This window comes from Lepidothrix coronata, unplaced genomic scaffold (genome assembly GCF_001604755.1).
Source record: "Lepidothrix coronata isolate B3197 unplaced genomic scaffold, Lepidothrix_coronata-1.0 Scaffold52, whole genome shotgun sequence".
In the NCBI taxonomy this organism is placed as follows: Eukaryota; Metazoa; Chordata; class Aves; order Passeriformes; family Pipridae; genus Lepidothrix; species Lepidothrix coronata.
Genome location: NW_016690232.1, coordinates 975,961 through 1,048,049, shown reverse-complemented (window position 1 = coordinate 1,048,049; position 72,089 = coordinate 975,961). Strand labels below are relative to the sequence as shown.

Genomic DNA, 72,089 nt, shown 5'->3' with positions numbered 1-72,089 from the left:
CAAGCCCGGAAGGCAGAGATGCAAATATAAGGAGCAGGTATAGTAATGGAACTCTTCACAAAGGCAGATGTTCCTATAACTAGATTAGGCAAAGTATTTACAGAAATAACAGATCACACAACAAAATAACACTAAATTCATCACAAGGAAATGAGAAAGTTATTAGTAGCAAACTCATCCCTAATTCAATCTAAAATACATGTTGTTAGACCTCACTGCATATAGACTATGATGCAATTAAAATGCTACACTCTTAAATGAGATACTTTCAGGTTCTGCTTTGGAGTTCAAGAGCAAATTAAATTATAAAAGTGAAGCACCAACTTCTTTCCGTATTTTTTTTTTGTTATTACTATTTTTGACAGGGTCATGTACCTGTCCAGGTAAGCAGCTGCAGGGACATCAGGCATTTCATAGGTAAGCAGCCAGTGCAGCTCACTAAGTGCCAAAGAGCAAAGGGAATACTTATGAGAGCTTCCAGAGCAGGTCTGAGCTCACATCTGGGTCTGGTAGCACTGCCTTCTGCTGAATATCCCTGTGCAGGTCACACAGCAGAAGGCAACAAATGTAGATTTTGGTTAAAAACTCTTCCAACGGAAAAAGCACGAAGATGAATTTAAAACAGAAGAACAGAAAAGAACATACACGTCTGTGTAGTGCTGGGAAATGCTGCTAGTGAGACTCTAAGCATCAGCTCCATAAACCCTGCTGAGCTTAATTAACTAATTGATTAACTTAGTAACTAACTTTAATATCCTACTGAGCAGTGAGTACCTTCTGTCTCCCTGGTAGCAGTTCAAATCTATAGCCCTGCTCCCCAACTTTATTACTCAGTCTTTATTGGAAGTATTACAATAAAAAATTTATTAAAAGAGAATAAAAATACAAACAGAAAAGAGAATTGATAAGAGATATCTTTTGCATGCTTTGGCTGGACATACCTCAGCCTTCTATTAAACCTACAGATTGCCCTTAGAGTACTTTGCAAGCAGAAACAGGCATGACTAGCTCATTACCAAAGCAGGCACAGGCTCTTGCCTGTGCTACAAAATGTGCAAAGCTGTACAGCAAAAACTTTGAAGACAGACTCCTGGCCTTGCAGGCAGGCCAAGCACACCACTGAAGTCAAGGCAGCTACATAATGACAAAATGCTTCCCGGCAGCTCAGCATTTTGGCAGAGCAAGGTGATTTCTGCCTGCAAACAGTGTAAATTCTTGAGAAGCCACAGTTCTAGGCACTGTAATACCTGCAAGGCCACCACAGCATTCACCTTTGCTGCTCTGAACCATGCCCCTCTAAAGCTTGAGTTCCCAAGCTTTGTTTAAAAATACAGCTAACCATCAGGGGTAAGGGAGGTGACATTTACCCACATCCTGTTTTTTTCTTCTCCCTGAAGAAAGCCCAAGTTGCAGAAAACTTCTGCTAAAATAAGAGTGATTATTCAATTGATCATTTACTTTACCTATTTACTTAAACCATATTTTACTACTCAACATATTTACTTAAAACTGTGGTACTAGAATTCTACTGAACTCACTTGCAGGTTGTATATCTAGCCATCTGTACCGGAGGAGCTTCCTGTAGGAATGTCCTAGTCTCAGCTGCTCAGATGATTTGGTGCCAGTATCCTGTTAGTGAATTAGAAGGATAATTCAGTATAGCTTTTTCAAGTCACTTCGCTACATATTTCACATAAACAACTTAAACTAAACAAACTCTTTACATTAAAACTTACAGAACTTCTTTCCCGAATATGCACCCTCCAACCAGGCAAAACCTCCTCTCCCGTCAGCCTCTTCATATAACAGCAGTTAATTGCTCAATTAGCCGTTATCACATCACCTGTTTGCTATTTAGGACAGCCCAGTGGGGTTTTGGGGCTGTGATTGGCAGCAGCTGCTAAATGAGCTGTTCAACTCCATCTGCAGTGGGCCAGAAACTGCTACTTGTTCCAAATTAGGCTACCCTTACTGAAATTACCTATATGGCTAATTTTAGGTGTCAGTATATCCACCAATATCCGCCAAAATTATGGAGTATTTTTCCTGGTATTTCTGGTCTATGGTGTTCTCTGAAACATATTTTTGTCTAGTTTGAAGTGCTGCATTTCATTTAGAAGTACCTACCCTATGCAAAGAAAACCTGGTGTTAAACTTGGATTTGCAAGACCCCTTGACATATCACCATACTTAGAGAACCAGAGAAACATGGAACAGACATTCCATCAGGGACCATTAACAAAAGGAAAACTTTCTGCTTGCAGCCTGTATCCCCAGGAGAACAGCTCTCTGCTATTCTTTTTAAGCAGCTGAGCAGTTGTCACCTCTAGGTTGCTATTGCACTGATTTGTAGTCACTATTGTGCTGATTTGTAATCACCATCAGCAAAAGCAGAAAAGCTTTACAGAGTCTGCCAATTAATTCAGCACAAATTTCCAGTAAAGATGGACTAGTGGAGAGCCCTGGCCAAATTCCTTCTGAGTTTAGAGGAAATACAGAGGAGGAGATTAAAATGTGATGATCTGAGGCTGTCCTTGTTTTCCTTATAAGAAAGAAATATGGTTTCTTTATAATTTTTACAAGTTGCATCATAGGTCAGCTGTCACAGTTTCTGTCTGGAGAAGCCGTCAAGTAACAATGGCTTCTACGCTGCACTTCAAGAAATCTGTGCCAAAAGTCTCCAAAAACCAGGGGCCAAAAATTAGATTCTTATCTGTGTTTATGCACAAAGTTGTACAACCCACATTTTATTAGCTTCCACGGACTTTGGTTTAGAGGCCTGAATCACAACCGCGCAAGGTTTTAATTAGATATTTGGTCACTCTGCCCTTCCTTAAATTCCAGCCATTTATTAGTGTACTTCTACACAACGTTGGGAGCTTAGGTCTGGGAGGTAAAGTGAAACATATAAACCTCCTCAAGCTAGTAACAGATGATTAACCTAGCAAGGTAGCATAAGAAATCATTTCACCAGGAGAGGGATTGGAGTTGAACAGGTAACTAATCATCCTGCGGCGGCACTGACTGGTGATGAAGGGATTTAAAAGAGCTGCTGTGATTTTCACATTACACATGGCTGCTACAGTATGTCTTGCTGAATAGTAGTATAGTTTTGTCCAAAAATGGTGTATTAATTTTCAGTAATAGAGGTGCATGCTCCATATCAGTTTAAGAAAGAGAATGGAACAAAAAGCACATCTGATGCCTATGCAAACATTTTCTTTCAAAATCCAATTAGTCTTTAAAAAACACCTAGTTGACTAAATTCTGGCATCAGGCTAAGAAACAGTCTGAACCTACAACAGAACATGAGATAAGACCAATTTTCATAAATTTTGTGGTTCAGTACATTCAGTTTGTACTGCAGCTTTCTCAGATTTATTGCAATTTCAGCTTAGCTCAATGTATCGTACGCAGAGGAACTTCACTGTGAGTTCTCCAAGTCATGGAAGATGGACAAACATAATTTTGTACACTTCCTCCTGCTTATCTTTTCTATAAATCAATATTGCTCCAATCTTCAGTATTTGTAGTACTGATAGTATTTGGTGCAATCCACAAATACCGCCCCTATTCCTTACGTTTCCTTTCCACTAACAAAAGGAAGGAAAAATATTTCTACCAAGAAAAAAGAAATTTATTTGCAAGAGTTTTCTAATCCCTACAGCTCTCCCTTTTACATGTACAGTTCAGTACTATGTAGCAGAACCTGGCTGGACTTTTTTCACAGACTTTTACAGGACTGCGGTAATTCCGTGTTTTTGTCACAAGTTTGCTAGTAAAGCTCGTCATACATTAACATGCAGGCTAGAGGAAGTCACTCAGACCCTGACTGTGTCTTTCTATGGAATACTTTCAGCCTCATTCCCATGAACTGAGGATTAAATAAATACCTTGGTGAATAATGTAAAATTCTACTTCATGCAATGTGAGCCTTATCAGATAAGCTTACCTGGAAATAATGTCAAATATTTACACCATGATTAGTAAGGTAAAGCCAGGAAGTCACAAACAGGAAAAAATTGTTATACTTTATGGGTTAAACAAGTCCTCTGACTCATTCTCTGGAAATTGAAAGATTAAGCACATTGCTTTTGTGGCTACAGGAATAATGGAACTGCAATTAGATGACAAGCAGAGGGTTGTAATAAGATGGATTCTCCAGAATAAGTTACTTAGAGTCATGAACAATATCTGTGAACACCTTACATTTAGTGGCTCGGTACCTCTATGTCAGTGATTACTAGTGAGTAATCACTGTGTTCAATCCACAAGAAGATGCTCATATATATGGGCAGACAAGAGAATCTCCCTGAAGGTACCGCAGCAGGGCAGCTGCCCCTGCCTCTTGGCAGGGCTGACAGCATGGCCTGTACGTGGGTTGTAACCTCGCACTCTGATTGTGACTTCTCATGAGAGAGTAAATTGTGTTTCTTCCTGCCCAGAACACATCTGTGTCCTTGTCTGTGTTGTTCATCTGCAGAAGTTCCTAAATGGCTGAAGTGGATCTCCAGCCAGCCCTGCCCAGCATGGTGGGGACATGCCTGGAAGGTTGTTCTCCCAGAAGCAGCAAAGCCCTCCTTGTTCCTCAAAATGCTTTTATTTATCACTACTCGTACAAGAAATTCCCCCCCTACATAATGCTAACTGTGAATATTTACTCTCATGAAGACAGAAGAAGAATTTCCACCACATGCACCTTTTCCAGCCTCATCCAGTACCAAAGAGCACCTCCTGCCTGCAAACCATCATGTCCTTTTCTTTTTTGTTTGTTTGTTTGTTTACTCTGTTTCCTTGGTGGCCAATTCCTTGAATCTGGCGTATTTTTGCTTTTTTCTTTTTCATGAAGCCCAAATATGTCATCACTTCTTTCTCACCTGATGCTTCTGAATTTTCTGAGCTTATACACCAAAATTAAAGAATTTTTTTCTCTCCAAACGGTCACCATGATGCAGTCCATGCCCAAAAAAGCCTTTCGTGAGTTTTGGAAAGGAAGGCCTCTCTGGCACTGAGCCTAGAATTGTGTGAAGAAAACAAGCCAATGTCCCTAATAATTCTTCATTTGCTTCCCCTGTTTACAGATAAACTATACAGATGTTAAGTGGGACCATCTAAGTCTTCCAGTCAGCATAACGATTTTGCACAAAAATGTATTAACTTCTCATCTTAAATACCTACACAAAGATAAACTAAGCTAAACAATGCATTTCCCACTGAAGGAGACTTCTGTAAAACCTCTTCTGTCTAGTTATGAGAAGAGATTCAGGACTCAGAATGTCTCCTAGAAGTACCATGCAATTATAAGGGAAATGGAAGACGAACACTTTGGAAACGAGACAAGAGATGTCCTTTTCAGAGAATTTGAAGTTCAGTTCTTGAGACTGGTTCTTGTTAGGAGAAGGTCCTTCTAGGCTCCTTAAGCAAATTGTTACTAGTATGTAATAACTCTAAATAGCAAAGCTGTACAATAAAATAAGTTTGGTTGCTAGCTATCCTACACAATGAGAAGAAAGTGACACGGCAGAAGTAATGCATTTTTGAATTCTCAGCCCCCCATGACATCTATTTACAGCAAACTAACCGAAACTCCAAAGTTTATACCACCAAAGCCAAGCCAAAATAAATAGTCAGCAGCACAGCGCTGTTTACATTTTCATAGGCACTGAAAACTTTCTTTGTAAGAACTTCTGCAAGTAGTTGTTGAGACTATTTACCTTCTGAGGCACCTGTTTCCTTTCTAAAATTAGGAGACAAAAATTTTAGAGGACTGAGCATATTCTTNACACATCTCCCACCAAGCTGGCATTTCCACATGATATTGCATAGCAAATTTTGTCTCAATTCGTTCTTTTAACAATCTACTTCTAGTTAAAAAAAAATAAAAATCTAGATAAGGAGTTGACCTTATTCCTGTTGCAGCAATTCTCTCATTGCTAGAGAGAGACACTGGAGAGGGAAGAGCACATCCATTGCAAGTTTAGAGAAGGAATATTTTTCAGGTCATTCTTGGAATATATTTGGAGAAAAAGAGTTAGATCAACACTCTTGTTATTATTCCTTGCTTCTTTCCCAGAACACTTGCAAGAAGACCCTTTGCTGGAAAAGGAGCTCTGGCAGCCATTCTTTCTCTGCTATTTTAATTCTACCTGTGGTCTTGAGAAAGTTGATTCTTTTGATACTGCACTGTGAGAGACAGGATCATCTAATACAAGCAGCCTTCAAAGCCTTTAAATATCATACTGGGAAGATTGTTTTCTAATTTTTAAATATAAGACTGGATTATTTTAACATCTTCCTGCAGTGAAACTCCTTATCTCTTTTTAATTTTGGAATGCATGTGACCAAAATAATACTAATATGTTCTCCACAGTACCTTCTAAAAAAGTAAGATGTTCTTGCCTCTTTGAGCTTGTGCCTCTCCTGTTCCTTCCCAGGGACTAGAGGAATGTGAGAACTTCAGGACTGGAATCTTCACTGCTTATATTTTTAACAAGCAACCCCAAAACAAACTTGCTGTGCCCTGTGTGTAATAATACCTACCAGTACCAGAACTAAGCCTCTGTCAGTGCAGTTTGACCACAGCAGGTCTCATCACAACCACAAACCCTCTGCCAGGGAGGGGGTGGGATGTTAAAGCACCTGCTTTTTGAAACGTACCTGCAACCTTGACCGTAGTGTTCAGCCCATATAATACATATACAAAACCATTTCTGTCTTATTGGACTCTGGTATCCTTTGGGTCTTGCAAAGTCCACCAATAGTATTTAGAAACCTTAGCACTACCCCCAACTCTATCTATCAACTAAAATGCAGCAGAAGTCATCATCAGCACGTCCTGTTGCAGGTGCTTTGCTGTAGAGGCTGCACTGCACTGGGATTCCTGCCACAGTATTTCTCACGTGTTGCTTTGTTCCTGAGAGTTAATTTGTTATGTTGAAATAAAAAGAAGTCAATAAATAGGAGAAATAAATCAGAAAGCACAGGCATATTTTTATTTGAAAGATTAAAACCTGGCCATCTCAGAAGTACTCTGAACTGAGCCAAGTATATTTTAATGGAACATAAAATGAAAAGAAAAAAGAGTATTTTATGTCATCCGTATCCATGGTGAAATCTGCTGACCAGCAATAGGGAAAGGCTGGTGTTTTCTCCTTGTAAAGGAAAGGAATAATAACTTGCCTCTCCACTGTTCAGCAGTTCAGGGTTAAAAGGAAATGTTTCACAGAGCAGGGAAGTTTTTTAAATGTTTTGCTTCAGCTAGCTGCTGTGTTGGACTTTTTTTTTTTTAATAATTACAGAGTCCCAAAGAAAACAAAGGAAAAAACTTGCAATTCCAGATCAAGATTAAACACAGTGTCATGGGACCATCTCCAGTCTTTCAACCCAACCCTCTCTTTTCATTATTACAACACACACTTCTAAAAATTGCCTTTATTCTTAATTCATCAATTATCACTGAAAAGGAGAAGTCATTTGATCCACAAAATACCTCTTTTTCTTTCTACATGTCTATCCCCCAGAATATCCTTTTGTAGGTGTCCCAAACTCCAGGCATGGAACTTGCAAAGGAGTAACCTCCACATTCCTAAGGGTATAATGTCACCAGCCAAGGCAGCATAAGACACAAAGAAGCACTGAGAGGAGCTTTACCCTGCACCCTCTTCCCATTATTTCTCTCATATCCGATATAGTGACTGGGAAAGGGACAAAAGCAGCAGTCTGGCATTGGAAAAGCCAGCTGAAGCACACCCAGAGGTTATATAGGGGCTAGAGCCAGAACAACAAGACCAGCCCCTGTAGAAGTGAATCACCATTTGATGTGTTTAGTTGTAAGGTGAAACTCCATCACTCCACATCCCTTTTTTGGATGCACAAGCAGTAAGGCTGAGGGACAGCTGGCCTCTGCCAGCAGGAACATCTGGGAGTTACAGAGACTGAAAAGGCTCATGTTTAAAGTCCCTAATGGTTGTTCCATCTAATAATATAAACATCGTTCTGTAAACATATTTTTTCTCTTTTGCAAGAATTAATTGTCTAGCAATTGCCTCATTTTTTTCTTCCTTCCTTCCTTATTAGTACAGTAGTTTTGATATGGAAAAGACAGAGATGAGTCCAAATTTCCCACCATCAGGGTAAGTTAGTCCTTACACTGTGACAAACAAACCTAAGTGACTTCTTTGTTTCTCCTTAAGGTAATATCATGTCTCGACTTCCAGGAAGGACAAATCCATGGCTGACATTCTGCCTGGACTATGACTTGCTGAGCTCAACATTTTTATTGCCTTCTATGTTGTGAAGTTTTGACATCCATGACACAAAGATATAAATTACGAAGCACAAAATAAATCTCTCTGATGGAGAACTTGTAACACCTTAAAGCCAAAAAAAGAAACAAATATCGTAACTGAAATAAAGAACTGTTTTCTGATGAAGAGGAGTGCACAGTTGCTTGTTCCTACCCTGTCATTTCAGCGATACTCATGGTTGCAAAAGCAGTGAAACAGTTGGCAAAAGTGACATTTTAGGTTGAGAAAACACTGAACTATTACAAAACCATTCAAACTTGCAACGTGCCTTTAGACAGGCACAATCCCATGATTTTTTAAAAGGAGTGTTTGATAAAACGTGAGATATTGAAAGAGATGAACAGACATCCAACTACCTGGTAAAGAGAAAATGTAGCAGCTGGATGTTGCAAGGAGCCTTACTGTTTGTAGCACTGAAAATCTCTTTGCAACGTGGTAGCTGCTTCCCACCTGCAGCTCTTGAGACCTCTTACCTGAGGTGCTGTGGTAGTGCTTTTTCCTCTTCTCAGGTGGCTACTGAGACTTTTCCGTTTCCCTTTTCTGCCTCTGTCTCCCCAAAAGTAACCTGCATCATTAGATTTACTGTATACCATAAGCTATGAAACACATTATTAAATTTTTTTGCATAGGAACCTTTCTCAGCATCCTTTGTGCCACAAGTCCTGTTTCATAAACAAGGATGAAGCTTAGCATACATAAGCCATTAGATATTATTACACTGCTAAGGGCAGGAACAGCCCAGTTTCAGCTGGAAATATTTCAAAAAACCACCGAAAATCCCTCCTGATTTACAAATCAATAATGAGGAGCCTACAGAAGTTTTTCTTGCAGGAGAAAAAAAAAAACATCTGCTGTATTTTCTGCAAGGACTTCTCTTGCCTCCAGGATCTTTGTATATTAATGCAGCTGCCTGGAAGACTTTCTATTCTGTCTGTAAAATATTTCAAACACATGAAAAAATATCATCTACAGTGGTAGCTTTGGACAGACAACATAGTCAGCTGATGTGGCTGTAAGAACAGACATGGCCACTGACAGCAAGACCAGGCAGGAGGCACTGCAAATCCAGCAGAGGAAGAGGGAAAGGGTTCACCTCTCTACCATCTGTCTGGTGACTGCCAGAGAGCCTGGCAAAGTGGGAGAATAGTCTGGACCGAGCACAAAAGTCAGTCTTATTGTGACTACATATTCTAGCAAAATGTTTTCATTTGGAAGAATCAGCGTTTTCTACCAGAAAACCAGTCAGCTGGAACATCTCCAAACAGCTCCAATATTCAGTTTAGTCATTCATGTTTTTCTACCCATCTTCCAGCTAATTAGCTACAGCTAAGACAACACATGCAGGTAGCATCTCTTTGTGAATTGTGCACAAACTGCCAAAAACAGGATGTCTGTCAAGAGCCTGTGTGGACTGTTTGTAATCATTGCTTGTTGCTTATTAAACACAGGCTCCTAACCCAGCCATTAGATATGTTTTTGTTTCTTGCAAAAGATTAACTTATTTTTCTCACCTCTTTTATTTTTAACTGATAAACATTTTACAAGTGACAGGATACTAAATAATTTTGCTTATCTTCTAAACATACTTTGAGCCAGGGTAAAATTAGAAAGGGATGTTCTAAGTTTTTGGCACTTAAAATCTCTATTTTGGCTCAGTTGACAGGACTAGCTGGATGTGATTATTTGTATAGCTGTGTAAATGTTCGCTGTACTATTTAACCAAATAAAGTATAGGACCTGAGTCTAGCAAAATCTTGAGCACATACAAGGTCCTTCCTTGTAGAGTTTTGAGGGGTAAATGCTTTAAGTCCTAATTGTGTGGTGGTCTCAGCAATAATAAAAACTTACAAAGGCACAGGAAATGCCCCAGTGGGACAGAGCACTGCCTCGTCTAGCCCAGAAGTCTGTCTCCAGTGGTGGTGAAGTAGCTAAGTAGGGAAACCTACTACAAGAACCCAACTGCTTTCTTGCTCTGCTCCCCTCACAGTTGCTCAGCATTCACAACTATTTCACTAGGGATGTCAGAGGATCCTTATCCTTTTTAGCATCTATTTGTGGATCTGTTGTCCATGAATTTGTTTAACTTTGAACCCAGTAACTGCCCCATCTCCACAGCCTCCTGTGGAAGCAAGTTCCCGGTAGTCACTGTCTGCTGGCTGAAGACAGTTTGTTTCCATTCTAACTGGTCTCCTACTGCTTTTATCAAGTGATCCCCTGGTTTCATCTCTTTGATCATTGTAATATCCCTTCTTTGCACAATCTCCTTGCTCCTGGTAGACAAGCCCAAAATAACTTTCCTTTAGTATCCATTTACAGACCTATCGCCCATGAACTCTCCAGCCTGCTCCCAGCAAGAACTAACAGCATGTGCCATAAGGCCCCACGCATCAGGTGACAAAATAACATGGAGCTCTTACCATTACCACATTTTTCCAGTAGTTCTGAACATATTCCAAAAAGGGCAGCAATGAAGCATCAAACACTAACTGCTTAGTAATGTTTTTGTCTTGCATCTTGAGTACTTGCAAAGTTTCTTGAGTGCATCTACATTTAACTACTGACTAAAATCTGGTTAGGAAAAAAGAAAAAAGGAAACAGGAGCAGAAATAACATTTCAATATTTCACAAAATGCATGTCTAGAAAATGAAGGGTGCCTTGTGTGGCCCTGAAAATTGGCACTGCAGTAACTAAGGAGCCAGCAGAAAAGAAGCTCAGTTTACCCAGGAGCTGATGCAAAATCGACCTGGTAATGACTGAGCAAAGGGTGACTGTGGCAAAATAAACAACACAAATGGATGTGTCTACCTAGAGAGGATTTCTCCTCGAAATGGTTTCTGAAAAAGAATAATTGGAGCTCTCAATCCCTCTCTCTAAAATTACCCTAAATTCCAAAGAGCACAAAATGCTGTTATCACAGTCTGAGAACATTCCCGCTCAAATGGAGCTTGGCTGGAGATGAGGATAATTTCACATGCATTTGAGTCTACTTCATGAAAAGGTTGTGTAAAAAAAACATAGCTATTTAAAATCAGCAACTGGATTAAGCAGGAAGATCAAGATAATTACATTGCTGGCTGAAAATATTCAAAGGTTACATGTCTCTTAAGGAAAAGAAGTCCCTGAGCATGTAAACTCTTGCTAATTAATGACAAAGACGAGACAAAAGACAGAGAGCAACCACTACTTCTCTAAAAGATGATGCAAGGCAAGGCAGCTGCATGAGTTAATACCCAGGTGCCCATGATTTAAAAATCTTGTGGTACCAACTCAACTGATCTAAAAATCTCATCACAGCCTCTCCACAGCAAATGGAGCCTTCCATACAGTTTTTCTTCTGCATTGTTTGGAGTAAGTTTAAAACTTCATCATGTCTTTCAAATGCACCCCAGAATTCTGTGATTTAAGTAAAAGCTAATAACTACCCTCTAGGAAGCCCTTGATTAACAGCAGGGCAAAATACAGGCCAATATAGAAACGTTTGAGACTGCAAAATCTAAAAATCCTCTGTTACTGTAAAAATAACATGATGCTTTCTAGATAAGAATTTCTTTTAGATTTTTGAAAACAAGTAGAAATCTGACCCAACCTTCCTCTATATACTCTGGGAGAGGTTACATTTTAGCTATTTTAGCTCAGAGTCTGCAAAGGAGAATTTTTTTGTAGTTTATTTTTTTGCAAAAAGAATATCAGCTGAAACATTATCTACTTTTTATACTCTTGCTACACAGCATATAATTTGTTAACTTAATTAAATCTTAATTACTATTTAATCTCAGTGATCCAGTCCTTGGACCATGCTTTCAGCTGCTTTCATGCAGCTTATGCAGATCAAAGTGGGTGAGGATAAATGTCAGCTATGGCACAGCTTAGAACAACCAATATAGACACCTGCAGATTTTCAGGATACTTCATACCTTCCCATTTCTTACAGTGTATTTGCTGGCAAAAGGGAAATCTAGAAGCTGCTCGTTGGTAGCTCTCTTACCTAGGAGAACTCACAGAGCTGGAAAATTGCTGTAAATCTACTAAATGGTACCACATGACCAGGTCAGTATAGAAGACTGGGAAAACATTCCCAGTTTCTTGTTTCATTATCCTTTGGGTAAATATTTATAAATAAACATGCTCTTAAACTTGAGCAATGGTAAATGGTAATGACCTGCTGCTTTTAAAAGCTTAAAACATCGGACCAGTATTACTATTTCACTGAGGATTTGAAGAAAAGACAAAAAGAATTACAATCACAGCAGCACTGAATGCGCAGTTCTCAGAATAGAAAGAAAACATGAAAAGTAAAATAATAGAAATACAGAGAGGGAAAGGGAAACCTTCAGTCTCTTTATTCAGAAGGTTACTTCCCAGCTGCCAGCACCACTTCAAAGGGCTTGCTGAGCCTGAGGGCTTCACACAAAGGAAGAAGGAAGCCACAGAGAGATTTTTCTGTTGAAGAGAAGCAGTAGGTGCGTGGTCCTGGTGCACACCCGCCTGGAACTGGGACGGGGTCCAGAGTGAGCTCCAGCCCCGGCACGGTTGGGGCTGCCCAGCTCTGCCCTCTGAGGGTGTCGGAGCCTGTGCAGGGGTGAGATTCAGCTGTGACAGAGAGAGAGCTGGAGCCAGGGCTGCTCAAGCCAAGTCACCAGCTGCTGCAGCTCAGCACGGCTCCGTGGAACATTGGCACGGGGCTGCTCGGCACAGAACGTGATCTCGGGCTGACGGTTGTTTCAGGAGCAGATAAAGCGGTGGATCAGCACAGACGCAGAGCGGCAAATGCTCGTTTCTCACCCCTTGATAAAATTCCTTCCCTTTCCGGGCACAAACGCGTTCGAATATGCATTTGCAATGTAAACTTTCGGTCATGGCAGGGAAAATGGAGGTTCGTGGAGAACAAAGAACAACCTGTCCACTTCTGAAGGCTGCTTCACTCGGAGGGGGTCCAGCCAGGCTCACAGGTGCTTTTCCTGTGCTGCCAGCTGGCTGGATGTCAGGCAGACCTAACAGGAAAACCTCACTGCTATGTGCATATGCAGCTGTGCTCCAGCTGTGAAATGCTGCTATTCAGTACTACAGCCATCATGGTAACCCATCTCCATCCCCAGGACAGCCAGCCCAAAATACAGGCAGACACCCTGTAGGCCTGACTGTTCCTATTCAAGACGACTTTCCTTATCTATTTTCCCCAGTTCAGAAAGGACTCACTATAATAATGTTATAAATACATGTTGATTCTTCAGTCATAAACTAAAAAAACAAACAGACAGGCAAACAAAACCAAATCTTATTAGATTTCCTTCCATGAGGGATAAAAAAAAAAGAGGATGTAGTTTAATAAAAAGCTGCTGATTTCTCAGCTGTACTTGTCACTGAAAATAAAGTCTATCAGAAGAGAAAATGAGCTGGCTAGTAATACATTAGAAATGTAAATGCAAACTGGCAAAGAAAACAAAAGTCTCTTAGCCATTTTGACTTGTAACAAAATAACCTTTTGTTTCAATATGTTTTAACAAATGCACATTAAATAGTGCTGGCAGACAGAAGATTTAGTAAAAAATATTCAAAGCAGCATGCCTGTATGATGCACAGAGAGTAGTTTTGTAATACCTGCCAAAGAAACAAAACCACAGCAGAGGACATCATCACATCCTTCTTTACTCTTCATTTACTTGCAAACCCCCTGTGTGGAAACTGTCAGTGCAAAAATATCCTCTACCTGCAAGAGGTTTTCCATGTGTTGATTCTGTGCCCAGTTCCAAATCTCTCTTCGCTGCATACTCTATATGGATTAGAGTATTTGTCTGAAATAAAGGAAATACACTATATAAAGAAGTAATAATTCCATAATACGTGGAAGAAACTGTCCTCGCTTCTCCTGTAGCCAAAACAAGCAGAAGATAATCAATACAGTGGGCATTAGTTACTCGGTGGATACTGGTATAAGACATGGCAGAAAGAAATTTCCTCCTGAAAATTTTAGTTTCTTCTATCACTCCTTGCAATTTACCTATGTCTCCAGTGACTCCTGGTATGTTCATGTGTATCCCAGAGGGCTGATGTAAGCCATCTTGTCCTCTGGTTTCTTTCTCAGTTATAAACTTGCCAGGAATATTTTCCCAGCCTTCGAGTAACAGTTCTTATTGGAAAACTACCAGAAGAACACATTTATTTAAAACAAAGGCATTAAGTAAACAACTTGACTTAAAAAAAAACCCCAAACCAAAAACCATCAACAAAACCATAGCAACTAAACACTAGTACAATGGTAACTGTAAAATAAGTTCACCATCCCAGAATTTGAACTGCAGCTCACAGATCACACCTCAGAACAACACGTACCAGAACAAGTAATGAAGCGTTCGTTTAGAAACTGCCATACATTTGATTTCATTTTTAGAAGAGTGAAGAAAAGCTTCCTGAAAGGCCCAGGTAAACTCACAGCTAACATGACAGAGCATGCCCCTCCCCTGCAGTAGCTGTCATCTCTGGAAAGAAGCCACCAGGCTGGACAGAAATGGTGATCTGCAAGGTCACACCTGAGGGGAGCAAAGGCAGTGTCCACAGTGGGACTCGGGCAATATTCGGCCCCTCTTATGCAGTTAGTTCTCCCTCCCTTTTCCTCTACATGCCTGCTGGAAGATCACTCCCCTCTCAGGACTTCAGTACTGTCTTTCATCCTAGCTTGGGGACAGTAAAGGTCAGGGTTTGCAGTATCTTGTGAGGTTCCAAATGAGCTGACCAACATCCTTGGTTGTCTTCACAGCTCCACAGCCTTTCTAGATCTTTACCAAACTTACAGATACAAGTCTGTTCACTGACATATTCAACTCTCCTCTCTGACACCTCTGATTAACCTTTAAGAACTGGCAAGACTTCCTTTTTTCACCTTAAATTATCTATTTGGTGCATTTTGGTACTTATGATCAAAGAAATTGCAAATTTCAGCAACTCTGAGAGTGATAAAAAGAATATACCATGCTAAAATAATTTTAAGGAAATGAAAAAATTTGCACTGACAAATTCGATATTTTGCTAGTGTTTTTATTTTCCACTAAGAAACTCTAAAACGCTGCTAGTTCTATCCAACCTGGAAAACAAGGTGCTGTAAGAAGTGGTTTCATTTAAATTTTTCTGCTCATCACGAAATAAGACAGACTGACATTTTATCTCCATTTCAATGCTTATTTTCACTTACTTTCAATGCTTATTTTAATTTGAACTTTGCAGGTGGAGCAAAAATGTTTATATCCCTCTCTAATCTTTAGTTTTCTCACTGATGTGCTCCTGACAGTGTTTATCTGCAGGAGTTGTAAAAGGGGGTTGATTCTGTAAGCCACAAAGACTTTCTGAATCATTGTCTGACTAATACCATTCAGGCACTTAGAGAGAGTTTCATTAATATGGACTAAGTAGTCATCAAAAGGAGTGTGTGTTGACTGTGTTACGTGCAGATGATATGACAAAGATGGTGCCCATATCCAGATTCAACAAACACATTTGATTGTTTAATGTCCCTCTGCACACCCGGTGTAACAAATACGGCCTTTGGGGGGAAACAAAATAGGCTGCAACTGGAACAGAACATGGAGCCAGTGTTCTGCATCACCTAGCTAACCTCAAACAAGATTAATCATATCTCTTTACCTGAGATGGTGTAACCCAGCTCGTCTCCGCTAAGAAAATTTCATTGTTAAAAATACACTGCTTCTTGCTAAGCTGTTTGCTTTCTGTATTGACAAAAGATGTAGGGAATACGAGAATGTCCTGTCCTTTAGAATGCAGACTATATTAACAGGTCTCCTTTCAGAGATCTGCAGAAGGGATGAAGCAGATCTTACAGGAGGAGGACAGTCATCTCAGCCTCCCCAAGGAACCTGCTGTTCCAACTCCTGCCCACCACTGTTACAGTATCTCCCCTTGAAAACTAACATTTCCAAACATCCCCGGGTAGAGGTGGAATCACGAGCAACTGCTCAGTGCGTGGATTCCTGCTCTTTTTACAGTATCACTAAAACAGAGATGTACATATCCACATAACAGCAAGCCTGTAAGTAGACATACAGTCCCAGCTGATCCACTTCTCGACAAATTTCAGTTCTATTTTTAGAACTTTTATAAACTAATGTCAATGTTTATGTGAAACAAGGTGGCTGACGGCCGAGAATGATGAGTTCTCAGAAAACTCTGTCTAGTTTATAGATTACTCAGACAGAGGATTTTGCTGTTAAGTGAAACAAGATCCATTTGTAATGAGACACTTTTTTTTTTTTTAGGGAAGACTGAACATTTAATTGGTCAAGCCTTAGTGTTAATCCATAGTAGTGCTAAATTTAGATCCAGGAATGGCTTCTGATGATTTGCACGTTTTCGGCTTTATGACTGGAAAATAATACTGGGGGAAGTACAACAGCCCAACAGGCACAGCCTGCAGGGCCAAAGCCAAAGAATGCAACAACTTGACTTCAGCAAGCTTCAAGCAATTAAAAAAGCCCAAACAAAGAAACAATAAAAATAAATAACTAAAAGTAAAACAAAACCCCAACACAACCACAAAAAAAGCCCACCAAAAAAAACCAACCAAACCCCAACACCCCCCACTACACGTAATTGAAATTGTAACAGGGACTAGAAAGGCAGAATGCAATGAACAGGATTAGAGTTAAACTTCTTCACTTACACACAAAAAAAATCAGAGTGGCAATTTTAATATTCATAATCATAACACTCATCTAGAAATGAATACCATACAGCCCATGCTTGGCTGCTATTATTTAACAGTGCACAGCAGAGAAGCAGATCCCTTCCCCCCATAGCTGGGTACCTCCATGCCCCTTTGTACTGATACAGATCAGTCCCCTGCACTTCAGAGAAGACACAGCTTAAAAGAGAGATAAGAACAGAGGGTCACAGTGCTTTTAGAAGCAGCACAGTGGTGTGAGTCGCTGATCTCCTGTTCTGATGCCTACATGAACCATCTCACAGACACAGCAACAGGACTGGAAGCTCAAGAACAATTAAAGTACAGGAAAGTCACCTGTGTAATTTGCATTACAAAACAAAAAGTCATCGCTCAACATCTTGTTTCTTCTTTTGAATATCATTTTTTCAGCATCCCTCAAATAACTAACCCATGGTTTGGACTACCGTGCAAGAGCATATTCTACCCTCTTGGCTTTATGAAACTCAGCTATAAAGTCTTTGGATAATTTTTCCTATGTGCTCTCAGCCAAGTAAAAGAAAGAAACAAGGGCTGGCATTTCATAAAATGCAGACACGGATTTAAGTATCATGCAGTGAGAACAGCTACTCGCTGGGGACTTGAAAAAGATCAGCATGGCTATTGCAACATACAACGTAACTGAGATGGAAAAAACCTAATCTTCCATCCTGGTTGTTTATTGCATATGTTACAGTCCTCTGTACATCCAGCCATCTCTGATGCCCGCAGGAATCATATAAGCAGAAAAAGAACAGAACATTCTCAAGAAAGCCTCTGAAAAGAGAAGTGTGATCTCCAGGGTGAGTGCTTGTGCCATTAAATGTCTGACATCAGATTTCACTGCAGGCAATAGCAAATCTGTCACCAACTTCAACAGCAAACTTTGGCTACAGGCTCCCCCCTCCCATCACTTTCCATGGGCCCTGCCTCTTGCCAACCAGTTTAGTTACAGAAATAGACTGAAGCTTTGAGGGGGATCTAAAGGAGAGGCTTTGGCACTATGTTTGCATTTGTCCTAGGCTACCAAGAGCTTCCCTGTTTTGAAAGGGTAGAGGTCAGCACACGCACAGACAGGTCTGGAGTGCTGCTCTGGGTGCTGCTTTGAGTCACACAGCCCCATTCCCAAGGAAAGGAATCACGAGATGGAGGTGCAGCAAAATCCATGCTTTAAAAGTATAATAAATATATAAACAAAAGATATACCTTAATGCAGCCAACAAAATTCAATTTTAATCTAAATAGTTTTTAAACCAAATGTTACCATAAGTATGTTTTATAAGGCCATCTAACCTCCCAATTCCATATTCAGCTTATTTTTTACCTGTTTTTTTCACTGTTGAATGACTACACATTATAACTACCTTCCTTAACTGGCACTTCCCATTTTATGGGTTTCTGAAAGAAGCAATTAAAAAGCTTGAAATAAAAAGTAGTAGATAAATACATGATTCATGCTGCAATTTTCCATATGCTGTCTACTGCCAACTTGACAACTTGGTAGATGCTGGGAGTATCCCAGCTCTACCCTTGCAGGTACCAACAAGAAAACATTTTTTTCAGGCTTCAAACATGAGCAGGATCTCTGGTGTGCTAGGGGTAAGCTCCCAGAATATCAATGCTTAACCAAACCAAACCTTACTGCTGCTTACTGGACTTTAACGTTTTCAACTTCCCAATATTTGGCACATTTTCCCACATTCAACTCTGAGAATCAGGTGAAAGAAACTTGAAACCAGGTTCAAAACTGGGGAAACCTACAAATGAGGTGGCAGGTGAGGACGTGCTGTTCTCCTTGAACAGCACTTGATCCTTTGCAAAGGCTCCAGTCTGGGTTATGCCCCAGGGCTGAGTTTCTATCTGTAATTCTAAGACAGCCCGTCCCCCCAGCCAGGGGCCGCCTGCTGTCAGGTTCGCACGTGCAGAGTGTGTTCCCTGTTCCCGTCCCCACGTGTGTTACAGGCTGTTCAGCAGCTCCTGGCGAGCTCCTGCCCAAATCATTCGCAGCTGCACAGCTCAGCTGACCCTGGCACTGGAAGCAAATGACGATGGAAGCGCCTGGGAACGAGTCAGCACGGGTCCATCCATCACACAGGCACTGCCTGCCCTGGTCTTTTCTTTGGCAAGTTCCCCCCATAAAGTTTCCGGAACACATGCTTTTACAGCACTTAGAGCCTTACCTCTGTTGGTGTTTTCACACTTCCTCCCTTCCCATGGTAACCACCATCACGATAATTTCCCTTTAAAAAAATGTACATACCATACACAGGACTAAGAGCTACCTGTTGCAAAAATCATTTAAAGGGACTTGGAAAAATTTAGAGGATGGAACTTTATTTTCCTATCAGAACACCAATATATATACTGCAAATAACTTACCATCAGCAGCACTGGAAAGCATCCTTGTTTAAATGCTGTCAGAAATTAAATGACATTTCTCCAGACATCTCATTTAAAGCAAAATACCTTTGTGCAGCTTTGTGAGTGTTCAGCACACTGAGAGGTTATAAGACTACAGTAATTACCTAAAAGGTTCAGACATTTGTGCTCCGTGATTGTGTTAAAGTCAGCCAGTGTTTTGGGAGTCAAACAGTTTCTCTGAACACTGCTTTTTATGGCAGGAAAGATGTGCTCTACAGCACTGTGGAAAGGAAGACGTGCACAGAAGAGAGCAGAAAAGCAGGGTAGGTTAAAGAAAAACTCACATGGTTCCTAAATCCAAATTCTTTGGACATGATACCCTCCAGCTGGACACCACTGAGAAGGACCACATGGCCTTTTCAACAGGCTGAAGGCTCGAGTCAGTGCGACTTCAACTTCGAGCGCTGGGAGTAATTTACGCAACTCACTGGTAGGTGGCAACACTGTACAGGGCTAAAACACGTGTGCGAACAGACGACTGAAGGGCTGGACAGCCTGGGTTAGCAGAGGGGCGACAGCAAAAATACCGTATGCTCAAACTTAGGGTCACTTCATTTTTATTTTTTTTTAAGAAACGTAGCTAACTCCTTCCTTACACTTTTCCGTGTGCTGACCATACCCAAAAATCTGAATAACCTTGAAACAAAACCAAAAAAAAAAAAACCACCTGCACAAATGCAGGGTGCATTTCTGAGTGACGGAAAGGAAGGGACAGCCAGCCCTTTGCTGAAAGCGTTCCAAGACGTTAGCACGGCAAGCTGAGTAAGGAAGGAAAACAAAAATAAAAAATAAAAGAAGAAAAAGAAAAAGGGGGAGAGGGGGTAAGAGAAGTAAGGAAAAATAAAATAAAGGGGAGGAAAAAAAGACGTGATCCTGGGGGGAGGCGAACTTTCCTATAATGGGAAAAGACATCCAGCCCCGTCCCCCTCCCTCGCTCGCTCCCCCCGCAGCCCAGCCCGGAGCACCTCCCTCCTGCCTCCCATCCCTCCCTCCGTGCCGCGGGGGCCCCGCCCGCTCTCTCCGGGCTATAAGTGCGGGCGGCGGCGGAGCGGGCGCGGTGGTGCCGGTGGCGATCGCGATGCAGAGCGCGCTGTTCCTGGCGGTGCAGCACAGCGGGCGCATGGAGCGGGGCGGCCGCCGCCGCAGCGAGGCGGAGGAGGCGGAGAAGGGCAGGATGAAGAGGACGATGTGAGTCCCCTCTCCCGGAGCTCCCTTTCGAACGGGTTCCCGGGCGAACCTGTTGTTTGAGTGGAAGGAGGGGTGGGGGGAAATCGTTTCCTCGCCCTCGGGGTGCTGTGGGTGACTCTGGGTACAGAACTGGCAAAGCCATCTGAGGAAAATTACTGCTGCTCTTGGCTGATGCCTAGAGCTCTGAGAGCTGTCATTTTTAACAGGCTTCTCTCCCTCTTCTTTCTTGCAGCATTAAAGATTGGAAAACGAGACTGAGCTATTTCCTGCAGAACTCTTCTAATTCTAATAAAAGGAAATCTAAGAAGGCAGGGAAACACCGCAACTACTTCAGGTAAGTTACGAGAAAGTTTGTGTAAATAACTCAAGTGTTCTACAAAACCAGTAAACCTTGAGCAGTGGAGTCTGATATTCTCCCTCTCTTTCTGCAGACCTTCCCCTGAAGAAGCCCAGCTGTGGTCAGAAGCCTTTGATGAACTTCTTGCTAACAAATGTAAGTTTGTCTTCAAAAAGAAACATTCAGGAGCAAAGGGATGGTGAAGTTTATATGTCTGTAAGAGATTGCTTCCTTCCATGTCAGCATTGTACATGTTTATGTAAATAGCTTTGATTCTGGTCTTGCAAGTGAAATGCTTTGAACAGTTTAAAGCCAAAACTCACAGAAGTGTTCTTAAAAAAATTGTAAACTAATAGTAAACCAAAGAATACCTCACTATAGTGGATTTTTTTTTCTGTAACCCGTTAGCTAAAATCAAAAATATCAGCTTGGCTTTGCCAAATGTGAAAAGAGCATTTGTTCCCTGAGCTCACTGCATAACCAAGACAAATGTCTTCCAGTAACATGAGAAGAATTCTGCAACACAGTTGTTCAGTGATCTCAGGGCTTTACTTTAGCTCTACAAGAAGCAGCATTCAACAGCAAAGCAAAAGGTCTAAGAAATAGTACTACTATTTGCTCTTTGAACTTGAGTCATCCTTTCCATTGAAAGAATATTCCAGAGTTCTGCAGCAGTCATATTTACTGCAGTGTAAAGGTTAACACAGGCGGTCTTATCTAGAGAGAAGTGGGGGTTTTATGTATACGTAGGCTTTGCAAGAAGGAACATACCAACTAGAAATGGCTTTCATTTTTTGTGTTTACCTGAAAAATGGCTGACTGAAAGTGAAGCCTGCCAAGCTGTTAGAGCTTTAACTTGCTTGCGTGCATAAATGGGGACATTTTTTTATTGCCATAATATCCCTGAAAATAACAGACCTACAGCAATACATTTCCATAGAAACAGATGTGAATAATGGGTAAATTCAAGCTTCCTGAAGTAGTTAACTGACAGTGGCTTTCCCCTGCTCCTTTCCCTAGATGGTCTTGCTGCTTTCCGAGCTTTTCTGAAGTCTGAGTTCTGTGAAGAGAACATCGAGTTCTGGTTGGCCTGCGAGGACTTCAAGAAAACCAAGTCACCCCAGAAGCTGACATCGAAAGCAAAAAAAATCTACAATGACTTCATTGAAAAGGAGGCTCCCAAAGAGGTAAAGAAAACCTGACTAAACTTGTGCTCTATTCTGTGAATTCTTGCAGCCTTTACTTCTTTGAACTCATGTTAAGATACAGATGTCAAACTGCATTGTACATACCTCAGTGTCAATATCTGTGTCTGAATGCAACTCTCTCCCGAACTGCCTTTTCACCAAACTGGAAAATGGCACAAGCAGTGTTTCAGAGCACTTCCATTTTAACTGAGAAAAGACAAGTATCTGAACTACTTTGGGTTTTGTGTAAAAGAAGAATTTTCTTAAAACTTCATTAGTTTGACCCCGTAGTAATAGGGTCTTGCCTTTTTTACCTCTTCAGAAATTGTATTGTGTATTATACTTACTTGAATTCAGTTCTGAGAAGTAAATGTCCTTCTTTCTCTATTTCAGATAAACATAGACTTCCAAACCAAGAACATGATTGCACAGAATATTCAAGAAGCCACACATACCTGTTTCAGTGCGGCGCAGAAGAGGGTTTACAGCTTAATGGAGAATAACTCATACCCACGGTTTTTGGAGTCTGAGTTCTATCAGGAACTGTGCAAGAAGACACCCATCACCAGAGCAGCCCAGGGGACATGAGCAATGGAGAAGAAGAAGCAGCCTCTCAGCTAGTGAGAAAACAAAGCCACAGCTCATGGCAGCATCCTGACCCAAAAGACTGAGTCACTGAGCACTCAGTCTGTTTGCCACCGTGCAAGGACTAATACCAACTGTGGTGCAGAGCTGATGGCCAAGAGTGATGCTTGGAGGTGTTCAGGGGTGATGGCAGGAGTGTGCCAGCCAGCTGCTGGCAGTGCTCTTCTCTGCCAGTGCTGCCACGAGAACTGACTCCATGCATCAGACAAAACCGCACCGTGTAGGAGCCCTTCTGTCGCGGCTGAGGAGCAACGCGGCAGGTCCGAACAGAGCTTCCTTCTTCTCAACACAAGCTGCTCTCTGCAGTTGGGCAGTGCTGGGAACTTGAGTAATTGGTTGCCTATTTATCTTTCCTAAACATCAACCAGCGTTGCTGTTGTCAGTCACTCGGTGTGTTCACACCGGTTCTGTGAACTGCCTCGAGCTGCCACGAGCTGTGCTGGGTTTCTGTGCAACCTGCAGACAGTAACAGCACTGTGCAGCGTGGGGCGAGGAAGGGACATAGCTCAGTTCCCAGAGGAACAGGTTCTGCAACTAAAGTATGCAGGGCTGAGTCGTCTCAGCAGGGCTGCATGGGGCCAGACTGAGGGCAGAACGTGGCCAAGGCAAACAGGAGATGTATAGTATTATATTTATATGTGGATTATGATTGTGTTGAATGCTGCAGTGTCATAATTCTGTCTCGAGGACAGCAAGCTTCAGTGAAGTTTTATTGTTTTTAATAAACTATTTTGATACAAAGCTGCTTTTGCTTGATTTGTTTAGCACACACAGATATATACTATCTGGCACTGGACTCCAAAGTACTGAGGCTGGGGGAGATCTTAATAGGACTAATTTTAAAACAGTTAGTTCTTAATCTATGAAAAGTGTTCTGTTTGGGTTTTTTTCAACAGAATAAAAATCTTCAGAGCTTCAAAGCTTAGCAGGGGACACGTGTTATATCACATCCTCTGTCTTAAACACATCTGTGAAACCAATGTCTAGGACAGTACAAGGTACAGGTATGGCTACACAGGATGACAGATCAAATAGAGAGCAGCAGTATTGCTGGAGGTCACAGGATGCCATTTGGAATGCAAGCACCCATAGTACTGCACTTTCTTTCTGCTTCAGAAAGGACTTAGGAGGACTTCAGTATCAGGCTGCAAAATCTGTAAAGGTTCAGTAGAGGCACTACTACAATAAAGGCATTTGACTCCCAGCTAGGTTAGTGCTTCTTAGAGGGAAAGTTACTGGTCATCATTATTTCATGCTAGCTTTTTGGACAAAATCCAAACCCAAAACTTCCAAAAACAGTCCCTAGTTTATTAGTTTTTTGGCATCTGAACGTTAGGTCTGTTCAGGTCCTGGCTCCGACTCCAATCCTCAGGTCACAGCTTTAAATTGCTTATTTCACATATATCCACAGCAGTCACTTCTATAAGGGTCCACTTCTCCAAGCATCAAGAAATTATAACGACGGGATTTTCCACTTCAATTACACAGGGAAGGACTGTTCAAAAGCAACTACTTCATGTCTGCATACATACATTGCTGGAATGAGCCTACACGAAAGACACAGAGGAATTTTTTACAAGAGCATGTAGTGACAGGACAAGGGGGGATGGATTAAAACTAAGAGAGAATAGGCTTAAATTAGATATTAGGAGGACCCTCTTTGCTGTGAGGGTGATGAGACACTGAAACAGGTTGTCCAGAAAAGCTGTAGATGCCCCATCCCTGGAGATGTTCAAGGCCAGGCTGGATGGAGCTCTGAGCAACTTGATCTAGCAAAGGGTGTCTCTGCCTGTGGCAGGGGGTTGGAACTAGATAATCTTTTAAGGTCTCTTCCAACCCAACCCATTCTATGATTATATGATGATTCTATGTATAGTATGTGTATATGCACAGATACACATATGTCTATCTACTATCCTGACTCTATGCATGGAAATAAATTTGGTACAGCCCCAACCTTGCTATAGCCCCATTTCTGGGGCTTTTAGAGCTGGCTCTCATACAGCTACATTTGCTGATCAGTTAAGTCCACATAAAGGAAGCACAAAAAAAACCCTCGGCCCAATAATTTATTGCAACAAAGTGTTTTTTTTTTACTAACCAGGAAAAACAGATTTGGGCTGATAATTGCTTTCCTAGTATAACAAAATAATCCAAAGAGGAAAATAGCCAGAAGTATACCTATTAATGACTCAGAGCCAGGGCAGGAATAATTCCATGAAGCTTCATTGGCTTCAGTGAAGCTGAACTAATCTGTGCCAATTTGGGATGTGGTAATTAACCACTGCTGGTGTCTGGTTTTAAGGAAAGAAACATTTCTAGTTTCAGCAGGTGCTTGAACTACTTATAGCACAGCATGTATTTCAAGGGGAAATTAGGTGGGGCCGTTAGGCTTGGCATCCCTGCCTGAGGGCTGTCCTTGTGTATTTTTAAAATCTGAATCATGAATATTGACCCTTAGGAAGGCCATGCAGGCAGCTCTGTAGCTTCCACAGGCCATGCCACTGGGGTGGAAAACCAAGCAAGCCATGCTGAGGCCCTGGCACAGTCTGTCTGCAGCCTTGGAGAGCCCTGGCTGCAAGGCTAAGCTGTGCAGCAAAACTATTTGGTGTATCAATGGCAAAAAACAAACAAACAAAACCAACTCAGTACAGTACAATAGATCTGTTCATACAACATTGCTTCCAGTTGCAGCTTTTCCATTTTTTTATCAGAGCCTTGTTTTCCCCAACTCCCAGGAGTAAGCTTCACCAGAAAAAGGGTACTACAGGCACTTTGGGAATGCTGCAACCCAAGAGATTACTATGAACATTTCCTGGGGAAATAAAGAAAACATGATTGCTTTAAGAGATGCTTGTTCTGTGCTCTGGGCAGCCTTACAGCTGCAGTTAAAATTGGTACTCTAGTGTCAGTATCCAACGACAACAAATAATAAACTGCTCATTCCCCCACTGCCCATCCAAACATTCACATACCCTCCAGTCCCACTGGGTGCTCACAGCCAAACACACCACAATGCCAGGGAAAAAGACTGGTCTGGGAACAGCAAGGAGGGTGCAGGCCAAGCTGTGGGTGCTGCTAAACAGCTGGCCAGAGCACCATCCCTTTTTTAGCTTCCATAAGGTTATAAAACAGCTCCAGGCCTATTTGGGATATAGGCTGGAGTCTCCCAGGCAGGAAAATAAGAAGGGATCTCAGTGGGTAGCTGCAAAGGAGCACAGAACCTGAACAAGTCTGTCAACAAGCTTAGCATAGATAGAAAAAGGAAATATTTCAAAGAGCTGAGGAGTGAGAAGTAGGCATCTGTAGGAAGGCAGCTCAGCACCCTGGTGCAGGCTTCAGCTGCACAGCAAGCCTTGTCTGATCCCAGGCAAGCCAACGCCAGCCTCCTAACACACCTCATACTGGCACATAAAGTCTGAGTACCCAGAACTGCTGAGAAACACCAGCAAATCTACAATAAAGGCAACTTTTAACCATCCATACATCATTGTTTTTCAACCACAGTCTCACAATATGTGGTGCTTTTCTTAGCTGCTAGGGGCAAGCAATTCCCCTGCTGTTGTATCACAGAAAAAGAACACCTCTCACCCTTATGATAATGAAGAAAAATTGAAACCTACAACTGGAGCATCTCTAGTAAGTTCCTAAACCACAACTTAATGCAAAGACTACACAATCTCTTAAAAAAGGCAAAAAAATCTAATTTTCTAAGCCAACCACATGATTTTGGGAAACTAGGTCAGGAGTTTCAACTGCCCACATCCGGCAGCAGTTTGGGTTTTTGAGGGCTTGTGATGACACTGCAGCATAGGGCAAGCTGAAGGAGAGTCCTCCATACTGTCAAGAGGCAACATGTAAATTAAACTCCTAAAACACAACACCAAAGCAGCTGACCCTCATCAGGTCAAAGACTGGAGAGGGCCTCTGAGAACAGTGAGCTAAACAGTGATGATGATTCACCACTGCAGCCGAATGGGAAAGCAATGCCATGCAGTAAACAAAGGGCAACACAGGGCTCTTGCTCCATGTGTTTGTGTATTGGGGCTGAAATGTATGCTGAGACTATAAATAAAATCAATCTGCTTTTCCACATGAAAGTCTAGATCTCCATTTGAAGAAGGGGACACCAATGATAGGCTCACATGCACATGTGTGGAAGGGTTTCTTGGATGAGACTTCATAATTTGGCAACTTGCATGGAGCAAAAAGCGACCTTTAGAAGTAGTTCTAGGATCTCCGTGGATTTTTTATTTTTTTTTTTCCAGATTTGACTTACTGTGATTCAAGAGGGAAAACCTGATAAGAATCTAGGACAGTGTCCCAAATTCAACTTCCTTCTGGTGGTAAAACATTACCAATAGCTCCTCCTTTATCCCACCAACACAGGAATTTCTGGTGTGCCTACCAGCTCACACATGCCAGGGGACAGCAGATGGGAATAGAACTGGCAGCAAGGCTTCTACATCAACCCAAAGTCCATCCCAGAGACTGGCCAGAAACAAGACTGGTGACAGACATACCTGCAGCATAAGTCCTTAATCCATCCTGGAACAAGAGCGAGATGTAAGCTTGTGCCTACAACAAATTCAGAGGAAAGAGAGAGGCTGAGCTTAAATGGAGCCCCAGCCAATATGCAGCAGGTGGGAGGTCAGGTGGGGCTGGTCAGGGCCCATTAGTGGCCTCAAGGTCCTGACACAAATAGAAAGAAATCCTTTTCTGAGGGTTTCTGCACTGAGCCATATGAGCCCATCAGCTCACAAACCCAAAGCTGACTATTTTTGAGGAGGTTCTGCAGCCAGGTTTGTGGTGACCACCCTAAGCAATTGGTCTCAGGCAATTCTGTAGCTATGCTAATTGGCATTACCCTGAGTGCCCTAACTGGAAAATGAGGGCTGGCCAGCACAGAAGCCCAGGGAAAACAGTCCCACTGTTATTCTACGTAGGAGTTTTCATATGTGAGTCCTTTGGCAATCTTTCATTAAAATAATCACTTAGATCAGAGTTTCCAACAGCTACAAAGTACCCATGAGCAGCAATTAAACAATGTTCCATTAAAAATATTAAATATTCCATTCAAGATAATCTAATTGACATAAATTAGTACTTATGTTCCTGAGCCAGTTTTCCCACTTGGGATTTCATGGAATAAGTTGTGTTTCTGCATTACACATTTAGACTAGAGAGCAGCTCCACAGCTTTTTGGGCAGGAGCCTGACTTTAGGCTTTCAGGGGACATGGTACTAATATGATATTTATAGGGCTCAGAAAGTCGGCCATCCAATATGGAAAAGACATTCAGGAGCAGAGCGGGCTGTTTACTGAGCTTGTGTGTTCTTTTGCTTCTGCAGGTGTCCAAGGGAAATGGAAATAACAGGAGCATGGCAGGACACAGGCATGGCAGTGGGACAGCGAGGGTCTGTCCCTGCACCCTCTTGACTTAACTGTTGTTTTTAAAGGCTAGCAGGATTAACTGGTTTGCTGGGACCAGCCGGAGCTGATGGGGCTGAGCCTGGGAGGCGAAGGGCCACTGGGAGAGAGCCGTCCCCACCTTCCCGGGGCCATCACAGCTGTGGCATGTGCAGATGTCGGAGGCTTCCCCCGCTCCCAGCAGGCTTCGTCCTGCGTCACAGAGATTATCTGCCGTGTGTGGCTGCCCTCCCTGGTGCCTCCCCAGCCTGAGTGCGTCTGTTTGCGGAGCTGAGCTGTCTCCTGGCTTGGCTGCGGTTGGTTCCTGCTGTTTGTTTTCCCCGATACCTACTGTGGGCTGGGACCAGGCGCCTGAGCACGGGGAGGAATGACTGCCAGGCAGGACAGGACTTCCAGCGGCCATGGGCAGACTGAAATGCCATTTTTGCCACTTGTCCTCCCTGCAGGCTGCTGGGTTTTGGGGCAGGGTTCCTCTATTTTCAAAAGGACAGGTCAGCAGCAGCCCCTCAAAAAGAAAATGCCAGATAAATACACAACATGAATGGGTCACAATATTTAAGCTACATGTTTAGATACAAAACCTGAGAAGGCTTGAAGAGCATTGGCCCTCTCTTCCAGCCAACCTCTCTGGAGGTTCCTGCATCCAAGTATCCTTCTCCTTTTCGCTTCCTGCATCCAAGTATTTCTTCCCCACAGTCTAAGATATTATACTTGCAAAGTACTGTCTTGAAGCTGTTTGACTCTAAGGAACTATGAGAGCCCACAATTTTTATGAAGTGTGGTCTTCTGAAACACAAACACACTTGTAAACAATTTCTGCTTTTGTATATTTCCTTAGAAAACAACAAAATATAATGGCATAAATCCCACTACACTCTGGAACAAGCAGCCTTTGCATACTGAAAGGTCTCTTGGTGTGCTCGTGCCCTGTAACTTCTGGAGGAGGTACTTCACACACAAGAATTTCAGCAAATCTCTTTGTGCTTTTTTTCTCAAGGTTGCTGATTGTGGGAGAACCTCCCGAAAGTGGCTTCTACCCGCTTTCCCTTTGCATTGCTGGACTTGGAAGAAATAATTTTCTTAATCAACTCTACTGGCCACCATAAAACAGTTATTCTCTTTCAGTAATTTCTTTCCTGTGAGAAAACCAAATTTTTATCAAGGCAACAAACTAATGACAATGTCTAGTATTGAAAGGAGCAGCAATCAGCAACTCTATGAGCTGTACCCCACACCCCAGCTAATGCACCTCTCCTGCAGCGTGCCTGTAGTATTTAACCTGGAGCAATTATTATGTAAAGCCTAGTTGAGCAAAGTCTGGTTTTTTACGGTGTTCATGAAGTGTTTGAGCAAGGTGTTGGACCTGGTGTCAAATAACCCCAGTACACCACTGAACTCCTGCCCTCTGCAGAGCCAAGGGTTTGCAGAGGGAGAACTAGATCAGTGAAATGTCATCATTGCCCAGCTGGCTGCCAATGCATCCAGGGATAACTACAGCCCTTCTCCAGCCTCATCTGAACAAGGGGCTGGACAGCCCCCAGCAGGTTCATCCCCACTGCCTCACTCTGTGATAGAGATGGGGAAACCAAATCACTGATTGTTCATTAAGTGACACATAAAAGAGGCACAGCAATATAGTAGGAAATATTAAATAGAGATCCTCAGCTTTGTGCAGGGCAATTATACCAATCTAGAGCATCCAGAAGGTCTCAGCTAATGCAGTGTAACTGAAACAGCAAAGCAGGGACTATGCCTATAATCAGGTTGCAATAGCCAGCTCCCAAAAGTAGCACCTAGAAACCTCAGAGGATGGTGAGCCTCTCTGGAACAGCCCTGCAGCAGTGACCGGTCTGTTTTTAGAACAGGAGTATGACTCCAGCCCAGCAGCTTAGCATAATTACAGGAGTACTGGGATTGAAGAGAAGTACCCTTGGCACGGGAAGTGGCTTCCCTAGGGAAGACAGAGCATTCCCACCAGGCCAGCCACGTGGCTGGCAGCATGGTCAAAACAGGACGTTGTAGAGGATGGGTGGCCACTAGCGAAGGGGACAGACCTGCCAAGCATTTGCTTCAACCCTGTGAATCACCTCCAAACAAAGGTTTTAGTGGCAGCTTCAGGATGGGAGAGTCATCTCAGTTTTCACATGAGCAGGTGGAATCAGTGTGGACTTGCAGAGGAGTCTGTGAGGAACACATTTTCTACTAGGAAGTAGTAAGTGACTAACAACGATGGCAGTCACTAACAAGGCAACAAGTTAGGAAATAATGCCTAAAGACAGCAGCAGCTCCTCTGAGTAAGTGCAGACTGGTGGAGCATCTCCCACAGCTGCCTAAGTGGAAGGCTGGGCTTGGGCAGGTGCTGCTGGTGACAACTGGAGGACCAGGAATTGGTGCCACCAGAAACAACCAAGTACAAGGAGACCAAAGTACTGTTTACATGCAAAGAACATGTCAGCTGCAGGGTTTGTATGGTTTCAGTGCCACGGACAATAGAGTTGTGTGGGTGAACTGTCACTAAGGAAGTGTGGGTGTAGCTGATAGATTGCCAGCAGATAGGAAATATTCCTCCCTTCAGATCAAAAGGAGGTGGCAGGAGCATCACTGCTTGCACTCCTCAAGGATAGAAATAATGCAGCTGCTTTGCTGCTTTACTGACAACAAAGCATAACTTGTGCCTGTGGGACTTAATATGGCCCAAATTACTTTTTCCTGGAACAAGCCACTTGTGGAACTGACATAACCACAAATGAATACACAGGGTTATTTTAATAGCAGTTTACCAAAACCAGCCACATTTGGGCGTCTTTTTTTAAATCTCAACACGTTGTTAATGTGAGTATCAAAGGACCTTGAGTGACATCACCAGCTGGGTGACAGCTGTTTGGTCACATCCTTCCCAGTGCCACCACACTGAGTGACTGACAGGGCACAGGATATGGCCTTTGCTGGGACAGCATCACCACTCAATGAGCTTTCCATTGGGTGTTGCTAGCTGCATGGATTCAGGAAAGTTTGCTCAGACAAAGGATATGGAGTTCGTGTTACGCTTTGGCCTGACGTACCAACAGCAGCTGCTTTACCAGGAAACAGGACACTCACGCTCCCCCGCTCCCTCCCTTCCCTGGTCCCTGCACGTCCTTCTCTGCCCTCGCATCTGATTTAGCAGCTGTGCAGCTGCTGTGAAGCTGGATGAGCAAGCTGGTTGGGCAGGAAATTGTTCTTTTTTTGGTGGGCTTGTTTCCCTTGGGATCAGATCACTGACCCAACTTACCCTGCAGACACTCAGATGAGGGTGATGGGTAAGAGAGGAACACACTGGGGAGGGCCCATGGCCTGAGCTACAGGAAGGCGTGGCTGGCTGACGTCAGGGTTCACGTCCCTTGTCACTGTTTTGTCATACTCTCCCCTTTGCACTCCACCTCCACCTTCCTTTGGTGCATCACCAGCCTCTTTACAAGGAATGTCATTCGTCTGGAAATGGCACTGTTGATTTTCAGCCCCTCCTTCCTTGATAACCCAGCCAGATGGGTCACAGAGCAGCACATCAGGAGACATTTACAGACTGTGGGAGCAGCTGAAATGGTAGATATCACCAGCAAAGCTGTGAATGTGGTGATGCCCGAACACAGAAGGGGCAGCTTGGGTCAGTCATTAGGAAAGAGAAGGGCTGGTTGGCTGGTTTAACAGCCAATAAATGGTTTCACGTTACAGATCACCTGAGTACCTACTGACGCTTAACAGACTTGTTGGGAGGTACAAGGTTCAATTATGGCCTGGAAATAATTTCAGTACACTGGTAATGTGACCTGATCTGAGTCATTGGCATAATGCAAATGGGCAGAAGAGTCAATGGACAAAGCTGCTCAGCACCCTCCTTTTCCAAAAGCAGCTTACCTAGTTTCCAAACAGAGCTAGAAAAGCACTGATGCAAATTCATATCTTCCAGCAGTACATCTTCATTTATTTAGTAGCTTTCCGATGACGAGTGCAGTTTTCAGAATAAGCAAAACCCACGCTGTTATGGGATAGGAAACACTGCCTACAGTGTATTGATTTTTACAAGGCAAATATTAGACGACAAGTCCACTGCCAGGAGACATTTTACCATTGATTAAGGTAGCCAGCTGAAGGCACTGATTTTGACAATATTTCAATACCATCAAACAGAGACACCTTCCCAAACTAGTTGGGATTCTGACTTAGTCAAGAATCCAGTATATTTGAGATGAGGGTTAGTTTTAAGTTTGTTTGTTGCAGCACCTTTCTTGCTGTGTATTTTATAAATATTCTGCCCCTCTCAGGCACTACCAGTAACAGAGAAAACGTTTTACTGGCAGCAGGCACAACGCAGCAGCAGCAGCTGCAGCTGGTGTTGTTACTGACTGCAGTTACTGGACTTACATTTTGACTGGGGCCAGACAGTTCCGATTAAAGCAAGGACTTTAACTGTTCTTGCTTGAACAGCTTTAACTTTCACCTAAAATTTGCCCAAGATTCAATGAAATTTTAGTTAGAGTACATGTGTGTTCCTAACTAAGCCACAGTTCCTAGTTTAATCTCTCCCAGAGAGACGGGGATGTATTTCTTGCAAATAGGGATGAAGCAAGGGAGCACTGTGATTGCCTCCTGCTGCAGTTTCAGATACGCCAAAAGACTTGGATAAGCTGACGTAGTAGGTTATTTCCCTTTCCCAGAGTCTGATGACTGATGATAATTACTTCTATTCTTGCAATCTTTCCCAATGACCGTTTCTATTTACTGCCATAGCTGCAGCATTACAAAATTCGGGGAATCCTTTTCACCCACATTTTCTCCTTGGCAGGAGTAAATGAAGTCAGCAGTATCGGATGTCTTTTTTTCTCCATCATCCTTCCACGAACTAAGAACCCAGTTTGTCCTTGGTCACTAAGAGCTGGATCTAGTGGACAGAAAATAACTGTGAGATGACCATGGAGCCAGATTTTTGGTTTGAAATGCCTTTGAAATGTAGCTTTTCTGTATCACCAAATGACACCAATTACTGGTGGGCACATCTTGAGCTGCATGCTGCCAGCACAACTTTCCTTCCATTAACCTCTGCAGCAGCCACTTTCCTCCCAGGGGGGAGCATCTGGTGTGTTTTCTAAAATAGATTGCTCCCACAGGCAGCATTTACGTTTCCAATTAACTTTTCATAAGAAGCCGGGTTTGTCTGAAACCAAGCTGATGTTGGAAGCTCAGCCAACATCACTTCAGTCACATCACGCCTGCAGTAATGACACCTTGCTTTCTTTCAGGGTAAGGATCAAGCCCTCCAAGACCTACAGCTCTGCTGGAAAGTCTCAGCTTCAAAAATTTCCCTCATTTATCATAGAATGGTTTGGGTTGGAAGGGACTTTAAAGATCATCTCCTTCCAACCCCCTGCCATGGGCAGAGACAACCTTCACTAGACCAGGCTGCTCAGAACTCCATCCAGCCTGGCCTTTACCACCTCCAGGGATGAGGCATCCACAGCTTCTCTGGGAAACCTGTGTCGGTGCCTGACCACTCTCACAGTAAGCACTTTCTTCCTAATATCTAATCTAAACCTACTCTCTTTCAGTTTAAAACCATTCCCCCTCGTCCTGTCACTACATGCCCTTGTAAAAAGTCTCTGATACAAAAGGCTAACTGGTACAGCTCTTGATTTAGACCCAAAATAAAGCACAGTGATTTACATTACAAGATACCTGAGCACTCTGTAGGTGGCTTAAAGCATTTTTCTTTCTGACTGGTATTAGGTAGTATATCCAAATCATTGGTTAATAGCTAGATCTGATGCCAAGGGAAATCATTCCAATTACTTCAAGGACTGATCATATATTTCTACCCATCAGTTACAGCTTTGATAGGAGTTACCATCTGTAAAGACTGTGTTTAAAATACAAATACTCATTAGTATTAAAATAAGACATATATGAAATAGCAACCGTTTTGAATAAATAAATATTCTCCTCAAGTTTAGCCTTTCAGAAAAGCCTGAAATTCAAATCAAGTAATCAGCCATAGAAGCATTAACTTAATCTTTCTCATTACTCCACCTGAGTATCCGGATGGGGATTTTGTAAGAATGCAGCTAAATACGTTGTTTATTTATTTTTTTTTAAATGTTTATTTATTTTTTAAAATGAAACTTGTAAAGACATGGAAATTGAAGAAAAGCAATACTTAGGAAAGGCTCAACAATTGCAGAAGAAACAAAAGCAAAATAAATGTATACATTGAAGTTATGCTTACAATTCTTTGGTCTTCAAGATTAACCAACACTGTTCTAGGAAAAAAGTATTATCCCAAACATAAAAGGGAGATTTTTTTTCTGCACCATTGAGGATAACTGTTGGACTAGGTTCTGGACCATTAATTTTGAGTTAATTAGGCATAAGTGCAAACTGCAGTGAAAGTTGTGACTTAAAACTTTAACCCTTGGAGAAGAGCCTGCCATGTTTTCACGGCCGGTGTGGTGTGGCTGATGGGGCAGTCCTGGCAGTGGAGGCACCTTTCCTTCTGTCCTGGAGCAGCCCCAGGTTATCAAGAAGCTTTTCTCACTGCTGTACCTGCTGTTCTCAGCCAATATCAACTTTCCAGCTCTGCAGATTTCTGGTTTGGTTTCCTGAAAGCTTTGTGTCGAGTAGCCACGTCTGAAAAATGGTTAATATCTTCAACAATTACAGTCGTGGGAATAGGCGAGTGACAAGAAGATTGACAAGAAGGTCTTCCCGCTTCCCTGGTACCTGGTCCCCTGTATGGACATGTGGGAAATGGAGATGAGAAACTTCGTTTTGAGGACACGTAAAAAGAACCAAGGAAATACACCTTAGACTCGGCTCAGCTGCACAAAATGCCAGCCCAATTTTGTTACAGAAAGGGAAGTTATTGCTATATCTTTCTTGCTTCTCAAATTAAAATGAGGCCTTTTAAACAGAGTAGAGGATTTGCAAAAAAGATGGTTGGTAAAAAGACTGGCATTTATAAATGTCAGCATAACAGAATTTTCTATCCAAAATACCCTTTTAGTTCCTCAGTCTGGGAAAATATGAAGCAATTCAATGAGGTTACAGTGATGCTTTGATTTACTAGGGGAAAAAAAGGTTTTAATTCTTTCCACAGTTCCATTAAACATTTTTTTTTCATAGGAGAATTTGCTGGAATAGTTAATGTGGAATAAAATAATCCACAGTACTCAGTCCAGGATAGAAATATTCAGATGCTGGTACACAGCTGTTTTTTGCTTACTTAGTTCAGCCCATTCAAGGAATTACATTAAGCTGAAATGAAGTTACATTTGGAATAAAGTACCAGGAACACAGACATTCAGGAATCGCTTTAAATTTTAAAAAAAACTGAGTTAACTCCAGAGCAATTTCCTAACACTAGATCTTATTTTATTGCCATACGTTACTGGGAGGAGATGGAAAATAAAGACATACAAAATCCCCAGGCAACACTGGAACAACTTTCAAAAGCAATTTTGGCTTCCCTGGGCTCCAGCTGCCTTCAGTAGCCAGTGCTTAAGAGAAATCCCAATATCACATTGGACAACTTTCCCTTTCAGAGATTTGTTTCCCACAGAAAAGCCCATGGGAACAAGATGATAAGCAGAAAGCCCTGGATTGTGAAATCAGATCCATGTTCATCTCCCCGCTGGTCTGGGAGCTGGCAAAGGGTCTGTTCTCAGGAAGGGCTTCACACCTTGTTCCCCAACAGTCAGTTCTGAAGGGGTTTAATATTTTATGCTGAGGAAAAGAAGTAGCAGAGGGTCCTGTTTATAATTTTGCAAGTAGTGCAGAGAAGTTTAAAAAAAACCCAAAACAAACCCTCCTTGCTTCACACAATGCGGGAAGCGTCTGGCACCCAACTGCATCGGCTGGGAGGCAGATCTAAAACAAACAAGCGGGAACACGTCCTTGCACACTCTGTAATTACACTCTGGATCACCCAGAGGCTGGAAGTATCAACAGCTTTTAAGATGTGACTAGCTAGATTAAAAATAAAAATTAAAAAAAAAATGAAAAGCAAAAAAATAAAATTAGGCTGAGTGATTATTAGAGCCGATGGCCCGCTTGTGAGAAATCTCCAAGCAGTGGTTTGCAGCCAGAGCACAAGCAGAGAGGGATCATCTTGTCTTTGCCATGATGAGTTAGGCAATGAGCAGAGATTTGTGCCACTGTGCAGAGCACCCTTAAGAGTTAAGGGGTTCAATCAACGTGCAGATCTAGGAAAGCGAATGGGTTAAAGCAAAGCTGGAAAGCTTCTCAAGACTTTGCTGAGGTTGTAATTAGGACTTAGGAGCTTCACATTTTCCCTGTCCCTGCTGTATGCTCTTGTGAGCACACACAGTCAGTGCTGCCAGTTGCTGAATTCTGCAGAAGAGGAAGGAGCAAAAACAGCAGCCATTCACAAACAGTAAGAAATCTGTGTGATTGGAAGTTCTCTTTCTGCATTATCACTGCAGGAGCCCAGGACAAGCTTATATATCACGGACAAGCACATACACTCCAACATGAAAATACTTGCCCAGCTTTATGTCAGGGATATATTTCTATATTATGCCAAAGTTGCTCGCACACCCAGAGCTTGAATAGCACAGCGCAAGGCACTTAAGAAAAAGGCAAACCCAGCATTATGCCGCAAAAATGCGGTCTGAAAATCATGTGCTATTGTCAGAGACTGGAATGTAGTCCCACAGCAGCGTAACTGGGGACTTCCCATCTATATTTAGGATGTTGCAATCCTACCCTCTCGCCCACATGTCCTCACCCCCAGCGGGATGCCAGCTGTGGCATTTCTGGCACAGAAAGCAGCCAGCTCCCTACACCTCCTTCCACCTCGCTGTCGCAAGTATCAGCTGTTGGTTGGGGTGAGAGCGTGTGGCGAGGCAGGGCTTGGTGGCAAAACTGTTCATCACTTCCAACTACTGAAGTGGTTGAGAGAAAGGTTAAGAAGTGACTCAGAGCTGTTGAATACTTGATAGCACACAGTGCTAAACCTACGTGCGTGGTTCCCAGAGGAGCTGTTTGCACTGCACCCGGAGCCTGACCCACAGAGTGGGCCTTGATAACCTCTTGTGCTGCGAGTCACACCAGGATTATTAACAACCCTGCAGCTGATTATGCTTCCCCTGCATGTCCCAGTGGGCACGAAGGTGATATTTACACGGTGGTGCACATTCCCACAATTCCAGCCAACAGAAGCAGACTCATATTGACTCCCCATCATCACACACATTACAGAAAGGTGCATCTTTCACTGCTCACACACCGTTCTGCAGAAAACCAAAAGGAACTTTCAGTTTAAAAATAGAAACCTGATGCTCCCTGCTTGTTTGAATTGCTGTTCACTTAGGCCAGCCCAGAAAGCTTAGGTGCAGTCTTTGTTCTTGCTCTGTCGACTTAAGACTTACTCAAACAAGTGTCAGACGGCTCAAGGCTTTTTTTAGTGAAGCCCCACGTACACCCAGCACTCCCACATACACTACTCATTATGCCACTTCTTAATATTTTCCGCATCAGTCACTGCTGCAGCCCAGGATGTGCACATTGAAATTTGCCTTTCCCTTTTGATTCATTTGGAGATGCCATCGTGCACAGCTGCGGGTGTCAGCGCGGTGGCACTTACACACCCTCATGACACAGCTTCCTGAGCAGAGCAGTAAAAGTAGGGCCGTGAGGCAGCGGCAGAAAACAATCACAGCATGTTAATTAATTGGGGATTTAGCAATACACTGTAGTGAGATTATCTGACAAGGTTTGGGCAAGGAAAATGGAAAGTGAAAGTTTAAGACTTAGAACCAGAGGTAAATTGAAAGCACGTTGCACTTGGACAGCATTTCCAACTTAAGGAATCTTTTCTGCTTTATGAGAGCCCTCAGTTATGGGAGCTGTTGTTTAATATGATTAATTCAATTCTCTTTTAAAAACATGTTTATAGCATTTGTGGTTGCAGAACAAAGACTGAAATGTGACTTCCAAAAGCACAGAAAGCTACTACATACAAGGCTAATAACCCTCACTTTCCTCTCCAACCCGTATTCCTATTTTCTTATTATTTAAGAGGCTTTGACTTTTAAATTCTTACTGAGTGTTTCGGACTAACATAAAATGGTGCAATGCCATTGCCTTTGCCTGGAGCCCCTGTTGCTGCAGAGCAGAGGATCTGCTGGCAGGTGACAGATTCACCACTGTGGAACATTTAAAAATTATTATTTAGACCTAGTTGCAGAGGGTCAGAGCCAGACTTTCAGCAGCATCTCCTTAAAATAGCAACTGCTTTACTCAGTTTATAAATCTAAATACCATTTATGGACATAACCCCTCAGATGGGGGTGGGATCCCCTTTTGATGTATGAACCTTGTGTTTCAGACGCTGAGAATCAAATGAAACTGCCAAGATAAAGGCACATCATGGAAAAACCTACAGACAGACAGCAGAGGTGATATATGAGCGTAGGGCTGTGTACAGATCCAGAAACAGGCACTGCATCACTGTTCGTTTAACACCTCTGAGTGTGTAAGTACGAGAGGTGAAAGAGCCCCTGTCTCTGCCACTGTCCCTGGGGACACCCACGACCCAGCTCCTGCCATCAGCAGCAGGGACAGCAGATCCCAGGGCAGCCTGGGGTCGCAGCAAGGGCACACACAAAAAGCAAGAGGACTAGCACAGATTGCTGCAAGAGCAGGCAAGAGTTGCCTCGATGATGACAAAGCGATTGCACAATTAGCACAGAAAGAAACAGGCTGCTACGTTTGTCACCTCTCTAGGGAGTGTGGCAGTGCCTGTGGGTCCCTTGGTGCAACACTTTGCACTTGATTCAGTGCAATCAGCACAAGGTCCCACCAGTGAGGGCTTTGTTATGTGTGTAATTCTAAATGTTACCAGGACCTGATGATTTTCGGGGGTTTTTGGGTGTTGGTTTGGGGTTTTTTTGTTACCACAAGCTGGATACAAATAGTGTTGATCACATTTAGCAGTACATTATTCTGGCTTCCAGAGACAACTGGTGGAGTTGGACAGGGAGATATTAAAAATGCTGAGTCAATCCCAGGGTAAACGCAGTCCTTTCCTGAGGTGTACTGTCCAGTTCTCACACCTGCATCTATGTGGATCTAGGATCTGAGCACACAGATGTCACTGACCTAAACATGTTGGGTTTAGGTTGTTCACACATCTTTCTTCCATGTTGATGACACAGCAATGAAAAATTTAAGAGAACGAAAAAACAAAGTTCAAGCAGAACCCAGAACTCAAACATTCTACGTAAGAGTCTCTGAAACAGCACATTTTTAAACAAGTGCTGTAGTTTAGTTCTAAACCTGGTTGCATCTTTGTAAATGCAAGAGGCAGACAATAAGTAAGCATAATTAGATATATTTGTATTTTCCATCTAAACATTTCAAGAGTCAGAAAGAGGATCGGGTAGGACTGGGTGCGCAAGAAGTTAATGTACTACAACGTTATTTATAAATAAATTCTCTCAGGAATGATACAAACAACTTTTCTAACACAAGACTTAAATTCTTGCCATATTTTCCTTAAACACTTCGAGGAGTTTTGATTATTCTTTCAGCGAAAATGCCAGTGTCTCATACAAATCTCTGAGAGAGTTCAGCAAAGCGCTATGAAGTGATGGTCTTCATTGCTTTTGCTCTTTGCTGCTGTTGCTGGGCTCTTCAGAGGAACTGCCTTACAGCTAAACTTCAAGGTGAGAAAAAAGTTTGACAGCAGCTGAAAGAGTTTGTGGCTGCAAGACACACAAACAGAGAGAAGTGCTGCAAGCATAGGAAGGCAGAAAGACATTTCCATGACCAGCCAGATCCTACTCTAGGGAAACGCAGGTTTTGTTTTGGGTGCTCTGGCTCGGAAACTGTTCTGCAGCTGCAGATTTCTGCATCTGTTAAGTGAATACTTGAGTCCCTTTGGTCTGTGTGAAGTTTTGCACTTCTGCCTTCAAATATAGGGCAGAGCCCCACACCTCCTCCTGCCACCAAGCTCGGATCGCTGGCTGAGGTTGTGACTCCTTCCCTGCATCACTGGAGATAGACTGCTCGTACATCAGAGATTACTGCAAAGTCCAGACCAGACCATTCTTGTTTGGGGAGAAAATGAGAAAGTACAAAAGGTGACCGTGGGTTATGTTTATAGACATTCTGTGCAACAGCAAAGCTGTACAGAAACTAGAGAATGCACAAGGGCACCAAAAAATACCAGTTCCATGCGGATTTCATATGTCACCTACCTGTGAATGATCTGCACAGAGATGGGGGTAGGAGCTGGCCACAGCTGTGCCCAAACTTGGACAGCAGTGCGCATTTCAAATGTCTTTGGAAATCAAAGCAGTACTTAAATTCTAGATTTAAAGATCATGTCTTGATGTATTTACTCAGGGAAGACTAAGCAAAGTTTTACAAGCAACCATAGTTCAAGCGTTTCTTTTTGCATGCCCAGTTTTGGACCCGTGATTACGTTCTTCTGACACAGATGTACATGCATAATTTATGCACTGATGCAATATCTATCAGTGTAATACACAATGCTCTCTGACATTCACCAGAAATTCTCAGGGAGGAAATCCTGATGGCTTGGTACTGCCATCGTGCAACCTGCCCTTCCTTCCTGCTTTGTACAGTACAGAAAGTACAGGGCACATCCTTTGCCATCAGCTGTACATCCAACAGCACAGATCCCTTCTTATTCACTTTCCCATGTGGTTCAGGCTCATTTACACTGTTCACAAATAGATACACCGTGTTGTCAGACGCGATTTGATGGCATAAAATAGAAGTTACCTTATCTCTCTCCTGGCGTGCTCTATGCCCTTCTCTTTGTGCTTAGTACACAAACAGCAAATATGTGCCTTTAGTGTGGTTTTTTGGTTTTGAGATACCCTGCTACTTCTAGCTAAGTAGCTCTGAATGTTTGTGCTGGATCTCTTGGAATAATTCATCTTGCAGTAGGGTCAGTAGATTCTCACAATTGACTTCAAAACAGTTTAAATCGAACCAATAACTTTGAACCAAATACTTCTTATTTTTTTTCAATAGAAACAGTACCTCTTGATACTCTTGTTAATGCTTTATCCACCCATCATGACTTTTGGTACAGTCTGTGACTGGGATTACAAAGGTTTGGAAAATGCAGGGGAGGGAATGGAAAAACCCTAAAGCTTCTGGTTTGGGATCTATCTGAAATGCATTGATGGATGCTGATAGCATGCAGGAACATAGTTAGAAAAAAAACACCCAGTGCCACCAAGATGTCTATAAAGAATACTGAACTTTGCTCTTCCACATCCAGCACATTTCAAAGGGGGCAAATTATAGTCTCATATATTATACTGGGGTTTTTGCACTCACTGTTATTCTCAAATAGTTTTTAAGATGAAAAGACATTTTTTCCTGTAGATGGAAATGCCAGTAACTTTGAAAGCAGGTTTCATTATATACCTACATTCAGTTTTTCAAGTATTAGACGTTTGCACAGAGAGCTTTACTTTTGCCCCTGTATGCCAGCAGTGAGTGAGGCATTTACAATCAATAATGTCCAGCTCTGAGCTATAACCCACATGCCACCGAGCATCTGCTGTCTGCCCAATTCTGCTGTGTTTTGGAAACACTTAGTGGCCCCTGCAGCTGTTCTGGGTAGCTGGAAGATAACTCATCAATACATGCTCTGAATTTACACCTTCCCCATGTCACCCTTTGTTTTTCCGACCCGTGCTGCACATCTACCAAGTACTGCTGCAACTTGCTTTTTACCAAATGCAAACATCTCTGACAAAATATAAAGTCTCTTCCAGAGTGGAGGTCACATTGTTGTACAGCGAGAGCCTTGCTAATGCCAGGGCTGATTTATTATTGGCTGGCCATTTTGATCTGATAACGCTGTGTTGGTAGGTTGCTCACGTATTAGGATTAGTGCAAGACACTGACGAAGGAACACAGTGTTCTGCTCCTATTTATGTTTCTTGCTATAGTTCCCTCAAAGACTAACGTTATTAACTTCCCCTGTCAGACAAACGACACTCAATTACAGGTCATTTATACCTGTCTCTTACACTTCAGGAGTTATTAGAAGAGCTTAAAATCTGACAGAAAACTGAAGTATAAACATAGCAATGTGTAATACACATATTTACATCAAAATAGATGGTTTTGGATGGCTCCTGTCACAATTTAGGACCTCAAGCCACCAGCAAATCACTAGGAAAAATTATATTGATTTCAGTGGCCTTACTCGTGCTTTTCTAGACCTAAGGTCTCGGTGCTTCCTTTCTGGAATTTTGGAGTGACATTCACAGAAGAGAGACCTGATGCTTGCCCATCAGGCTCTTTGGCAAAGGGACACCCACACTTCACAGAGCAGGGTGGCCTCTAGCACGCTTGGCAGCTCTGTCCTGCAGAGCCCCATCTTTCTGAAAACATCTCCAAAAGGGACTCTGCTGGGACCATGGCACTGCTAGCACCTGCAAGGCTGAAACAAGAAGAGATCTGCAGAGAAGAGTCTGCAAAGCAAGACTTCCACTTATGGCCAGGGCTGGGCTAGTGTCTGCTTCATCTGCATTTGGCTGTGAAGCACCAAGCAACTAAAACACCAACACCCATATATCGACTGCGGTGATAGTACAACCTGTATGCAGGACATGAAACAGGGAACAAGCTGAGGCTGATTATACACACAGAAAACAGACCTACTTAGTCAGAGGCTGACATTTTTACATAGCTGCTGTCCAGAGCCCAAGTGCGCTCCAAACTGAATAGTTTCCACTGTTTCCCTTTTCACACACGCTCAGTTTTCCAAACCATTCACCTTTGGCAAAAAGCTTCATGCCTGGCCCCTGCTAGAAGGTCAGCTTGTTTTGAAACACAAGCTGAACTCCTTCGGCTGTTAAAGATCTGGGGCAGCAAATTAATTTGCTTCTAGATGCCAGGGTTTTTTACTTCATCATTGTCACTAAATTTGTGCATCCACTTCTTAAAATTTATAGTTCATTTTCTGAATGAGACTTTGGCAGACTCATGAACAGAATTATCTCCTAATAATTTAAATATGTAAAAGGGAAATTAGGTCTCCCATTGCTACATAGATTCTTTTTTTTTTATAAGCAAAACCTATTTTAGTCCTGTACTTTTTGTGCCATTGTCAGTTTTTTTATGTGCGCACACAGATATTTGCATAATTTCCATGAGGGAGACTGAAACCTTTCAGGGAAACACAATGCAAAGTCCAGGAAGAGAAAACTTTTCATACTGGCAGAAAGGAAACAACAGTGGCAAGGAACAACAGTGCCAAGGTTAATGGGGGAAATGCTTCCCACTGTGCCCCTCAGGGCTTGTCCTGGTTCTGGCTGCGCTCCTTCTGACACGTACTCTTTAAACCACACATTTTCAACAAACTGATGCATTTTGGGCAAGTGTTTCTATATTGTTTAGGAAGCTTCCCCATCCAACCATCCAAGAGCCACTTTGGCAGTCACATCTGGACCACCTGAGCTGGGACCGAAGCCCCTCCGGAGCTACATCCCCCCACACTCACAGTCAGACCAGGTTTCCTCACCAGCTCGGCCCCAGGTTTCCCAGAGCAGAGTCTCCTCAGATGTCTCAATCCTGAAAATAATTTAATTTTGGTGCAAAAACTAATTAAGAAATTAACAACTCCAGGTGGTGCCTCTGAGGAAGGACCCCGAACAAAGGAACCCCGTGGCTTTTATACCCTCACAGTCTAAGTGCAGTAGAGTCTGGGGCCATCAGCTCCTGCTGTGTCTCTGAGTGTCCCTCACCTGGCTGTGCCCCAGGTCCCCATGCCCTTTGTCATGAAAAGGGTCAGCAGTTCATGGCCTCTTTCCTCAGGCTCCTGCCCCCCAGAACTCACACCTCAGCTCCCCCCTGAGCTACCTGCACGGAATGTATCCCTCAAAAATTCCTCTATAATCTGTTAGCAAACAAAAGCAAACAGCCACAATGCCAGTAAGGCTTGTCTCTCGTGACAGAACTGAAGAACCCCTCTGCATAGACCATTATTTTCCAGCCCTCCCCCTACTCTCAGCCAGCTTGTTCAGCTGGGTCTGGCACTTGTCAGGCCCTTCTGTTTTAGCTCATTTTGTTAGAAACATAAATTAGCTCAGTTATGGTTCACAACTAGTTCAAGGATGGGGCAGGACTTCACAGCCAAGTGTGAGCAGAAAAAAGGGCAGAGGAAGGAAGAGGTAGGGCAGGGAAGGAGAAAGAGCAGCAAAACAAGTTATTGCATTGGCAAGACTGCCATAGTAAACAACACTGAACACCTGATAAATGTCATCCTGGCCACCAAGATACACCCTGGCTGGAACATGAAGAACAGCAAGGGAATATAAGAAATAGTGAGACTTAGTGGAATAACAACAGTAATTTTAAAAACCTCAAATGTTCAATGATACGATTCTGTATCATAAGTTAGCACATTACCAAATAGGGAAAAAAATCATCTGAGAGACAGTATCAGCTTTAAACTGCACTGGAGCTATCTTCTACTTTCAGCTTTCTTCTCTTTCTGTGATTGTAAATGTTAACTCGGGTAATTTATTGCACCACCTCTGTAAACACTGTGCATGTTAGATCATGTTGTCATTCAAATTCCATTTCCCAGTTTGCTATTTCTTACCTAAATCTCTTTTTCTAGAAGGCCATTTAAATAATGACTGCAATGGCAATGACATTTCATTGAGAGCCAGCACCACAGTTCACATCACTACAGTATTTCCAGTTGTCCCAGTTACACACTAATACAAAGCCAGGAGTGATAAAAATAAGGCAGCTGGACATTTTAAAAACAGTATTGTCGTATATGCAACCTGTACCTCAGCTTCCATTCATCTAAAGGCAAACTCTTACTCGTGTTACCAAGTTACTCATCATATCCAATAGATCAGAAACCCAGAGCTGGAGAAAGGTCAGAAGCAGGAAGACTGCCAGGAAAGATGTTTGGGATGATGTTTTCTCTTGTATTACCAGCAAGGCTGATGAATTGTAGTTTGTTTTACAGTTACCTTACAGTTAGAAGTCACATGGAAACATGTACTACACACAGGAAAATGTTCATCTTGGGATTGAAAAAAGCATTCATGGAAATAAGTAAAGTAATTCTGACAATATGTAAGAGAAAACATTATTCTCATTACTGGGGAAAAAAGACCAAGGAAATATATGCTGATGACACAAAAAGGCAAGGTCAGAGTTAAGAGCTGAATCTTTAACCTCTAGTGTTTACATAGGAATTGCCTGCTGTCCTTTCTCCATATTTCTGGTACAGAGCACCAGAATTATTCTGTTAATGGTTTTACCACTCCTTTACAGCTATTCAAGGACCAAGGACTAAAATACTCCAATTCCAATCCAAAAGAAACATCAGGATTTTGGACTTGTTTCTGTATCTTTTTTTTTTTAACTCATAAATGATTTTTTTTTTATCTTTCTGTTTTTTTTTCTTGATTTCAGTTATAACCTCTGTATGACAGGTGGGAACCCAAATTAATCTCAGAGGCAATGAAGCACTATGTTAGTGTAGCAAAAAAATGACCCTTATGATCTTCATAGAGACAGAATCACTTCACATTTATTACACCACTGTACAGTCCTCATTTATTTTTCATAGTTATTAGAATTTATTGCACATATTGTAGAATAAAACCTCATTCATTTTATGCTTTAAAAGGAATGATGCTTTTTTCCACTATCACATTTTGAATTAATTCCCCTTACGTAACTCTGTCTCTTCATTTTTTGGTGCAGGCCAAAGATTTCTTTAATCTTCTCAGTAATCTAGTTCTATTAAAAATAAAGAGCAATAGTGAAAAAAGGGACAGAGAAGAAGAAAAAAATATGCAAAACCACAGCTGGACTAAAACTTTAATACTCACAGGAGAATACCAACTGCACTGGCACCACCAACTAAAATTAAAAGGTATTGCACGTTTCAGCCACCCAGCTCTGACAGCTGGCAAGTTCTCAGAAGAAAAGTTCTACAGAAGATCCATGCCTAAGCAAAATGCTGAAATGTTTGTCTTCTTGTTTACAGCAATATTATGTCTTTTAAAAGAACACCCCTTGCCCTACAAACGAGGAACTCAAGCATTTATAATATTATTATTTGTATAGAACATGAATAGCTTAAAATTGGGTTAAAAAAGCCTGGCTTTTAGCGCTTAATGGAAGATGGAAAATAACGCAGTCAACAAAGAAACATTATACTGCACAAGAGAAATGTTCTAATCTATTCTTAACTCACTTTTATCAATAATCCCCATAGCTGGCTTCTGGCCATCCCAGATGAATAATTTAGAGCCAGGAAAAAATAGCGATTTGGGCAGACATTGTCTACATCTGTAATTCATCTGCCTTGCTGTATTAAGTCATTCACCTGTTAAAATCCAATTTACCAGTATATAGATGAATATACTTAAAGGTTACACAGCTAAAAATAACACTGCCTCCAGGATTTTCTATACTGTGGAATACATAAATTATCCTTGTCAGTATGCTGCTATATAAAGGCATTGGCTTGTATTTCTAGAAGCAGACATTTCAAAGTTCAGTCAGGGGTTGCATTTTGCTAGAACAGCTTTGCAGCATATATAAAAATGTTTGGTTTGTTTTTAAGGATACTTTATTATAGCCATTCTTTGGCAAAGAAAGCTATCAGGCTCACCACAGGGGATAGTAACACATGCCTAAAACTAATAAAATCATGAGGTTTTTGGTTTCCCTTAATTTAACTTAATCTAACTTAAATATCTTAGATATTCTCTTTCTGCAAAGTCACATGCTTTTTCTTCTTTGAGAAGCCTGATGAGGCAGCTTCAGCTCTTCCTTCCTTCCCACAGTTGCTGACCCCCAGCTGGAGCCTGGGCCTGCTCTCCCCATCGGTCCTTCCCCCCAAAAACCCTCCCATCGCTTGTGACACAAGGGAGCCACTGGGATAGTCAGCCAGCATCTGAATTTCCTCTCCTTACTCTCTTGAGCTAGAAGGAACGTGGCTTTATTCCATCTTGAGCATCATGAATAAAACCATTTGCAAGGCTGTGCATGTGCATCACAGCCTCTGCGTTGCTGTTGCTACAGCCCTGATGGGGCCTAATGCAATATTTATTGTCTGTCATTATGCACAAGATGGAAAAAACGCTCTTTGAGTCTTGGGAGCCTGAGATGACTTTCACAAGCCTTAAAGGGGCAGAGGTTTCCATCTCTAATAGGGATCTGGAAATCACTAACTCTACAGCTCACATCTCCAGTGGCCAGGCCATCACCCTCTGGTGCCACTCAGCAAGACCTTACTAGAAATGAGTGAAGTTGTCTACATACAGCCACTGTCTTGCACTTTCCTTCTCCTAATGACAATGCAGCAGAAAAGCCAGTGACACTGAACACAAAACATGCAGATAGTAAGCTTTTGTCCCTGAAAAAAGTCATCCGAGGGTCAAAAAAACAATGGAAAATCACAGTTTTAGAGTCAACGCTATGCCAAGTATTGTCAGAAACAGAGAGGGTTTCTGCTCCAACCAAGCAGATGGAAATTATTCTATTGTTCAGAGATAAAGCAGGGCTCCCACCTGGGAGCTGACCACACAATTACACTTCTCTGCCTGAGCCGAGCCTTTCAACCACCCTCCATGGGGGTGGTTGGTTCAGGAAGAAGGTTTGATACTGCAGCTATTTTTACTTTTTCTCCTTATTTCTCTTGTCCCAAGATGCAAATGCAAGGGCGACTCGTTCCATGAAAAAACAAGAGACTTCCTTTGATAAACAGGATATTGGGTTTTCTATGGAGTCACACACACACTCACAAACCTGTTCTCTTTATGGCTGAGTAAACATCCTCACCTCCCCACAGATCCTTTTACACACTGTACACATTATGCATCTTCCTCTTGCTGTACTCACCCCTGGGCTTCAGCGGGAGCAGCTGGCGTGTCGCTCAGCGTGCCCATGGAGTTACCAGAGTACATTAATCACTCATTATCTTGTTTGCAGTGCTGAGACAGAAAAGCACAAAGATGAACACATCAATCCTTTCACAAACATTACAAAGAAACACTCAAGTATTCCTTTCAGCAGAACAAATACTGAGAAGTGAGCTGAGAAAACACAAGGTCAGCTGGCACCCTGGTCTATAGCATTACTTATATTTACTTTCTCCTGTCTTATCTAACTTGAATAACTTGCATTCAGGATATAAGCATACATTTATGTTTATCTTTCCAAATATAGTACTCCATGATGGAGTACTCCATTTCACTCATCACTGGAGTGAAATTCCACTCAAGTTGATGGTATCCAGCCATGTTCCAACATGTGGGCTGGACTATCTTTTGTTTTGACTCTTTAGATGACATCCTCAAGCGGTGGCACAGCTGCACTGAAGATCAGCACTGCCCACGCTGCCCTTCAGACACAGGGTGTGGGCACTCCAGCCTCTGCCTCCAGCAGGAGACTTGGAATACCAACCTCCTGATGTTTCTGAGCAAGCACACAAGGAGCAGTGTCCACCTTTCCCTGCTCTTGTGGGTCCATACCCCTCGCCCAGTTTTCTATTCCATAGCTCCATTTCTCCCTGTCTCCCTAGATTCATGTGGGTTTTCAGGTGCTCATGTGCCCCTTTTCCCCTCCTTTGCCCCCAAGGACCACGTAATTCTGCAGGACAAGCCTTAGCTGCCTTTTTCCAGAGCAATCTGACTGCAGCACATCAGCAGAAGCGCAGATGTGAGATATTAAGTTTGAATCAAAGACCAGGTTTATACATTGCAGTGAGGGCACTGCCCCTTGAGACAGGAGGCTCCCCCAGCAGGTATGTGAGCTCACACCTACAAAGACTTGGCTCTAAGTGAGTAAAAGTGCAAAATATTCCCTTTTAAATCAAAACACGTAACAGTTTACCAGATCAAAGGAACCTAGTCTGGCTTAGGGTTCCAGATAGGAAAACACCACTTCGGTTTCATATGTTTAAAGCCTTTAAACCCAAAGCAGTAGCAGCCTACAAGTTGCAGTTGACTTTTGACGTGGGATCATTTGACTCTGAAGCTTGAATGGTAAAGAAGCAGCAAAGTTATGGACCTGAAACTTTTAGGCTTTGCACTTAATGTAAAATTAAGTAAGATTGATATCTTTGTTACAGCAGCTTCTTTTTAGAAGTTGTTTTGACAGATGCTCAGTGGCAGTTTCAGAGATTTAAGTGCAAACCATCATATCACTGTTCCTGGAATACAAATAGTCCTTTTTTACCAGCAACCTGGAAATGAAGTAATGAAACAAAGAACACTGAGGTGTTTGATGGCTCTTCTAGCCATTACACTTGTGATTCAGCTCTTAAATTCAGGGTAGCAATTTTCTTCTAAGATAAAAGAGAGATGTGATATATGTAATAAATGACAGGCTATCTTTAAACATTTATCATCTTAATAATAAAAAGACAAGGAGAGAGACAGGAAATCAATACAATAATTTTAGAAAGAACATCAAGAACAATGATCTGAGGGAGAAGAATAAGAGGAAACTGAGAAAATAAAGCACGCTAGAGTAATTTTAGACAGAAAGGCAACAATAACATTCTTCTAAACTAGCAGGGGAGCTACAGTGAGGGCGATCTGCGTAGCTATAGGTTATAAATAGTATGGAAGAACAGAGGACAAGAAATATGAGAACTTGTGAAGTTGAGGGGGCGAAAAGGAATCACACTTTACAGTCCCATAAAGCTCTTCGTGCAGTAACTAATACTCATGTGAGTGGGACGCTACTGTTCTCCTCATCAGTGCTTACAAGTGTCCCTCTCACTGCATGTCAGAGCTAGAAAGACCAGGGCTGAAGAAAAACCTAAGATCAGGGTTACTGGCACAGAGTCACAGGGAAAGATCAGAACACTTGTGATTGAGCATTTCTTTCCACAACTCCTGGTGCTGTGATGTTGGTAGAAATGACTGATGAGCTCCATGACCAGCTCGTCTGAGAAGAACCAGCCCAGAGTCTAATAAATAAGCTGTTCCTCTTTTTAGAAATAGAGTCATTTCATAGGGATTACTTTTTCTCTTCTTGATAATATTTTACCTGACTATAAAAGCTTTCTTCTGACTGCACAAATTTCTCCCCCTCCATTTTCATTTGCTTTAATCAAGCATCAAGGTACAATAGTTGCAGACATTTACTATTACTCTGCAATGCACAAGAAGTAACAAACAAGATAACATGAGAAAGAAGAGATACAGGAGGAGCACTGGTAGCCAAAATAAGGACCACACTGTAATACTTGTTGTGACTTGAGAATTCTTAATTATTCCACGAGAATATGAAACTCAGGCAACCCCACCTCCCAACACATTTAATGACTTGTCCAAGTCAGCACCTGGATATTTTACTGAAATCCCTTATTTAGCTTATGAAAATCTATTTATAGTAGACACTGTAACCATTCAGTTTTCAGACCTTTCATGGATATTTCATTACCTTCTCTGTTTTCCAAAATGACTCATTCTTCCTTCAGAGTAGTTTTTGAAGATGACAATATGCAGAGATAATGCAATATTTTCCTTCCTCCAGACATTTTCTCATTAAATTTCTTATTCTGTTTTAGAGGACATTATAAACACATATAATGACATTTCTATTGTTCTTTTAAGCAGCAGAATTTCTGTTCAGTTACCAGTTCTAGTGAGTTCTTTCTCACTGAAATTAGTAGAATGATACAGATATACATACAATTAAGATTTGGCCCAATTACATAAATAAGTTAATGCCTGCAGCAAGAAATTGTTTCTTTCTTTTTAAACAGCTGGAGGAACAACAGGTCATTTAATTTTATAAAAAAGTTTAAGGATAGTATAAACAGGAGGAGCACTGAAAAATCATCACATACGTAATTTAAATGGGTAGGCAGAATTCTTTTAGATCCACCAGCAACTCTTTAAAATTCTTGTGAATCACTAGGCAGTTTTATCCCAGAAGCACTGGTGGACAGCACCTTTTAGACCATCATGGTCTAAATCTGAGAGTTTGGTAAACATTGGTTTGAAATACTTTAATAAAGCAAAGTTGATACATTGTGGTAATTCCCCATATATTAGACATGAGGAGAGAGAGGAGCTAAAGGTTTGCACTCTGGCCTTCTGTCACCCCTGAGTGTGGGATCCCCAGGAAGCCCTTGGGGTGGGAGAATTTGATTTACCTGGCACCACTGCAGCTCCCCAGATGACATAAGGGCCTCTTTTGTATCTTAATTAAGTGCTGCAAAATTAGCATCTCTACCTGAGCTCTAATGAACAGAATAAGCAGAAAGGAGGCTCTATAAACAGCCTCTTTTGAGGGGGAGGAACTTTTGCCCAACTTCATACTTATAAATAAAAAAATTCTATGTTTAGACTTGCTGCCAAACTTTCTTTTAAGTTTGGTGAAGAGAAATGGACATTTCAAAGTTGTTTACTCAGCTTTAAATGGAAAGATGTTTAAAACAGCAAGCAAACAACACTCCAGATAAACTTATTTCTCTGCACTCAGTTTGTGCTCAGTAACTACACCTATATATCTGAAGTGGGTGAGATAAATCCCACCTTTTTATTTTTTATTGGAGGTAGTTGTCTGGAGGTAAAGGGCAAGACCCAACTTTCAGTTTTGCCACTATTGATGCCTCAGAGCTTTATTTTGGATTTTTTAACTTCTATAGATTTTAGAAGTAGTTGTGTAGTAAATGTAGATTTTAATGTAGCTGTAATATATCCCTTACCCTTTATCAATCCCTCTAAATTCCTCTAGTGTGTTTAGCCTTCTTTTCAAGGTAGAATTGTAGAAAAACACCTGTTTAAGAACATCTCACTCTAGGCCTGGACCAGGAGATATCGCGCAGACAGAGTAACCTTCAAGCCCAGAACTCTGGAGAAGCTCCAAGGACTGTACCTGCTTTGAAGAAGATGATGAGGAAGAAGGGGTCCCAAACGCCCCCAGACCCAATTCCTGAAGGGGTGTGGAAGGGGGCAGAACAGGGCAGAACTGGGGATGGACAGATCTGGGATTGGATGGACCTTATTATGACATCCCAGAGCCACTACCTGGGCAGGCATGCAGGGTGTGTATTCCTCTGGCCTCACTAAAGGACCTGCTCTCTTTATCTTATCTTATACACTAAATTGGCCCAGAGTCTTTTTCTCTGAGGTCTTTTTAGGCAACACTACCCACAACTGGCATTCATTTATATGCCAAAAAAGAACAGTGGCCTCCTTCCCAGCTGTCCAGGAGGCATTCAGGAAAACTCATAAATCTGTCCCCACTGTGACCACCCAGACAGCACAGACCTGCAGGATGCTCGACACAGGGTCACTGCCAGATCATAATTTGCAGTGTTGATTAAAGAGTGCTCTTGGCTATTTTTAAATTCTAGAAAACAGGCTTAACAAGGAAAGATAATTAAACTATTCTTTATTTGGAAACATACTTGCTGACAATGGATTTGGCTTCTTTTGCCTTTGCTCTTTTCTGACTCTAGTTATTCAATATTTTATCCTCATCTTAAAACTAGAAGACCAGGACCAGATGTGCTCGATACACACGTGATTTCTATGACTGATCTCCTTAAATACACTGAAAAATTCTTGTCTTAGTTCTCCTGTGCATCTCCTCCTCCCTCTGCTCTCCTCCAAGCAAGAAACAAAAATATCTCAACCAACTGAAAGGTCTATTTGACCTCATCATACAGTTAGGTTAGAAACAGTGTTCTGTCTGAGAAAATACTTTGTAATACAACCCTTTCTGCTGTGCTACAGGATTAACTTTCACAATAGTTTCATGTAAATAATATGAAATCTGAAACCTATAGAGGAGGGTTTTTTTCCGACTTTCTTTATCATCAGCTGGTATGTTGTGTGACCAAGACAAATGAAAAACTGCATTTTGCACAAACCCATGACACGTTAGTTTCAGTGAAAAGGAAACAGTCCCTGTTTTGTCCCCCAGAAATAATTTTTTAGTTATTAATCGTCAATAGAACCCACGGCATTCATTTCTGAAGTCATAAATTCCAAAGTGCTAAAACTATTGTAAGTCAGCAGAACTGACAGTCTCAGCAGCCCTGTCTTAAAAGAACCACTGACCAAAAATCTCCAATAAACAAGCTAATTGATAAATATCCTACAATGTAGAAGATACGTTTAGCAAAGAGATCATCACTAATCCTTCAGACTTAGTTAGGAGATTATATTGACAAATTATTGGTCATTTAACATCTATCAGTTTTAAACTTGAAAATTCAAGATTCCAGGATGTCCCACCACTGTATGTATTTTATATTTGAAAAATATTCAGGTGAATTTAACAGGTAAATTTAAAACAATTCTTATTTTCCCTTCATGGATCACAAAAGACTGTTCTGCACAGGAAGAAGAAAGTTGACTTTTTTTCAGATTTTCTGCACAAAGGATTTAGTGCAAAGCATAGGAACACAAGTTACTAGCTGAACATGAATAAAAAGGCCAAAATCAGCCTCTTGAGGGAAAGGCTTCCTTGTTTACTATAAAAAGCCAAACAAGAAACAAAAGAAAGAAACATTGAGAGAAACAGTGAGCACTTCCTGCATAGATTTCTACAAGTTAAGACCAAAAGACCATCTGTGGCCTGGGGACAGGCTGAATTTGGAGATAGGAGAAAACTACCTGACTCGTAGAACAGTGAGATCCTAAAAGAACTTCTCAGAAGGAGAGGGTTAGGACAAAGAGAAACTCCTAAAAAATTCCCAGGTGGAATTAGATTGGTTTAAGCTGGTTTTACCTTTACAAGTATGTCTGTTCAACTGAGACTATCAGAAAAAATGTTGGTAGCAAGACTGAAAACACAGAAGTTTTCAAAGTCATGGAGATTTAGTCTCCTAAGGAGCAAAAGAGAATAGAGTCCTACACTCATGGACCAGCAGTACAGTGATGAGACCCAGCTTTCCCTACTAATTATTCTTATTGAAGCTAAACTTGCATTGGATACACTGGGACACTAGTTAGGGAAAATATAGTGGAAGCTGGTCCACAGGGATCACACTGGTTATTAACAGCATGCTAATATTTATTTTCATCTTCTACTGAGGTTAATCTGAATTTTTACAGTGGTTTCCAAAGAGACAAGTGGATCTCTTAGAGAAGGCCAGAGGCTGAAAACTAACTTATTCACTACTTCATCTTGTCCTTAAGTAGCACCTCTGTGTCTGTGCTCAGCTATTCCAACCTGCATGTTCAAGTTGAAACAGCTTAGTTTGGATGAATGCCTGTGACAAATATACAAAATCAACCTTTGTTTACTGTTCTAGCATTGGTTTTAATTGCTGCCAGTATCTTTACCCCATGTCAATAAAAGGCTTTAGATTTCTTGATGGTGGAAAATCATGATCCCCTGCATGGAAATGCTATTAAGTACCCCCTGACACACTGAAAACCCCCTATAAATATTGACATTTGTGTGTTAGGTGAGATACCACTGAAGCAGTCATTTACTATTTGTAAAAAAGCTCTGCATTGAAGAGGTCTGTGCTTGAATATCTTGCTGTTTCATGGACTTAACTGTACAGTTAAACAAAACAACCCTAAGAGCTGATTTCCCAAGTAATCCAGTATTTCCCTACAGTTCGTTTAACATTCATCAAGTACATAGAGCAAAATCATACTTAAGAGACAGTAAAAAGAACATAACAGGAAAAGTCTTCACAAAGTCCTAAAAAAAACGACTGCAAATGCTGCAAAGAGGCAAGCAGAGAGGGAGAAGGCACAAAAGCTGTTGACTTGCAGGTACTGAGCATCTGAAATACTGCAGTTACTATCACTTGCACCAATCCATTCTCACAGTGTTTACTGTGTTTTAATAGTTACTCAAATATTGGCAGCACAATCCCTCATCTCAGTGGTCTCATCTAGAAATCTTAAATGTTCCATTTCCTTACTGAATAGGACCAATTACTAGTTTTATAGTATTTTCACCTGTAAAAATCTCCTGAAAAACAAAGTTAAAAAATATTCTACAGTAATATAGCATTGTTCTCTCTAGTCTACAAATTGAAAGGAATGAGAGACTATTACATGTTAGAAAAGCAGAGACTGGAAGCATAGTGGGGACAAGAAAGTTCTCCAAAGCTGGGGATAGATCAACAAACCAAAGCTTTTCAAGAGGATCTCATTCCCAAAAGGGTGAAAAAAAAGTTAAACTTAAAAGTTTCATTTCAGCCTTCTAAGTTTGGGCACAGCATCTGAGGCAATCTGAGTGCAATCTCTGCAGATGCAAAGTTCATAGACGTGACTGTCTGCAGAAGTGTACTAAAGGGTCAGTTATATTTGCTTTTGCACACAAATGGAAATGCTTCCCAGATGTATTTACTGGACTCTTTGACAATGTTATGGAATAGATTTGGTCGGTCAGAAGATCATTCAGTGTGGTCCAGGGTATCACACGCTTTCCTCAGAGCCATTGCAAAATGGATATTTCTGGATGACATATCTGAAGACACAGAAAATGTCTTCAAAGAAGAATTGAATTCAAATTCAATCACTTCTTGGTGATCCTGTCCTTACCATGGCTCTGATTGCTTCTCTCTCCTGTCAGAGAGGTATTGAAGATAAAGCCATGTCCAGTCACAGAGCGTGGTTTATTATTTCAGCTGTTGTTCAGACAAAAGGAAGGATACTGCCACTACCCTTCTAGCTAAGGAAGACCTGGTTAAACATCTAGATGCACCCACTGAACTTCACATCTTTTGATACTTGCACAGAACAGTAAAAAACTGCAGCACTTGGGTCACTCAAAGGTATTTAGTTGCAGAAGATAATACTGTGGACAAGGAATTGCACACCTGGAAAACCGCTGTCTTATCAGGTTTTGCTTTTGTTGTTTTACAGAAGATACAGTCTGATAGGAATTTCCACATTTAGAGATATGATATTTGATCGAAATGGTATTGACACAGCTTATCTGGCAATTTGGCTCAAAGTTTCAAATTATAATAAGGAGGATCAATTTTTTCTCTCTGTTGCAATGGACTTCAACAGGAATAGAGTTGTAACAGGACAGGATTTGTGTTACTTGCAGTAAATCATGGCTAAGTGTCACTTCTCTTAAGCAGGTTTCATTTCAAGTAAGTAATTAAAAAAAACCCAAACAATCCTCACAGTTATGCATTACAGCATTCAGTAAACATATTACTTCCACCCTATTGACTGATAACACCAACCAAACCCAAGGAATTTCTGGACAAAAATTTTCCTTCATCTGACCTGTAAGGAGGTTTTGCATATAGTTCCTTTCCTCTGCTTGAATCTGAGAGCAGCTCAGTCATCAAGGTGTGTCTTGAAGTAGGTTCAGCTACTCATGTCAAAGTATTTTAACAATCTGCCTTTAATTTATTGTTGGAAGAAGCCAGACTGTTGAATCTTAAGCCTTTTGCACATTGTGGAAACTCATAAAGCCTTGAGAGCTTTGTCTGCAGACCCCACAATAAGTATGACTCATGAAATGCTTTTCTTTTCTCACTATGCAATAAAGAAAAATATTATTTATAGCATCATACAAACTATTAAGAAACTGCTTTTCTTTGAAGTTTAGACATAGCGAGGGAATAATACTTTGGATAAATGGCAGTATTTACAGTTTCTTTGAACTGGGGCCACACATCATATCTTGGCCAAATATGTGGTTATGATGAAGGATTCCAAAATTTCCCAAAATACTTCTGACATTCACAAGTTCACTGAGGTCTAATATCTGGTTGTTTTTGGCTCAGAAGTGACTTAAGCACCAAAGTAATTTTAAGCAAATGAACAGTAGAGCAGTTTCTTTGCCTTAGGGCTCTCACTCCGTGCCTCACATTGGATCTCCACATATATCTTCAAAAAGGTCCTACAGCTCTCAAAAAACGCTCTCAGTAGGATTTCTCAAAACCTTTCAGCACAGGCTTATCTGCTCCCACTATAGTTTGTAGCCAGAGCGTGGTAAAACCCACTCCAGCAGAGAGCTGTAACAAGTCGTACATCGCATGACTGTTGCAGCTCTTATCAGCTGTGCTCCAAGAACTTAAATCACGCAAGAAATAGCTCATCAGTGTTCATTCTGGCCCAGACTAAAGAGATAAAAATAAGATGACATTTGAGGCACAATCAGATGTAACAAGATGTCCTAGAATGGCACCAGCTTTACGGCAGACGTTTCGCACAGAGAGAAACTGCTCTTTTTCTGAAGCTGATTACAAGGAAGACTGGGAAGCATCATCTCAGCAAAAAATAAGAGGGAATTAGTTGTTTTGCATGTATCAGTCAGAGGAGAAATGTATGTACAGTTCCAAATAATGTGGCACCTTTTAACTTGCGCAGCCCAAAATGGGAGTGTTTAAAGCTGGATTCAGATACATTAGTTTCAAGCCTACTTTATTTAGGTTAAAGTCTCTTTCTCACGCCTGCATCTAAGTAACATTTTAAAGTCTAGTAACAGCTATGTGAGACTCAAATAGGACAAAATACTCAGTGCAAAAAACCCCTACCTGTGTGAAATGGAACATGGTAAAGGTCTATTCAGGAGCAAACACCAGAAAATGGATGACAGATGCCCTCTCTTCAGGACTTTCTTCATCTCCCAGCCTCTTGTAGTCAGTATAAGAAAAGAGTCTTCAACAGTAGCCCTGCTATGGAAATAACACTAGTTCTACTCATGGTGCAAAACATATTCTCCTGAAGCTGTTCATTCTGCAGCACAACTTGAAAAAGAGCAGTAAAAGAGAGCTTAGATGAAAGATTTAAAAATATGCTTGATTTCGATTTTGTCTTCCCTGCCTTCCTGGAACAGTGTAAATCCATGCAATATTCACAGACCCTGACAACAGGTGACCTTTCCTCTTATAAACAGAATATTGCCCTAAGATTTTGTGTTTCCTCTGTTTTCATTCAGAACAATGATATAGGAATCAAACGGAATAAAAAGCAGTTGCTGAAGCACATACTGAAACATGACCTGGGCTGAAGGAACAACTGTCGCACTTTTTGCACAATTCAGGAGGGCATTTGGGTTCCTGCTGTCACCAGAAGTTGTATTTTAATCACTACAGAACATGATATGCCCGAGACAACGATGCAAGAGCCACACAACGGCCAGTAATTTTCCTCAGGTCATGTCAGGCAAAAAGTACCATAGTTTCTTTTCTCTCTATCTGATTTTATGCCAACATGTACTCAGAAAGCTGTCGTCTGGCCTTTCTGTCCCTGTGATGTATTGCATCAATCTCTCAGTTCCCACAAGTTCATATTTAAAGAGCTTCTGTTCATTTATGTCTGCCTCGTAAAAGATCTCTTGTGTTGTTTTTCTCCCCACCCCCTTCAAGATTAATAAACATTCTGCTAAGAAAAGGCTTTAGCATCAATCAGATTTCATAACTGATTAGACAAGAGGTACTCTGGCTGCATTTGAAATGGGCCTCTTTTGACTGTTTTTGCTTCTAAAATTAGCTCAGCTATTTCCCGAGAGAAGTCTCTGGATAGAAGCAGACACCACCACAAGGCAGTACACTGGAGCTGTGTCAGAAAGCACACTGAAAAGCTGATCAGAGTGTCCAAGAAAACTGGGAAACTGCTCTCCTCCGTGCCAGCAGCAGGGCCACAGAAGGCTCATGCTGCAAAACACACTCTGGGGGTCTCTGGTCGAAAGAATCTATGTCTGGTGCAACAAGAGAAAGCCCATATCTGATGCCAAGGACAAAACACCACTCATCAGCTTCACCCCCTGCAGAATCAGAGCTGCTGTTATTATTTATGCCAGGACTTGTTCTCCTGTGGTTTGTTGCTGAGCAGCCACAACACCACCTCTATCAACAGCAAGATCCACATTTCCCGGAGATGCCCTGGGTGCAATACTGCAGCCACCTGCAAGGCAAAGGCAGCAATCCATAAAAAGGTTTTCTGCCCTCGTGCATAAAAAGATGCTCTACACATTTCCTTTCGGGAGCTGTTGAATTCAGCCAATTTACTCAGTTCTGTGAAATTCAGTAGAGTAAGTTCTGGACTAAGGGGTAAAAGTTCCAATATCCCCATTGAATGCAATGCATCTATGCCAGAATCTGTGCAGGCCCTATTCATACAGGCCTACATCCTTCTGACAGTAGGAAAAAGATAAAAATAGGTTACAGTTACTTTTTCAAGACATACAGGTCTTCTCTCTTTGCTCAGGTTTACTTTCTCCCAGCTGCCAGCCCCTACTATGAAACAGGAAACAAACACTGCCATCAGGTCATAGCGTGGTGAGTCGCGTGCAAGGGATTTTACCATTCCCTTTTAAAACTGAAGGAACTGGAAAACTGTGCCCTGTTATGGACAGCTCTGGAAGGGTGGGCTGAGGATGGATATTTAGATTAGATGCAGTTTCTAACAACAACACATTTGAAGAACAAGAACGAGACACTGACTGCTCCTGATGTTCTGCTCTAGCAGTACTTAAAAAAAGTAATCTAGTTGTAACAGAATGGGAGGCATATCTAACATAAGTATATAGTTTCTTTATCTAACATGTACTGTATAAATAGAAAAGATCCTTAGTAAGTGAGTGAAGCCAGCACTAAAAAAATAAATAAATAAAAAAATCAAACACAGCCTACGTTTTTAGGGAACTAATATTATAAATCCTGAGCAGTCCTTTGTAGTAGGATAACTTGGTAATACTGTGAGTAGCACCTTCAGGTTTTTAGGCAAGGTTTGGGATGAAAGAAAGAGGCAGGACTTCTCTTGTTCTTCTGTTTGTTTCTTCTTTCTGACACCCTAGTGAAAATATTTGAATTTTAACTTCCAGGATTTTTTTTTTAAAGATCAAAGCTAAGATTAGAAAAAGAGAAGGGAGCATCTCTCTGCAGCTGTCATTGTCTTTATGCACCTGAAGTTTAATTTACACAAACTAATGCTGACATGCAAGCACATGTAACAGTCAAAACTGGTTTTAAAGAAAAGAATTTAAAGAAAGCATAACTCACACCTACATATACAAGAGGAATATTCCCACTCCCACATTTCATGTATTAAATAGGAATATGCAATACTAATATTCATACCAGAACTGCTTCTGCTCTTCTTCTGTCTGAATGTGTTGACCCAAAATGGCAATGGGAGGAAACTAAAACCAATAACAAATGCTAAAATTTTGCTTTAAAGGGCTTCATTAGATTTTATTCCCACAATTATATAAACACATGGGAACTAGTGCTGCTGCAGACTGATTTCGTGTCACCTAGTTCAGAGGAGACAAACTCTAGTGCCATCTGAGATTCTTGCACTCTATTGTTAACTTTTTCTGCTTTAGATTCTGTCTTTTTTACTGTATCCATTAGGCCTTAACTAGAGCCTTTCAGAGGCTCCACTGCACTCTCAGCTCCAGCCTAAGGGTTACTTTTGAATGTACCTATTCAAATTAAACTTTAAAAAATACTCTTTTCCTGTCTTTTCAGAAAGGGGCTAACTGATATTTCCAAATCAAAACATTGCATAGGTCTATGACTCAGATAATTTTATTCCTGCTGAAATGAAATAAAAATCAGAAGTTATCATGACAGGTTTTTGGCAGATACAGTAAGGATTGACATTATTCTGTTCAAAAGAGCTATGAAATAATAAAAGATCATGTTTGGTGGACATACAGGGGTTCAAAAGCAGTGACTGACAAGCAAGAATGTTTTACTGGTTTACTGTGACAGTAGATAACTTATTCAGCCAGGAAACTACACATAATTCTTTTCTTTTTCTATTATTATTATTTTCTTTCTCTTTCTTTTTTATGACAGAAAAACCTTCCATAAGTGATAACATACCAAAATCACATCATTATTCATGCAGGATTTTAAATGCAAATTGCAGTTTAATGAGCAAAAAAATTATTTCATCAAAATGCCCACCAAGGTAACTTCAGGCCAGCTTCTATCTATGTAAAGACACCACCATGATTACTTAAGAACATAAAATGCAACATGTCTGCTTGTGAAGTTGATATATAATCCACCAAACAAAAATAAAATAAAAAAATCCAGAGAAAACTTCATTAAAAAGCCCAAAGAAAACCAGAACATCTCGAGGCAAAAAGGGGTGCTGCTACAGGTTTTTTTTCAGTCCTGTTAAGAATTTAGACTTTTTTAACTATAGGCATGACTGCTTTCTTTAAAAATCAGTAGGTGCCAAGGACTTGAAGAGAGAGAGATGCGAACAAAATGGATCATAAAACAATTGATGCAACTGAACATAAGCACAAACTTCCTTAATTAATGAATTTCCAAAATATGATATAAAGTGATTTCAGTTAATTGAGTTAATATTAACCTCTAGGAGCTTGTGATTAAATTTATGTACACTCCTGATCAGTGAATGTAAGACTTCTCTACACCAGAAGGACTATTGCCAGCAACTTGCTTATTATGATTTGCTTGACTTGTATTACAAAGCTATTTTTAACACTGTATGCATCAAGCCAAATCATGCTAGACTGTGTAAATTACAAGGCAATTATAAACACCATTCAGCCTCATCTAGCCTAGAACAGGCAAATCTAACACGCTACAGCAGTGCTTTATGGTGACTGGGTGTGAAAATATCAAGCCAAGAAGGCAGCAAAAACTGAACAGCAGTTGAGGGCAGTCCCTACTTTACCCCCAACCAGTCATATGTGGACATGCTGTGATTCTCCTCACTGCTGCTAATACAAAGATACTGTTCCAAAAGTGGCATGTCATGTAAAATACACATTGCCAAAGAAGATTTTCACAGAAACGCTTGGCATCCGACTCCATTAAAGAATCAGAGAATTTAGGTCTGTATCTTTTAGTCAGATGGTCTCTAAACTCCAGGGAAGTGTGTTCACTACTACAACACTGAGAGGGAACTTAGTGTCCAAAACAGCCAGGAAGATGGGAACTCCTACGACTGCTCTGTAGCAAACACTCAATGTAATCAATGCCACTGCAAATCCTCCCCCTGTGCCCTCTGCCAGCACAGGACACTGAGCTCTGGAGGACAAAGGGTGATGTCGTGGGCAGAGTCCAGTGCACACCTGATAAACACATTCCCACAATTTCCTTTCCAAAGAACGGGATTAACGCTTTTCTTTTAAAGATGTGCAGAGGAAAAGAGCAGTGATAGTGCTTACCTGCTCCATAACCTTCTCATGGTTAAGGCATTCCCCAAGGAGGAAAGCAAAAATCCTCTCCTCTTTCCACAGCAAGACCACTGGGTGCAACATAACAGTAGGGGCAGATGTACCTTAATCTGGATAAAGGCAGAAAATAAGAACACAATAAAAAATGCAGAAACACTGTTCCCTCTCTGAGTAGCAAAGGGCTTTCTACATCAGTTTCTGCTGGCTCCAGTTTCTGCATTTTCACTCCAATTAACCATAATAAATTACAGTTATACTGCAGTCAACTTAGACTATGCAGATACAGCCTGGAAACATAAACAGCAAACAGCTGATCCCATGCTATCAGCTGTGTTTTTTCCAGAGTTTAGGACAAAATATTCACTGAAGTCAGGGTATTCTGAAGGCACTTGTAAAGCAGAAGTGGCTCCACTGCAGGAGGATATCCAGACTTGGTGCTCCCCCTGCCTGGCTTAGGCGGAAAGTGTCTCATCTGCAGCAAGCTCATCCTCCCAAGTGCCTGATGTGCATTATCTTTGCAAAATAAAATATCCCAGCTGACCAGTTCCTCTACCATCAATGTCACAAGCCTTTCTGAACGTGGCAGACATCATTAAGGCTGTGATGTGATCTAAAAGATAAAAAGAATCAGTCAATAAATCTAGCTGGCATCCATCAACAGTAATTGTAGCTCCCAAAGAAAAGCATGTCTCATCTTGACTTGGGCTTACACATCGTATCCTTGAGACACAAAAACAGTTGGATTATTTGGTAAATCCTGAGGTAGTTTTAACAGCAAAGCAAAGCATGTTAGTGTTTATGTTTTATTAACTCTGTATGTGCTACTCATGCACTGGTGCATCACACAGAAAAAAGTAAAACTATGCCTTAATGCTTTATCCTGTAAGAAATAAAAATACAAAAGCACAGATTAGGACTAGATTAATTAATTAGTACCTCATGCAAAGCCAACTACTTTAATATTTTGTAATTTCGAAGTGGTCTTTGCACCTATAAATATTATTCAACTGTTTTTCTTCAACCTCTATGTGAACTTGTAAAATTTATATATTTTGCTTGACCATTGCAAAAGCAAAAAGGTCAGGAAAGTAATTTAAAAAGTAACAAAGAATAAAGATAAGTTTATATAAACATGAAGAATGGGAACAGTACATAGAAGATTTTTTACTTTAATTGTTCCATTAAAGTTCAACATGGTTTAGCAGAAAGAAATGGTGACCTCAAACACTGAGCATTTACAGTAAAGCATAAAACCTCTTATAAATAATGGACTAAGAACAATATGAATTGAAGCCCAGTCTAAATTAAACATCTCACTTTTAATTCATCACTCTCTCAGGGCTGTTCCAAACTTAGTTTTACTTAAGTGTGAAAGAAAACATTGGAGATATTTCTTATCTACTGCAGTTAAACACTAGGATCTCATATTTGAAAACTACTTAGAAATACAGCAAGTAGTTCCTCAAAGACAGGAACTAATCAAGTACATAAATTATATACACAGGCATGAACTTTCCTACATGTGTACAGAAATTATTTATATAAGAAACCTGACTTTGGTAGGACTCTTCACTGGCACATAAACACTTTCAGAACTAGGAATCAGTCAAATGCTGGAAAAAAAAATTCTTTATACACTAAAAAAAAAAAAAAAGTTTCAAATAGCTTGTGACAGCATCTAAAACACTCACGAAGCTCTCAAGCTCCACTACTTATCATGACATTGTCAAAATTAAAAACTTCCCCATATGTATGTTAGTCCAAAAACTATCTGAAACACACAAAACATAACAGATTAACATGGCTCATCTTTTTAAAAATGTTAGTCCACATTAGTTTTTCTCTCCAGTGGAATGGCTGATGCATCTGACATGCTGTTTAATTTTTCTACTAAATATTTCTTTTTTTTTGGGCAGGGGGAGATAGTATATGGATGTATGACTTCAAAATTATTTTATATGGACAAAGCCAGCCTTTACATCAGAACAAAGATCTGGACTTTGGCTTCATCACAGTGAAGGTGACTGTCTTTAGAGTTAACCTTTTGACATTTAGCAAGGGATTATATTTACCAAGATATGAGGACTGTAAATTCAGTCTATCTAGAACAGAACCTGGAGCATACAATGTACCCACTGTGTCTGCTGTGATGCAGTCATTAAGACATTACTGCAGTTGAGAACTATAAACTTTATTTCCTGCACATTGTGTTTGTATATGTAATAAACCATGTGGTAGACAGAATTCACTGAATTTAGCTCAGTGGAGAAAGAGGCACACAAAGAAACCAGGATCTTCACTTCCCCTGCTCTCCCACCCAATCAATGCATATTTTCAAGTGTTTCTTCCACCTTCTTTACAGATGTCCCAATTCCTGCCTCAGATTTTTGAGAACCAAAGTCTCGGGATATTTTCTTGGACAAGACTATCTTCCTTATCTCTTGTGTATCTTGTATATCTAGTTGTACTCATTTGTTTTGGAAAGAATGATGGCAGATTGTATGATGCAATTATCCTGATGCAAATACTGCAGGATACTGCAAATATTACTTCAGTAGAGCTCCATCTAACATGAAAAACAAGTAGTTCCAGCACTGCATAAATTCTTGTCCTTCTCATTTGTTTTTAAGTCTCTTCCACTTCTGCAAAAGGTGCCAAGCAGTTGTCTGTGTGAGAGAAAAGGCCACTTTTCTTGTTTTCCCAGTCTGAGTACTCTTTGTTCATACTGAGCTTCATTTTTTAGCTCTTTGTTTTCAGTTTTTCATAAACTCTTCAAGCGGTTTCGATTCCAGCGTCATCTTGTATAGAAGCATTTCGAACTTCTCAAGACAGGAGGGCATCCAATCTCTACAAAGCATTAGGCCCTTTCAGAGACACCTGCCTTCCTCTCGGGTGGTCACAACTTTTACCATTTTTGGTATCCTGAGACTGTGTCAAGCTCCAGGCACACTTAGTCAGCCTTTTGTGAAGCAACCCAGACAATACTGCTAATGGGGATTTGGTGGCTTCAAACTGTTAGCAGATGGCACAGCATGCAGCTTTGGGTGATTCATGAAATACAGAGAGGATGACAATCTACTGGAAGTGTCTCATCCCACTTCAAAGCACTGAACCAAAATTCCAGCTGCACCGAATTTGGATGCTGCTGCATCACTTCCAGGGAAAACAATTCCCCCCTCCTTTCCCTCACACAAGCACTGTTCGGGGCCAGGCCCCCAAAGCCAGCCATAGATTACAGTGTCCTATATTGCATCAATCAAAAACATTTCTTAAAAGGTCAGCCAAACATTCTCTTCTGGCTTTGACTTTTTCATTTCTATTTTACTGTAACATTACATATTAATAACATATTTTATAAACACAATGTAAAACATCATTAGCAGTTCACATTCCATTCGGTAACTGACAAAGAAAGAAAAACATGGAATTAGACTTTCCCACCTATTGAAGGGGTTTGAGCATGTAAAGGAGATATACAAAGAAGGGACATCTATGTAACATACTACTGTCATCAAATTATTAGAAATTTGACTTGAATGTTTTCCCATGGGGACAGCTCCTTTATAAAAGTCACAGAGGATTGTTTTCATGTTAAGGATACATTATCAGACATATTGAAGGCATTTTGAAAATTTAGTTACATACTGGGATTTCTAGCTAGAAGGCAGAAGCCAGAAACAGCACCTGCAGTACAGCGTGAGCACTGAAGGGTCTCTCCAGAGTCACTGGATCTGACTGAGCTGAAGCACCAGAAGTGTGGCACCTAAGGAAGGAAGAGGAAAACTGAAGTCTAGAAGAACATTAAGCTTGAGAGCATCAGAATGACTGTGACTGCTGTGAAAAACAGCTAATAGAAATAGGAATCAAAATGCTAAGACAAGAAATGGAGGGCAGTGCTACCAGAAAACAGTGCTAATATAATTATGCACATAAGCCCCATAAATACCTGAGGATTCTTTGATACCTTATTTGATATTTTTTTTTTTAATTTTATTTAGAAATGACCAAGTCCTGGACATAGCTGTGATTTTGATGGTATTCAGTGTGTTTTAGTTTGATCTAGGTCAATGCAGTAGGTTGTTGTAGCCCCATGACTGCTTGGCACAGAGCAGGACAGTGCCAGGGAGCAGCACGAGCAGACTGCTGTGCCTGGAAGGATGAGTTGGGATCTGGGCTACACAGGGAGGCAGGCAGGGTCATGCCCTCACTGACAGCACTGCAGTCCCACCAGACCTGGCAAAAGTGAGCAGACCAGGTCCAGTGATGGTGGCCACGTTTGGGCACAGTTCAGATCCTCAGACAGGAAAGCCCAAGGTCAAGCAGGTAAGCTTACCTGAACCAGCAGGTAAGGGTCAGGATCAGATCTGCAGAGAGTCACCAGGGTCAAGCACAAGCACAGGTCACCAGGGAAGTCCACAGCAATAAGGCAGGCCTGAAATCAAGCCAGAAAGTCAAGTCTACAGGTCAAAGCCATGATCCGGCTGATCATCGGGGTACACAGCCAGGCATGGGCATGGCTGCAATGCAGGGACCTTAAATGTAGCAATGGGAGGAGGGAAAAATACACCTGGGGCTCTGGCAAGGTGCTTTTTAAACCAAAAGAGCCAGAGGCTTTATTCTGGATCACACTGTAAATGCAAGAGGTTCAGGAATCTTCAAAACTTCAAGTCTACCATTAAAACAGAATGAGAGGAGCAAGGGTGAGAAGAAGGGGGGAATGTTTCCTTTGGGCATGGAACAGAGACACAGTAGTTTCCCTCTTCATTTGTCATGTTATTTTCCACATTTCTTGTGCAATAACAGCACAATAATTTAAACATATGTAGTGAAATGTATCAAAGTGAAAATGTATCCCTGAGACAAAGCACAAAATAAAGGCTAAAATTCTACATTCAAACTTTTGTTTCTTCGACTTTTTTCCTCCCCTCAATTTTAAGATTCAACTTCCAAGTAACTTTATAACCAAAGTTTGCATGTGCATAACAGATTCCTTATCCAGAATGCTTCCTATGACCATAAATATTTTGAGATGGAAAAGAAAGAATGCGTCACACTACAAGCAAATTGAAATTCAGTTGCACTCATTACAGCTTCCTATTACACTTCTCTCAATTATTTCCTTCAGTACTTTTCCTTGCTTTGATTGAATTTCTGGTATCTAAAGTATTAAACAGTTATTCTGACCAGGAATTTATAACTTTTTCTGGGTACTTTCCCGAAGAACCGAAAGACCTTCAGTGAAGCAACTACTGAACAGATTGTAAAAGGAGTTCATACAAAGTATGGATTATAAGCACACAGACAGTTTCAAGTCCTTAACATCACCTACTTGACCCTTCAAGGTGCACAGGTAGTGGGAGAGATCTTTTCTTTAGAGTGTAATGAAAATTTTCAAGTGTCCCAACATCCTCAGGTCCTCAGTACCTGTGACACAAAGAACAGCAGGACTGACACCTGGTCAGTAAGGCCACATCAGCAAAACCTGTCTGTCTTCTGCCCTGTGCATACACAGGGAAGAACCTGGACAAGGGCAGTCAGTGCAGTCAGGGGTTAGCTTTGTTTGCTTTTATAGGCTTACTGAAGTGGAGGATGTATAGAGAAGAATGTGCACAGACCTCCTTTCCCCCAGTGTTTTTCCCATGGCACATGTAAGAGTGCACAGAGACACAGGTGAGTCCTGGATAAGGAGCATCAGGTATCTGGGGCAGCATAATCCTACTGTCCTTACCTCTCCACTTCTCAGCATAGCATGAAAATTGCCCCATAAGAGAAGCTCTCTTTTATCATCTGTCAGGCAGGCAAGAAGTAGCTTTTTTCACTAGTACACAGACAACATTAAGTAATAGTCTCTACCAGTTCCTGTGTAGGGGGACAGTTATGTCTGTCTCACTTCCACGTATCAGGATGTAATTCTAATGATTTTTTTCCTTCACATGAGAGATAGATATAGAAATCTCAGTACATCCCTCACTCTCATTTACCAGAGCTGGGAATGAGTTTACAGAAGGGAAGAAAACCAAACACAAAGAGAAAACTAAAACATCATCTTACGTTGGTAACTTTTGACAGTATAAATATTCTCTGCACTGAGGAAACAACAGCCTGGATGAAGGCAGGAGTCACTGCAAAGATACCACTTCTTCCCACACCACAGTTTCACATTAAAAGATGAGATAAATGAACAAAAATGCTTATTGTCATTCCCAGGTCTATGATAACAAGCTACATTTCTCTCCTTCGCCACTAGAGTACTTTCAGGATTAAAGTCATGGTCTGTCATCATTCACAGACATACACAGTTCCTAAAAATACCTATCTGATGATGCTTCATCACTTTAGACAGCAAATCCCTGCTCTCATGTGAACAGGGATACAGAGATGGAGGACATGGTGACATTTAAAAGATGGAACAGGGAAAAAACAAATGAAAGCAGCTGAAGAAGCTTCAGTTTTAAAACTCTTCTTTTTCTCCTCAAGAGCAATCTGTAGTCATGTTTAGTTCACCTCTTAGTGCTACCACATTAAGACTTCAAAGTAAACACTGAGTGCCAAACTTCCTGAAATGCTCTACAGATTTTTGAGTGATTGAGAAGTCACCAATGCATTACTGGAAAAAACAAGAAGTGGAATTAGAAGGACATGGTACAAGAAAAAGCTCGTGACACTCTTTTCCTCTCTTAGAAAACATTTTTTCTATTGAGAAACAATACTCTTAAGCCACGATGCTGTGTAAATTTTTGAAGCACACCACAAAGTAACCACGATGAGTCAAGTCAAATATGTCCAGGCTGTTCAAAGGGTCACTTTAATACTACCAGCAGAACTCTATGCACATGTCTTGCTTCCTCAAGACAATCTTTACTTTTCCATCAACTCTCAGAGTACAACAACTTAGCAATACCATTTTTCTGCATTTGATGTAAAGAAATGTTAATTCGCATACACACTTTTGTGCACATTTGCACAAAGTGTTTCAAGTAAGAGGTGCTACTGGATGTTCAAGCTAGAAATTATTTTTATAAAAAACACCCTACAGTTATTTAATGTTTTCTTGTTTAAATTGGGATATAATGATTATCTTGGTATCAGTCTGCCATCGATAACGTTAGCAGAAATTAGTAAAAATATTTACATAAAGCACAGTTTATTTTTCATTCACTGAACTGTAAATATCAAACACTGATAACATTGCAGATGATTTGATTAGTTATTGTCAGAGACGTAATCCCAGCAATTAGCAATGTGTACATTGAAAAAAAAGAAGTCAAATATTAACATAATCTTCAATTGCTGTAACTAAAGCATAAACAAACCACACAAAATATGGAAAATACTTGCTTATCATGGAAAAATATTTAACTAGATTTTCAAAGTGCCTTCAATATAACAAACTCTATTAGATGTTATTAACGGAGGAAAGTGAGATTATCCAGAGCAGACAAAAAGGCTCCATGGCTAAACCAACATTTGCAGCTACTATATGTAACAGAGAAATCTACCTCAGTTTCACTTCATAATTGTAACTCTGTGGGAACAACTCTGCAGGATCACCACTTCCACTAAAAAGAGATTGCTTGAACAAAAAGAGTCAGATTGCCAGCAGAACTTCTTATGAACCTACTGCATACAGATGACTGATCTAAATATCCCTATCAGGTGTTCACCAAAAAAAAAAACAAACCAAAAAGAAAGACCTGTAACATTTCCCCACAGCTGGAGGGAACGCATAGGATGACTTTCTCTTTGTATTTTATTTGATGGGAATGTTCAGGGACCTCAGAGAAAATCTGTATTTTATAATCTCACATAATTCCCATTTCAGAAGTGCATAAACTTTCAGGAAAGAAATTTCACTAGCAAGGCACAAAGTGATCAAGCCCATACATCCTTAATGATCCAATTTTTACTGGTTTTTTTTTAACAAAAATGTTTTTTTCTCCTCTACAAAACTTATCTGTAACATAATTCCATAATAAAAATGTTGTTGATAAAATGATTCACAGTATTCTGAGCACTCTGTAAGGATTTACATTGGGTAAAGCTTCTTAGAGTAGGAAATCATGATAAAGTGCTTTTGCAGGAACACAGCACTCTTTCACAAAGGTATTAAGTGAACACAGGCTATAAACTTGACACTTCTCCACTTTCCTATTATAATTCTGAGGTTGAAAACAAAATTGATCAAGTATTCTTTGCTGGAACACATTAATTTTACTGTAGAAGTAACTGCACTGTCAGTTTGATGCAGCTTAGTCATCCTACTTAAACCCAGGGACTTCACAGACAAGCCTGACAGTGCATATTTCAGCATCAACTCTAATTCTTCCAGAAAGCTCCCTGTCTTCAACCTAACCAGGCTGATTAAGCAAACACTCTTTCACTAACTAACAGAATGAGGAGTTTCAGCTTTCTCAAGACAAGACTGAAGAAGTGCTCCCAACCCTGAAGACCAGCAAGACATTCTGTGGTTGATGTTCATCAGAAGCCAGACTGTTCCACGCAGCTGCTTTACAAATCCAGTAAAGTTGGATGCTATCACTGCCATATTAAAACAGGCTTTAACTTACCAAGACATTGATCAGCCACCTACCAACAGAAACAGCGAACATGACTGAGTTTAAGGTGAAACGTGAAAGGTTTAGTACCTCCCTGGGGGGTGAGGTACCACACAAGGCTTTGAAAACACCTAGGAAGTAGGTTTCCCTTCAATCCCAGTAGTAAGCCAATTTTAAGGAAGCTGCAGGATAATCAACTGATAAGATTTCAGTCATCACAGGAGCAGTTTGAGGAATGTGTAAGAATTATTTCATTTCTTTACACTCATCAGGTCTAAGCACAGAAACCACTTAAATGTTAACATGAAACTTTGATTTACTGATACAGTATTGGGATAAAGAAGACAAATAGCTCAGCCCATGCTGTAAGATCACACCTAAAGTCTGCCAAACATGATGTGCACAGTAACACATGGTGTGTCTTTGACAGGTAAATATTGTTATTCACCACACCAGAAAGTACTGTATCACTGGCTAAGAACACAGGATTTTTGTTTTCTGGCAAATTACTGTAACTTGAAAGCAGTACGTGATTCAGCATTTTCTAATTTTGATGTTAATTCTATTTACTTGGTCAGGGAGCAAGAAGAAATTCCTCAAAGCTCACAATCAGTGCTGCTGAGAACTGCTTCTTCTCAACCAGTCATCTAGAAATACAGCCCTGCAGCTTCTCTGGATGCACTATCCAAATCCTGGCAAACACTCTTAAACTTCAGGTTCATAGTTTAACTATTATGACTAATGAGAGCTAACATAACTTTTCAGATATATTTCCCTTAGCCTCCAACAAATACAAGGTAACACACTTTTAAAACTTTCCTTAATGATGACAAACTATGCTTAAAGATTCCATTACTGGCCACAGATAAAACACTGACTTGAATTTATCACATTTTCAGCTGCACAAAACTCCTTATGAATAAGTCACGTACAAAATACAAAATGTTACCCTGTGAAGGAAGAAATCAGGCTACAGTAGGATTCCAAAATTTTTATGTACTGTGTTAAGACTAGCAGCCAGAGATCACACTGAAGCTTGGGATTTTATGCTTGCAAACTTTTAGCAAATAGGAGACACACTGACCTCTTTTGAGCAAAAGGAAAAAGCAGTTGCATGGCAAAATTCTTCACAGAAATGGAACTTACTGCTTATTCTC

General features: G+C 41.2%; 1 protein-coding gene and 1 long non-coding RNA gene across 2 annotated transcripts; one reads left to right on the top strand and one right to left on the bottom strand.

The window, feature by feature from the left end:
- Positions 1–20,502: 20,502 nt before the first annotated feature.
- Positions 20,503–23,533, top strand: RGS2 (regulator of G-protein signaling 2). Its single transcript, XM_017815717.1, has 5 exons — positions 20,503–20,623; positions 20,856–20,957; positions 21,055–21,116; positions 21,981–22,147; positions 22,541–23,533. Exons 1-5 carry the CDS (start codon positions 20,514–20,516, stop codon positions 22,733–22,735), a joined length of 636 nt encoding a protein of 211 aa, XP_017671206.1. The 5' UTR covers positions 20,503–20,513; the 3' UTR covers positions 22,736–23,533.
- A 10,860-nt stretch (positions 23,534–34,393) lies between these two features.
- LOC108497730 lies at positions 34,394–63,048 on the bottom strand. The gene is made up of 5 exons (XR_001874947.1): positions 62,369–63,048; positions 57,744–57,884; positions 48,149–48,240; positions 37,395–37,503; positions 34,394–34,980 (listed from the first exon to the last, which is right to left on the bottom strand). It is a non-coding gene; the product is annotated as an uncharacterized LOC108497730 (long non-coding RNA).
- Positions 63,049–72,089: the final 9,041 nt, after the last annotated feature.

Excerpts from the sequence above, each read along its gene's own strand:
- RGS2 (XM_017815717.1), top strand. The coding sequence starts at position 20,514 with ATGCAGAGCGCGCTGTTCCTGGCGGTGCAGCACAGCGGGCGCATGGAG. Across the intron at positions 21,117-21,980 it reads TGAACTTCTTGCTAACAAAT|ATGGTCTTGCTGCTTTCCGA; the intron begins GTAAGTTTGTCT and ends TCCTTTCCCTAG. Across the intron at positions 22,148-22,540 it reads AAAAGGAGGCTCCCAAAGAG|ATAAACATAGACTTCCAAAC; the intron begins GTAAAGAAAACC and ends TCTCTATTTCAG.